General features: G+C 38.9%; 3 protein-coding genes across 6 annotated transcripts; 2 read left to right on the plus strand and 1 right to left on the minus strand.

The window, feature by feature from the left end:
• Positions 1-1610: 1610 nt before the first annotated feature.
• On the plus strand, positions 1611-20924 carry slc35f4 (solute carrier family 35 member F4). Of its 4 annotated transcripts, XM_008400201.3 has the most exons (8): positions 1612-2044; positions 4903-4995; positions 15602-15902; positions 18273-18492; positions 18568-18693; positions 18780-18972; positions 19536-19625; positions 20189-20924. In XM_008400201.3, exons 1-8 carry the CDS (start codon positions 1816-1818, stop codon positions 20428-20430), a joined length of 1494 nt encoding a protein of 497 aa, XP_008398423.1. In that variant the 5' UTR covers positions 1612-1815; the 3' UTR covers positions 20431-20924. The 4 variants fall into 4 exon arrangements, with proteins under 4 accessions (XP_081459173.1, XP_008398423.1, XP_008398424.1 ...); XM_008400202.3 differs by lacking the exon at positions 4903-4995; XM_008400203.3 differs by lacking the exons at positions 1612-2044; positions 4903-4995 and adding an exon at positions 11446-12431.
• Positions 20925-24089: 3165 nt separating this feature from the next.
• ap5m1 (adaptor related protein complex 5 subunit mu 1) lies at positions 24090-32582 on the minus strand. The gene is made up of 8 exons (XM_008400200.3): positions 32354-32582; positions 31555-32212; positions 30601-30828; positions 30393-30532; positions 29403-29488; positions 29179-29291; positions 28613-28709; positions 24090-28528 (listed from the first exon to the last, which is right to left on the minus strand). Exons 1-8 carry the CDS (start codon positions 32419-32421, stop codon positions 28446-28448), a joined length of 1473 nt encoding a protein of 490 aa, XP_008398422.1. The 5' UTR covers positions 32422-32582; the 3' UTR covers positions 24090-28445.
• Positions 32583-33351: 769 nt separating this feature from the next.
• exoc5 (exocyst complex component 5) lies at positions 33352-45342 on the plus strand. Its single transcript, XM_008400199.3, has 18 exons — positions 33352-33578; positions 33920-34014; positions 35906-36053; positions 36213-36407; positions 38054-38118; positions 39075-39103; positions 39194-39303; positions 39445-39489; positions 39589-39729; positions 39802-39884; positions 39963-40172; positions 40278-40425; positions 40514-40622; positions 41688-41808; positions 41887-41973; positions 42076-42181; positions 42289-42504; positions 43394-45342. Exons 1-18 carry the CDS (start codon positions 33552-33554, stop codon positions 43580-43582), a joined length of 2124 nt encoding a protein of 707 aa, XP_008398421.1. The 5' UTR covers positions 33352-33551; the 3' UTR covers positions 43583-45342.
• The last annotated feature ends 26485 nt before the right edge of the window (positions 45343-71827 follow it).

The following is a 71827-nucleotide window of genomic DNA, read 5'->3' on the forward strand; positions in this document are numbered from 1 at the left end:
ACTTTGAAGAAAGCGTGGAGGACCTCCTTCTGAGTGAAAGCAAACTTAAATTTTATATAAGAACGTCATCTATAAATAATTTGCATATGTTTTTTATATATCAAGCTCTGTGGTTGACATGAATTATGCAAAAATGATCCAATTAAATTTAATTAACTGGATTTAAGTAAAATGTGATTTTATTTTTGTTTAATTTGTCTCTATTATAATTTATAATCTTTCCAAATGTCTTTCTTCATCTACCTTCTTTTTATAATGCAGGGCCAAAAGATTTTAAATCAATATAAAATGGACAAGAGGAGGAGAAAAAGAATAATTAAACTGATCACTCATTAAGAGGCAGTTCTTAATAGAATACATGTATGTGTTAATATGTGCAAATGGGCTACAGTTAATGAAAATGTCCCATAGTCTTTAAAAAGTTCTTCAATACGGGTGAATGGCAGGAGGAAAATAATCCCAACGACGGAGCAGCAAACAATAGAGGTGATTAGAAAAGGTCATTTAAGAAGTAATACATGAGGCATGTTATCAGAGGGTTACTGAGGAACATGGAGTACCACTGATGCTGAACTAGACATGGTCCTTGCATAACCAAAGTTTTGTTACTATCCTCGGCACAAACAAGCTCGCCATGGAGAGGAGGGATCTCAGGGTCTCATCTTTGCTTTCTTGCAAATGATGCAGTTCCTTAGAATCATGACCTGCACCGTGCATCAGATCAGTTTGCTCTCTGGAAAATATACACGTCTTCTCAGTCTGAGACCGTGGTCCCTAATTGAATCAATGTGGCAGGCTGATGAAGATTTTAGCAAAGAAAACTGAAAAACTCACTTCATGAACAGCATAAAGTATAGGAGGAACCTGCAAAAAACAATAAAAGTTTGTGAAGTTATGAACTGAAGAAATGTTGGAGAATCCCACTAAATGCAGGTGAGCTAATCAGGGGGATAAAAACAACTGCAGACTGTGAATAAATGACAGAAAGAAAGCTGAACTAGACCCAAAAAATCTACACACCAAAGCTGAAAGATTAACACAAAATAAACCCAGATGCAAAAAGAACAGAATACAAAAACACAAGGAATGGACTAGAACGGCAACACGTTTCAAACTATAATGAACACAGTGATGCAAACAAATATGGCAAGACCTTGTGATCAAAACATAACTTAGAAACAAAAAGCAATTCTTACCTGGCATTCATATATTGTCTTGTTTTACCATACATTTCACATAATCTGAAAATACATCATTAAAAATGTATAGATTTTTCTGACTAAGTTGCATGAGGTGTTTATAATTCATGTATGCGAAAGGCTTAATTCTGCCATGCAGCAGAGTTAAGGAAATTTTCTCTACACTGATATTTTGAGAAAGCAGACAAAGTAAGTAATTATAATCAGACTGTTCATGACAACAGTTAAACCTTGGAAAGCTGGCATGTGCCGAAATTAAAAATTATTAATGGATTATTTTAAAGATCCTAAAATGTCAAGTTGTTATAACTTATCTTTTTTGGCTTTCAACCGAGTAAAATTTCCTCCTGTAAATTCACATTTTCAGCCCAGGGGTTGTAAACCATCTTAAATTGGGAGATAGTAATGACACGCCCCCTAGTGTTTTGTGGCTGCCAGGCCACGGGAGTTTGATAACCTTGCTCTGCGTCCGGGAGCATCACTGAAGGAATGTGAACGCTGAATGTCATCCTCCTGCTGCTAATTGTTGATTCAGCTCCGAGCGTCTCTCTCCCTATTGCATGGTGGACGGGTTTTACTCCGATCAGCCCCTCGTCTTTTCCCGCTCGGACCCGCGATGTTAAGCACCGAGGGTGTCTTGGAGAGTGGGGACCAGCCCTGCATCCAGCTGGAGCCCCTGAAGAGCACGCACCTGCCGGGCAAGGCGACGCCGACCGGTGGCAGCCGCGCCGTTTCAGTGGAAAACAGCCCGAAAGTGACCGCCAACGGCGTGCACGACATAGAGGACAGGATCCTGAGGATCACTGGATACTATGGCTACAACCCTGGCTACTCAAGTCACAGAAGTGAGTGAAAGGATGCAAGTGGAATTGGATGATGAGGGGATGTGACAGGTGTACGCATTTATTTGCAAGGTGTGACACACGTTGCGCATGATTTTTTTTTAAGCATAGAAACAAAATATGAAGAAAAAAAAAAAAACAAGCAACGCAATGTGAATGTTAAGCATGTGAAAAATATCTGTAAATTATATATTTTTAATTGCAAATGCACTGTGTGATTGTACAATCTCAATTAATTGGTTTCAAATTGACCCCATTAAGGAACTGAATTGCGTCGCTGTCTGTCTGCTGGAGGCTAATCCATCTCTGAGATTGAATGCAAATGAACAGCAACACACACTGTTTCTTAAATCTACAGTTAACTGTGTCAAATTTAGTTTGCAACAGATATTACCTGCAAATAGCACTCAAACGCCAGCCTGTAACGAATTGTTATATTTCAAAAATCGTACATCTCTGCAGCACTACAGCTCCCTTAGCAATGCATGTGAGTTGCATGGGCTGTATGAATAAAATGCATGAACTATGGCAGTGTTTCAGCAGCTCTGGTTTAGGTTGTCAATATGTGTATGACTTGTAGGCCGATATTTGGCATTCTGCTGACTCAGAGACAATAGCAGGGATCGGACAAGAGAGCTGATTGTGCACTTTGTTCTACAAGAAACCTGCTTCCACTTACACTAAGCCAGTGGGACAACAATAAGGGAAAAGATAAACTACTGTAACGCTTTCTGAAAAGAGTTGGGTGCTAAATATAGATTTTCTGATATTAAGGTTCTTTGTGCAGAGCAGAACTTTACAAGGCCCGAGGCAACAGACCAAACAACTTCGCAAGTCTGCTGCACAACTGGCTGAATTTCTTAGTATTTTTTAAATAAAATATGGAGCTAAATTATGTTCTCCTATGGCAAATCCTTGGAAATGTAACTCAAATGTCTTGAGATTCACAGCCTGATACCCTTCACTTCATTTAAATTGAGCTTGTCATACCACAACTTCTCCCTCGAGCCATTACATAAGAGCTGTGCTGCAAATTCATGACTTCAAAATTCACATAGTCTGTGTTTTAGGATTTAGCTATTGAAATCTGTTGCTGCGATGTTGCGTTCAGTGACATTATTTATCACACTGACAGACCTGTTTAAAATCTCAAAGGGAGCAGGGATTGAATCTCATTCAGCAGAGAATGGATGCAGCTGAGGCTCCGTCAGATGAGTTGAATGCACGTAAATGGATTTTTTTTAATGAAGCCGAGGGAAGCTAAACAAGCCATTAACTGCCTCGTGTTTATCACAGCTGTCAGTTGCAGCAGACTAACCATGAATGCAATCCCACATTTCATTACATAAATGTTTCTGCTTTTTTAGATCGATCATGCCACACCTGATTAGTGAGAAGACGAAACTGCAACCAGATTAAGAGAACTTGAAACATTTGTGAAGAAAATAATTCTGAACACTGAAAGGGAAACTTTAGTATTCCGCTACGGTCTGGGAGATCTTTTTACTAAATCTGCAGCAGCTTGCAGAAGTCTTCATATTTGCTTGACCTTGACCACAATTCAAGAATGGTACAAATTTTTCCCTCTAGCACAGACAGCTGATGCTTATAAATTTAAAAAAAACAATGCTAAATTGAATCGTTTCCAATAAAATGTATTAGTAAAGAACACATATTTCTTTGTCTTTTATTAGCCATATTTTTTCTTTTATTTTTATTTAAAGGCGTGGTGTAAACATTACATTGTGATCACTGAATACTTTGCTTGTACTGTGTGTGCTCAGTTTACTGTCGAGTAGGTAAAAATGAAAATAAATTGTAGCCCACTTCACAATTTTGGTCCACGTGTTTAAAGGTTTGGACACCACTGTGTTATACACACAAACTTCAGCAAAAAGTAATTTGGATTTTATGTCACAGGTTAAATTGTGCATGACCGCGCAGCAGAAAAACTATGACAGTTTTTAACATTTTTTACAACTAAAAATCTGGAGTCAGTACTTTGTGGAACCATAATTGGCTGCAATGAGTGCAGCAAGCCTTTCAGGTAAAGTTGTACCATAAATCAAAAACATTTATAGCATTCTGGGAGATGTAGGCAGAGGAAAGACCTTAGCTGCTCAACTTGTCACGGCCATGGTGAAAATATAATAAAATATCAACCTTTACAAGCTGTAAAATTTAATTGACAGTATAAGTATCAGTGATATATACAGAATAATAAGTATTTAAGCACATTCAATTAAGAAAAATGTTGATGGCATGTTTGTTCATTTTAATTATATCTGGTTTTCCTCAAGACATATTTCCATTTTTGACTAAAAAGTAATCTGGATTTGCATTTGAATCTCCTAACAAGACAAACCTACAAATTAAAGAATGTGATTCACTACAAAGCAGAAACCCCAACAGGTTAGATTTTTACCCTTGTAATATTTCTCTATTTTGTGTATTGTAAACTACAGTGGGGGGGATAAAGGATGGGCTGCAATCAGGGACGTAATTTCAGCTACAGAGAGCAGATGAGGATTGCAAAAGCCATTTCAAGACCAGAGAAGCCGCTATATATTAGATCAGAGGGCAGTGGGACAATCATGCTATTTCTTCAATGCACAGGTTAATTCCTGAAGACAGTGTCTTTCCTTAAGTCACCCTCGAAGAATCACATTCAGGCACCCTGGTTTGTTTACTCCAGAGTCACATGCCTTTCAACCGGGTGAGTGTCATTTTCCCACTGAGGCTGTAAGACAAAAGAGCACCCAAACAGAACAGAAGGCTCATCCTGGGGTAATGATATATTTAGTAAGATCTTACTGCCAATTTGCTGATATTGCCACCTGCCATCTGTGTTGAATTACAAGATGCCTCAGAGGGAGATTGTGGACCACATTCAGAGATCGGCTTTGAAGGACAGACACAGAGAGACATGGGTTTGTGGCCAGACGTAACCCATGGTAAGAAAAAGTACTTTGCATGCACAGTTGAGACCACATATTGTCGATGTGTGACTTTAAATCAGATTAAAGTTTTCATGTTTTATGTCACTTAGGATTGTCAAAGTTATGCATATTTGATTCATGCCAGAAAAAGAGATTTATAAAAAAAAAAAAAAACTTATTCAAATTTGTAGTTTCATTTCCTGTGCATTTGAAAGAATTACCTGATTTGGTGACATGTTTTGGATATCTTTCCAAAAAGTTCTCACAATAATGTGCTATATATTATTGTGAGAACTTTGTGTGAATCACACTGTTGTGTGATTTGGGCCCATTCCTCCCAGCAAAACTGATGTTACTAAGATGTACTAAGATAATTGTGATGCTCACTCCAAAACACTGACTTTGTTCAACTTAGTAACTAATTTGGCAGCATGATTAGGATCCAAGTCTTTTTGGAAGACCTCTATTTTGTTAATTCACGCCTGCCACTTTAGGTCTGCTTTAATCGGACCAGAGTTTGTTTCCAAGTTGGTCCGGATCTTTGGTGCAGGTGTGAATACACTCATCCCGCTGCCAGCATGTTATAGGGATGGGTGCATAGAGCATTTAGTTCACTTGCAAAAGATACAATATGAAAACAAACTGGATACAATATGAAAACAAACTGGATACAATATGAAAACAAACTGCAGCATGTGAAATAAATCATATAGGTCTGCACCAAACAAGTGGAACAAAGAACTTTCCTATTGTGAATGCACTGTAAGTGCGTCTCTCATTCTGGAAAACAGCATTATACTCCCACCCACATACTTCACAGTAGAAGAATGTAGAGGAAATTTACATTTCCTTTAAATGTAGGTAATGTCATTCCAGCCAAAACCTGTAACTTTAGTTCAATGAGACTGAAGCACATTTCCAAAAATGAAAAGCGCATTTGTATACGGTGATCTGACTTTTTATGTTTTAGTGAGATGGGACACAGAACAAGTGTTTTACTTGAACAGTATGAGGGTTGAATATTCCCACGCTGCTTGTACTCGCACATCATTATTCGAACAGTTGAACTAATATCTCGAATTTGAAGAAAGTAACAAAAAAAAACAAAAAACATTTTAACTGTATATGTAAACCTAACCCCTACAGAGACGGTAACAGAAGTCTCTTTATGAAAGCATATTTAAAAGAAAATAGCTCCTTAAGGCTCCTGTAAGTGTAATTTGCAGCATGGCCTCAATAAAGCAGCTCATTTTGAAAATATGTCTACTGTGAGCACACACCCTGCTGTGTGAATACAGAGGCGGAAAATGACATTTGCAAAAGTTTTAGCATTGTTCCCCGATTAGATCGCAGCAGGGAGGCTGCACATCCTAAAAAGAAATTGCATCGTAACAAAAAGGCAAGACAGACAGTTATCATTATGTACCATCCTTCAGGGACAGTTATTGTTTAGGAAATGTCTAGAATCAAATAAAGAATAAAAACTGAACATTATTCTTTTGTTAACTTGAAATCATTTTTAGACCGTCTGCCTCCAAACAGTTGAACCTTGCTTTTCTTTCTGAAACATTCTTTGTGCATACAGACTTATTTTGAACGGCCCTTCAGGCCTGCTCACTTTGTGCTATTTATAACCAGCCCAACGAATGGGATATAAGCTTTGCCTGAATGGCTTCTAGGGTGCTGCTAGTCTTAAGCTCTGGGCATACTTGTATATGAGCAACACGCCCTGCAAGTAATGGGAGAAATTTATTACTGCAGCAGCTACAGAACAACTGACCTGTTCAGAAGCCACACCACTGTAGGTGAGATGCGTTTGTATTGTCTGTAAGGGGATTTAGTGTTTTAGCTGATCTCTGAAAGTTTATCTTTAAGACACTTGCCGTAATAGAAGAGAGAAAAAAGAAAAAACTTTATCCTGAAAGCAATAGCTCTAATAGCATGTGCATTGCACTAAAGGTTGCTCAGGGGCAGTCGTCATGTATGAAGTGTAAACACTGCCCTCTTGTGGTGGATAATTTTAATAGCTCAAATAAACAAATCCACTAACTACACGTTTTTTCTGGCTGCTTTTTCCTACTCAATATAGGGCCAAGGAATTTTCCCAGAAGTTGGGGAATAATAGCAAAAAACAACTGAACTAATTTCTAATTGTAATCATAACAAAATACAAAAGCTGCATTAAACTGGCAACTTAAGTGTGTACATCCTTTAGATTATAAAGCACCGTGGGATTTCATTTCAACTCTTAAGCGAAAAAATAAATACGAGAAATTAAGAAAATTAGCCTGTGTAATTCATAAAAGTTTAAAATGATAAAATCATGAAACAAAGTTGTACACAATATGCAGATGAGTTGATGAAGTTTCATTGCATTTAAAACATTTTGAAAATACAATCTGTTGCCATGGATTTATCTTTGGTTCTTTTTTGCAGTTTTTATAACATCGTCTCTGTCATTTTAATTGGTATTGGGGAAAGTAGCTTTCATCTTTTTAATTATGTGTTGTGGCATACACAAATCAATGCAACTATTACTCTTGTTTTTAATTACGTATATGTAATAATTTGTAGCATCTCAGCATAGAGTAACGATTGTTCTCTGAGCGAATCGTCTAATTTTCACTAAAAGGCAGCTGTGTTACTGCTTGTAATTGATCATATTCAGCACTAGGTGTCCTCATCTTCCACTCCTCTTACGTTTCCACCGAGAGGACAGGAAACACACCTGGCCGCCTTACAGAAAAATGTTCAGAGGTTTTTATTCCCATTTCAACTAAAATAAGTTTCGTCTGTCTCTGTTCTTTGGTCCTGATCCTCGGCAGAACCTGGTGAGTGTAATGGAGAGGTGGAAACGACAAAGAGCTTTTTACTATAAACTGAGGAGCATTTGGTTCATCTACATGACAAAAGAGTCTGAATGGGCTGAGTGCGTCAGTGTGCACAGGAGCAACACAGTTGCTATGGAGGTAAAAAGCGAGGATGCTTTACTATATTGTGTTGGGGTTTGTAATGCATGCACACCAGCTTTAATTTAGACTCAGGCTCCAAATGATTATTTTGAATTTTACATTGCAGATTGCTTTATTTCAAAAACTATTTGAGACAGATGTTTGTACATGTAGTGCTAGCCAGAACTGTACTTCGTCATGCGAATTTAAAGATAGAATGAAACCTTTTTTTTTCCAGGGTGGAACGATTGTACATAGAACGTAGGTGATTTAAAAATGGTCCCCGAAAGGAAGCAAGAATTGGCTGAAAAAGTTTACATTTTAAGAGGATTTTTTTCTAATCCACACAGTCAGTACTACACATCTCCACCAAACGTCATCAGCTGGACTCCATCATTTAATGAGGGTGTTATGTAAATATCCAGTCTGAATTATTCCATAAGCCTGTTTGTAGCTGCATAAGTGTGGAATTTGTCGACACTATTTAACCAAATATTACTGTAAGTGCACATGTAGATTGAGCCTTTTTGGATGAGGGAAAATGCACAACAAATTCAAATTGTTCAGCAAATTTCTGTTTTAAAATTAATTGAAGTTTTACATTGGATAATCATACTAAACACCAAAAAAGAACAGCTTGAATACCCATAATAAACCCCAGAATTAATATTTAATTCATGCCGATGACTAGGCAAACCTCTGATTAGCTATGGCGCTATTTTGTTGCCACGGCTGTGGATTTTAAAGCTACTGAAAACACAAGATGTGAGATGGAGCCGAGTCTGTGATGTAATCTAATGGTTGTTGACAGAATAAGGTAAAATATAGAGAAATAAGCAATAATCTCCTAACGCAGGATCACCAATGTACAGTTTGAAATTAAACCTTGGCCTCCTTTAGTGTCTTTACTCCAGGTATTTCTCTTAATCCGATAGTGATTAGCATCCCTGGCTCTGCTGACTGGCTGTCTGGTTGTTGGCTCCATTTATCAGCAGAGCTATTTTTAAGTTTAACCCTCCCAGATGAATCGATTCCTCCCGTATATCTTCTAATCTGTTCTTACAACAGTTACATTTCATTGATTTTTTTATTTTTATCTAGTGACCACGGAAACAAATTTACATATAGTAAATTGCAACTACTTAAACATTTTTACATTTTGTCACAGTACAGCCACGAGGTTTAGAGTATTTCATTGAGAGAAGGACAAATTAGGGCATGATTCTGGAGTGAAAGGGAGATGATACATGGTTTATTTATTTTTTTGTTTTATTTAAAATTTGAAGAATGTGTACTAAAACCAATTTGGCTTCATCCCTTTTTAATATGAAGAGTCAAAGTTTACCTTCCTGTTGAACCAAACTTACAGTCAGAGATACAATGAAATGGTTGATGCTTCTAGCTCAAAGCATAATCATATGTTAGAATGGCCTAGTCAAAGCTCAGACCTAAATCCAGCCAAGAGTCTGTGAAATTAAGTAAACTTAAAGCTGTAAAAGACTTACCCCACAAGACTAGCAACTGTAATTGCAGCTAATGTTAAAAGCATTGACTCAGGAGATTTGAATATAAACGTATGCCATTCCTTTATAGATTTTTATTTCTAAAAAAAACAATTAGGGAATCTTGTATACGTTTCCTCCCACTTCCCCATTGTGCAACTTTGATCTATGACAAAACTCATCATTTAGTACATTAAAGTTTGCAGTTCTAACAGTAAATACAGTATGAAAATGATTGTAGTAAATAATTTTTTTCTCTGCATGTAAACACAGAAATGATCATGTTTTTGTGATGTGACCCACTTTTGGTCAATTGTAACACACAACCGAACAGCAGAAAGGGTCGCTGTGATCTGTGATGCTCTTTGTAGTTGTAGCAAAGCTTTAACTGATGAGGACTCTAAGAAAAGATAGAAGGTGGGTGGAGAACAAGCTCAGTGTGATAAAACAAACCTACTGCAAACCACTACTCGCTTTGTGTGTCCTTTATTATTTCCTGACTTTTGGGTCGAAACACCAGTTTCCATCCTGAGTTTGATGGCATGTTACATAAAAATGTGTTTACTTCATTCACAGCCCTGCACTTCTGACTGCACACACTTAGCATTGGCATGGTATTAAAATCGAGGCTGAACAAATACTCTGGTCCATTAAATCTTCAGGCAGGCAAACCACAGGTAAAGATTGAATGACCAGAGGGGTTTCCTTGAAATGGAAACTTGTGTTTACAATCCTGCAGATGACTCTTAAAACCACATAGCTTCTGATGGGAGGGTTCCCCTTGTGCAAAAGTGATGGAATAAAGATGTTGAATATCTTTACAGTAGCGGCAGCATCTCAAAGTAAATATTTAATGTAGGCATTCTCAGATAACTGGAAACATTTACTGCAAATGAGTATAAAGAAACACCTATTAAAAGTTGTTACAAGAATGAAATCAGGGACATGTGTGGCTCAGTTGGTGGAGCACGCACACCTGAGACCGTAGTCCTTGATGAGGTTGTCCTGGGTTAGATTCCCGGTCTCGGTCCATTTGCTCCATGTCTTCACTTTCTCTCTGCTCTTTCCTATCCATTTACAGCTCAATAAAGACCACTGGGGCCCAAAAAATCTTTAAAAACAACAAGTGGCTACCTCTGTACAGTAATCAATAAATTAGAATGTGTATCCAGATGAGCAATGGTTATTAGATCAAATGCATCTTTTGAAAATAAAAACAGTTATTAAGCATTTTATTCTGAATTAAAAATATACATTTTATCGGTCTGGTGTGATATTCTAATCTTAATCTTCCATTAGCTGTAAGGAGAACGTAATCTCAGTAGGACATAGCGGCCATCAGAGTGACACACATCGGACTTATGAATGTTTGTATTTTCAGAAAAAGACGGAAAGTAAAGAAATTTACAACCACTGCATGTCTCTATTGTTTGAAGTGTGCAACATTTGTATAGGCACTTCTGGTCAAAAGATTTATATATATATATACTGCTAAAAAAATAAAGGGAACACTTAAACAACACAATATAACTCCAAGTAAATCAAACTTCTGTGAAATCAAACTGTCCACTTAGGAAGCAACACTGATTGACCCGACGAGGGTCCCCGTTGTCAATCAGTGTTGCTTCCTAAGTGGACAGTTTGATTTCACAGATGTTTGATTTACTTGGAGTTATATTGTGTTGTTTAAGTGTTCCCTTTATTTTTTTGAGCAGTGTGTGTGTGTGTGTATATATATATATATATATATATATATATATATATATATATATATATATATATATATATATATATAATTTAATTACAGTGAAAATTTTAATAAAATTCATCCATCCATCCATTATCCTATGCTTATCTCTAGTGCGGTTGAGAGGGGCCTGCACAGGTCACCAGTCCATCGTAGATAAAGTTAAACATTTAACTTTGAATATATGTATTTTCATTGTGGATAAAAAAAAAAAAGTTTTTTAATCACTATTTAAGTTTTGCTCCAGCAATAGGTTATTTTAAATGTAGCTTACCCTGGATGCTAATAAATATGTTTGGGACAACAAATGTGTAGATACACAGGACGTTAAATGTGAAGTGTTCTTCATCTTCCCAGCATGAAGGGTGTTAAAATGTCTTGTTTTGTAATAAAATCCAGTACTGAAATGCCATGTATTCACATCAACAAAAATACGTCTTTTCTTTATACTTTGTGGCTCACTTGATTAATGTGGTGGAGGCAACAAGAAACAGCTCTACAAATAAATCTGATTCTTAAGGAGCAGTCAAGAGCAGGAGATGAGCTAAGAAAAGAAAGCAGAAAAAGGACAAAAGTACAGAAGAAGCCAGGGTAGCGTGGTCAGGTGGAGAGGTGGGGGGACGGAGGAGGATGGAGCGGAGGAAAGGATGGGGCCACAGCTAACGCAGCATAATCAGCCAGGGCTGCTTGGTTACCTTCCAAACAAAGCTGCTGATTTGTTGAAGCAAAAACAAGAGGAGGGGAAACGCGAGACAGAGAGACAGATAGGAAAGAGGGGGAGGACAGAAAGAGATGAGGTGAGTGATTGTGCCTTGCCACACAGACTTGAAGTGCATTCTCCCTTGGAGACAGTAGCAATGCTGGAGCTTTGCAACTGTAGAGCCTCCACTTCACTCCCACTGAGCTGTGTAGCTATCCGGAGAGAAGGACAGCATCAGGGACGTTGAGGACGCTGGACTGGAGACTTCCAGAAAGTCTGGACCGAAGACGAAGAGTGGTCTGCTAACGGGAAGGGGCCTTTGAAGTGTGCGGAGACGAAGCGAGGGGCAGTCAGCATTCTGAGAATGCACCGAGGTAGCAGAGGGAGCTGCTGAGTGTTTTGGCTTGTGCACCCGCATTCACACACCCACACATACCTTCCACGGGAGGACAGTGTGTGGTGCCCCCAGTGGAGAATGAAGAAGCACTCGGCCCGAGTGGCTCCTCTCAGCTCATACAGCACACAGGTCCTGACCTGCCCCAACTCTGAAGGTAAACTGAGGCCTTGACCACTATTTAGACTTGGCATGAAGTGGGTTACTGTCAGAACTAGCTCAAAAAGGCTATTTTGTACTACAAAATTAAGTTTGTGTTTAAAAAAATTAAATGGATGAACTGCATAAATCTGGAAATCTAAAAACTTTAGAGGCTATCTTTACATCACAAGGTTTAAAATTAAAGGGAATTTATCTAGAAAATATGTTGTTTATTTAAGAGGGGTTTTTTTGCAGCACGTTAAGACCTAAACTTCACCCATTTCTACATCTGTTTATCCTGCTCAACTATCCTTCTCGCATCCAATTAAAAAAACTTTCCTATTTATCTTAAGACTGTCACACAGACACCCTCCACCCTCACCTTTTATATCAGAGATTACATAATGTTACATCCAATCAACTTTTCACCCGTTTCATCAGATCCATGGCACAGCTTCCAGCCTAATTAGGATAAAGACTTGGTGTGTACGGTGCAGAGTCAGGCTCACTAACGCTGCAGACATTACTGGGAGCTTCTTATTGGATTCAGCGGGGCTCCATCAATCAGTGCTGCTGGCATGCAGTGTTAGTGGTGGGGATAAAACTCAGGATGGATTGAAATACGAGTTTCTAGCAGTACGCTGCATCACACAGATTTGATAAGCTGTCCAAGTAGGAGCTGGAAGTGAAAGATCCTCTGCTACAGGGTTCTGTGGGATAAAATGTTGATACACATTTTCATGGCGTTTCCTTAGAAACTAAATGTAAATTATCCCAGTTTTATGTAATTTAGTTTAAATTTACATAAAGGTTTTTCCTCGTTCCCATTCAAAACTGATCAAGAAAATGGTCTAGCTCATTTCCTGGTGCATGCATATAGAGTTATGACAGTGCTTTCTGTGTTGGCTTTCAGAAAAGAAAGGAAAGTCTATAAAAGAATAAAAAAACTCCCTCGATCCTGCAGGAATTTTGGTTCTCAGTTTTCCTATCTAGCACACAGCAGACTCATTAGGTTGATTAAGAACTTTTGCAGTGACAGAATGTAATTAGACCAAATCCCTGGATGAACTTGCTAAAATAAACCATGTTGGTGGTGAATTTTTTTTTTTTTTACTTTCACGGTTCAGTGTCGATCCATCCCAGAGAAAAACTTTAAAGTGAAATAGTCTGAATATTGATGAAAGAAGCTGATGTTTTTGGTTGTGTTTCATTTAAATTAAGAATTCATAAGACATGGCTTTTCCCCCAAAAACGCTACAAAATATGTTTTTGCTGACGTCCCTAAATAAAATCCAGTAGAAGAAATTGCAATTGCAACTCAGTAGCGGTTCTTTGAAGACCCCAGAGTTTTGTCTGCATTTGACTGCAATCATATCAACATATCCACCTAAAATGACTGTTCAAGGAAAGAACAAACAGGGTAGCAGCCAAGAGGCTCTTAGGGACAAGACGGGTATTAGTTGTAAACTGCACACATCTGGAAAGTGGTCTAATGCTGTGTGATGGACACAAACTACCAAGGTTCACTGCAATTTACATTGCTAAACTGATGCAACTATTTTGTTAAATTTTCCTGAAGGGATCAATAAAATCTCAACCTATCTATCATTGTTGACAGAAAGCCATAAGACGTCTGGTTTGAGGTTTACTCCAAACCACGTAGGCGCAAAACATCATGTGTGGAGGAAAAACTCTAACTGCACATCACCCTGAACAAATCAAGCATAGTGACGGGCGTGTCATGCTGTGTGATGCTGTTTTCAAGAAAGGACAGGAAAGCTGGTCAGAGTTGCTGGGAAGATGGATGGAGATAAACGGATTACAAAACGTGTCTATAAAACCAGATCTGAAATGTAATGAAATTTGATGAAAACATCTCCATGTTTTAGTCAAATTTCAGACCTTAATCCATTTAAGAATCCATGGCAAGACTTGGAAAATTTGGTTCATAGACTTTCTCCTTCTAAGCTAGGAGAGAAATGTAGCAAATACATTTCTTTAATCTGTACAGCTGGAAGTGAAACACACCAAAAGAATTGCAGCTGCACTCTGTGTTGCATCATCACATCAAGTACAAGCAAAATAAATTATTTTGTTTGGAACATAAACGATGTGAAAAGAGTTATTTATCTTGTAATGAATTTGTTAAATTAACAAGCTAAATGAGGACTTCAAAAAGATGCAATTTTTTTTGTCTTTTGTTTTATTTAAACAGTAAAACTACATTTAATACTTTTCACAACTGTTAGAAGAACTCCTGTCAAACATTGCCAACCTGTAATAAGATTTCATTTGGATTGTAGTGCTTCGGTACAAAGCACTTTGATGACAGACTATTTGAAGTTCAGTTACTTGAATCGCTGCTGTTGTCTCATTATAGATAACAAACAAAAGTTTATCTGATGAAATAATGAGGAATCATAAGTGGCTGTGGCATCTTTACTCATGGTGGACACAGCAGAGCTTCATGCGCTGAGCTTGCAGAAAGCAAACAGCACCCAGTACATGCCATCTTTTATTCCTGCCTTGGTGTAAATTGATCACACCGTTGAGAGGTAAAAAAAAAAAAAAAAGGAAAAAAAGATACTAAAGACAAAAGATCTAAGCGTTCCCCGTAAATGCACACACAGACACAGCACTTCAAGTGTTACAGCACAGTTAAGGTCCAGGAGCCATTTCTTTGTGCTTTGTCCATTAGGGCACAAAGCCAGATCTGCATCGCTGATGGAAGATTAAAGTATTATCTGCCCATTGCTACATCAGTCAACTCCTCTGTCTATAAATAAAAACACAGCTGGTCTGCACCAGCTTGAGTACCAAGGTTGGCATGACTTTCTTGTGGAAAGTCATGTGGTTAGATTTACACCTACTTAATGGGCATCAGGTGACCGTACAGAGTTGACCACAGGGGCAAGGCAGTACATGCTGCATCATGAGGTGACAAAGCTATATTTATGACATGTACAGCCACCATGCAAACCCAATCCATTTTAAACTATTCCTTTCGTCAAGCGTTAGTGCCTCTCCAGCAAAAAAATGCAGACTGAGGTAATGATCAATGAAGGCAGCCGATCAATAATGCTTGTGTGATGGGACACAAGCCAGACAGTCATACTGTAGTCAGAATATGATGAATATGATGCAGTCATTATAAGACTGCTTTCTTCCTTCCTATTGTCTCCCCAGGAGAGGATGGTTCAGAGTCTCGACCAGAGACCCCAGGCAGCGACACCAGCATAGAGAGTCAGTCCTACCAGACTTGTGGCAACACAGCTCTGAAGGTGCTGGGTGGTCTTCTGATGGTGCTGTGCGTGTCCTCCTCCTGGGTGGGTACCACTCAGGTGGTGAAGCTGACCTTCCAGTCATTTTCCTGTCCCTTCTTCATCTCCTGGTTCAGCAGCAACTGGAACATCTTCTTCTTCCCCATATACTACTCTGGACATGTTTTTACCACAGGCGAGAAACAGACTCCCATTCAGAAATTTAGGTAAACCTCCTAAACATTCCTTATTCTGCACTGTAGTTCAGTTGGCAGCAAACAGGTTCTGGGTTTGAATCCTGGACTGTTCTTCCTGTAGATGTGTGAGTTCACTTGGTATATTCCAAAATATGAGTGTAAAGTTAATTGATTACTCTAAATTTTTCTGAAGTTCGTGTGTGTATGATTGCTTGTCCTGTGAGAGGTGGTATACAGGTCCTTCTCAAAAAATGTGCATATTGTGATAAAGTTCATTATTTTCCATAATGTAATTATAAAAATTAAACTGTCATATATTTTAGATTCATTGCACACCAACTGAAATATTTCTGGTCTTTTATTGTTTTAATACTGATGATTTTGGCATACAGCTCATGAAAACCCAAAATCCCTGTCTCAAAAAATTAGCATATTTCATCCGACCAATAAAAGAAATGTGTTTTAATACCAAAAAAGTCAACCTTCAAATAATTATGTTCAGTTATGCACTCAATACTTGGTCAGGAATCCTTTTGCAGCCTTCAATGCGGCATGGCCTGGAGGCAATCAGCCTGTGGCTCTGCTGAGGTGTTATGGAGGCCATGATGCTTCGATTGCCTTAAGCTCATCCAGAATGTTGGGTCTTGCGTCTCTCAACTTTCTCTTCACAATATCCCACAGATTCTCTATGGGGTTCAGGTCAGGAGAGTTGGCAGGCCAATTGAGCACAGTAATACCATGGTCAGTAATACCAGTGGTTTTGGCACAGTGAGCAGGTGCCAGGTCGTGCTGAAAAATGAAATCTTCATCTCCATAAAGCTTTTCAGCAGATGGAAGCATGAAGTGCTCCAAAATCTCCTGATAGCTGCTGCATTGACCCTGCCCTTGATAAAACACAGTGGACCAACACCAGCAGCTGACATGGCTCCCCAGACCATCACTGACTGTGGGTACTTGACACTGGACTTCTGGCATTTTGGTATTTCCTTCTCCCCAGTCTTCCTCCAGACTCTGGCACCTTGATTTCCGAATGACATGCAAAATTTGCTTTCATCCGAAAAAAGTACTTTGGACCACTGAGCAACGGTCCAGTGCTGCTTCTCTGTAGCCCAGGTCAGACGTTTCTGCCACTGTTTCTGGTTCAAAAGTGACTTGATCTGGAGAAAGCTGCACCTGTAGCTCATTTCCTGCACACGCCTGTGCACGGTGGCTCTGGATGTTTCTACTCCAGACTCAGTCCACTGGTTCCCCCAAGGTCTGGAATCGGCCCTTCTCCACAATCTTCCTCAGGGTCCGGTCACCTCTTCTCGGTGTGCAGCGTTTTCTGCCACACTTTTTCCTTTCCACTGACTTCCCACTGAGGTGCCTTGATACAGCACTCTGAGAACAGCCTATCCGTTCAGAAATTTCTTTCTGTGTCTCACCCTCTTGCTTGAGGGCATCAATGATGGCCTTCTGGACAGCAGTCAGGTCAGCAGTCTTACCCATGATTGCAGTTTAGAGTAATGAACCAGGCTGGGAGTTTTTAAAAGCCTCAGGTATCTTTTGCAGGTGTTTAGAGTTACTTTGTTGATTCAGATGATTAGGTTCATTGCTCGTTTAAAGAACCTTTTCATGATATTCAAATTTTTTGAGACAGGGATTTTGGGTTTTCATAAGCTGTATGCCAAAATCATCAGTATTAAAATAATAAAAGACCAGAAATATTTCAGTTGGTGTGCAATGAATCTAAAATTTATTAGTTTAATTTTTATCATTACATTATGGAAAATAATGAACTTTATCACAATATGCTAATTTTTTTTTAGAAGGACCTGTATATGGTCTCAAACTGCATTCCTCTAGGCCCAGAGTCTTGCAACTTTTAGATGTGTCCCTTGTCCCACACTTGAACTAAATGTCATCTCCTGAAATCTGCTAATAAGCTACTATTAGAGCCAGAAGTGGTGAAGCAGAGAGACATCCAAAAGTTGCAGGATACCTGCCTTTGAGGACTGGAGTTTGAGGCCACTGATGTAGACAGTGGAAAGAGGAAGGACAGTGTTATGTCCCAGCTTAGAAATGTGGGTTTGTGACTGAAAGGCAGAAATAAACCTGTTGATGTTTAGATTTGATCTAAAGGATGTTGCGGTTGATGAATTGGGCTAATCAAGTCAGGCTGTCAGTGGTTTTTGTTTAGGGCTATAGTCCTGTTGTGAAGACTGACATTGAACAATCACAAAATTCTTGAAAAGTTTGTGTTCCAAGTAACTGAACATAAAAATGATTATGAAATGTATAAATCACTGAATCTTCACTGGAGCAGGACAGGTGCTATTCAAACCATCAGGATATTCTTGAGGAGAAATGGCTAAACAAGCTGATTAAACTTTACTCCAATGCAACATTTCTCACCTTCAGGGAGTGCAGTAAACTCTTTGGGGAGGATGGAATGACTCTCAAGCTGTTTGTTAAGAGGACTGCACCCTTCTCCATCCTATGGACACTGACCAACTACCTGTACCTCTTAGCATTGAAGAAACTGACTGCCACTGACGTCTCTGCCCTCTACTGCTGCCACAAAGCCTTTGTCTTTCTCCTCTCATGGATCGTCCTCAAGGACCGGTTCATGGGTGTTCGGGTCTGTATGAAATATAGAGACAGTTCATACAACTGTGTGTGTTTGGCTCTGATGGTTGTTATTCTCTATGGACAGATTGTTGCTGCCATAATGGCCATCACAGGAATAGTCATGATGGCTTATGCAGATGGTTTTCATGGTGATTCATTTGTGGGTGTGGCCCTGGCTGTGGGCTCTGCCTCAACTTCAGCTCTCTATAAGGTCAGGCTGATGGTTGTATAACAATTTTACCAAAACAGCAATTACCTGTAAGTCTGTTTTGAGTGTCTTATTTACTCCCCTTCCAGGTTCTGTTTAAGATGTTCCTTGGCAGCGCTAACCTTGGAGAGGTTGCTCATTTTATTTCAACAATGGGCTTCTTCAACCTTATTTTCATCTCCTGCGTTCCCCTCATCCTCTACTTCACCAGGGTGGAGCACCTGGGCTCCTTGTCTTCACTACCTTGGGGTTACCTGTTTGGACTGGCAGGACTGTGGCTGGGTGAGAGCATGTACTTCCCCTTCTAAAGAGTGTCATAGAAAACAGATTTGCAAATTTAATGTATTTTATTGGGATATTATGTTATAAATATTCTTCTATTCTATTTGCAAATTTAATGTATTTTATTGGGATATTATGTTATATTCTTCTGAATGCATTGGACTTCAATTGATTTTATTAATGATTGTCAGAATAAATCCACAATACTGTTTCAGAATTTAATTCATTCATTTCGGAGGACTTTCCTTCCACTGTAAAGTTATGAGCTACTTTGTGTTGATTAATCACAAAATACTTGAAGTCTGTCAAGAAAAGTTTCAGCGATTTAAATTATTTTTCAAGGCACTGTAAGCTGTACCTAAAGTCTGTCCTAGCAACAAAAATTAGAAGCCTAGTAGTTACACACCAGCATTCCCAGTTTAAATACGACAGTATTTTTTGATGTTATAACAGTGTGTATAAGCTTCAATCCAGAAAACAAATTTTCCCACCAAATCTGATTCAATACATTGTTTAAGCTCAACAAATTTAGTTCTGCTTAATTTTGTCCATGTGTTTTCCAGTCTTTAATATTCTGGTCCATGTCGGCGTGGTGCTGACTTACCCCATCCTCATCTCTATAGGGACACTGCTCAGTGTGCCTGGAAATGCAGGTATGTAAATCTTTCATTTTCTCCAACATTACCCCCGATGTTCTGATTAGATCCCCTTCGTTTCACTGTAAGTGAACACAGTCGTTAAAGAGGACTGAACGTCCACACACACTGGGGTCCTTGTACTGTGAGATCAGCACTTAGGGCCACAACTGCAAACAGATTACACAGCAAGTCTGCTTCTCCCATCCTGGAAATCCAATCATTGGTGCGCCACAACAGACCCTGCAACTATCATCTCGCTGAGGGAGGATCGGGTTGCCACGGCGACACTAAATGCCTGCAGTCCACTTCTTTTCTTTAACCACAATGTGCTGGATGAAGGTCAGTGGGTTACGGCAACCTGTCCCGGAGCTCCTGATCGCAAAGACGGAGAGGATCAAGTGGAACGCTTGTGCTGATTATAAGCCGCATTTATTACACTCATCCCCCACAGCCACAGAGTCCTGCTGTTTGTCTTACTTAATGTAATTAATCTGAATTTGTTTTTGTTTCACTGACACCCTCCATGCCCTCTTTTCTGCCCTCTCTACTTCTTGTCTCCCTCTTTCATTCACGTCTAGCTGTAGATGTTTTGAAACATGAGGTGATCTTCAGCGTGGTGCGGCTGGCTGCCACCTGCATCATCTGCCTGGGGTTTCTGCTCCTGCTGCTGCCAGAGGAGTGGGACTCAGTCACCCTTCGATTCCTCGCCAACATTGCTGACAAGAAGTCCGAGGAACATGGAGAGGAACTGACAGAGTCCAGTGGCCAGACTCGAAGTCGGAGTCGAGCAAACGGCACCGTCTCCATTCCCTTGGCATGACACGGCTGGGTTCTCATGATAACAACAGTTAGCAAATCCCTTGTGTTTCCTCTCTGAGGTTCTGACAGAAAGCTCAGTCTGTGTGGACTTCTCATTCAGGAGGACAGCATTGACTAAGTTGAAATGTAATCTTTACTTTGCATAAGTACCCCTTGTCACTTCACAAAGGGGGAGGAGAACACTTATGGATCATGCAAACCAGAAAAAGGCTGAAACTGGTATTTACTGTGGAAGTAGTTGCAATGCTCCATCTTATGTCCTGCACGCACCCAAAGCAAGAGCTGACTGGCTTCTCCTGATATGCTCTGCAGACTGTATTCTGTGAATATAAATTTTGGCAGGGCCAGTTTGGCTCAAAATATTTCTATTTATTTAAATCTGTTCGAGCCAGAGTATCGATTTTAAGTCTAAGCAGTCTTACCAACGAGAATGGCTATTATACTGTGAGTAATGCAGAAGCTCTTTGGGTTTTATAATAAAAGACTTGAACCCTCTAGAGATTGTGTGTCTAGTTGAAGAAAGAGTTCAGGTTAAAGTTGCATGGTGGTGTTATATTTTGTTGTTATATGACAGCTCTTTAATTGGATTCAGACCAAAAAAGTAATCACATTAATGAAGATTTTGAAGGTTCTGCTTATGCTGCTCCTAATTTATGCTTCACAAAATATTTTTTTTTTCCAATAGCCAAGTTAAAAAAAAACTGCTGTCAAAATAGCTTCAGCTGAATTAAACACAAACTAATGTAACTAAAAGCATCAGATAAAAAGCCATCTAGAGAGTATATTCAAATATCTTCGATCACTGGGGGTACAAAGTCATTTAAGCAAGCTGTATATGCTGGCAAAACATAAAAGCCACCAGCAGAGTAGATCAGCACAACATTTTTTATTCAAATAGTTAAGCATGGTGGTGGAAAGGGAGATGATTTGTGCTTGTTTTGTACACAAAATGTTGTCTTCTTGCAGTCTTTATATGAACCACAAACTCCTTTGTTTATTAATGTTTTCTAGAGTAACATGCGGTGCCAACTTTCTGTTAACATAAGTATTATTTTTGTCTCATTTTTAGCCAATTGAAAAATGGAAAAATCTGCTATTAGGGATAGTAGAAATATTTAACAATCAGCTTCTAGATTTTATTCCCTAGTAAGAAGCAAAAAGTTTTTTTTAACATAATTATTGTCATATTTTATTAAAATAAAGGTCCCTGCCGGTGGCCAAATCCTGTAGGAAATGTTAACACGAAGAACGAAACAATGTAAAAAAAAAAAAAAAAAAAAAAGACTTGGGTATTTCCAAGTTTGAATGTTTGTCCAAACACCTTTTGAGATGATTATAGTTTCTGTCACTTTACAATTTGTTCTGTCACACACTCACCCTCCCAGGAGGAACAGCACTGCAAAGCATCATAGACCACAGTCAGTGAGTCGAGACCTCTAATGAGCCATTTGCTGAGATGACACTTCCAACTCTGCAGTTTAGGTGACATTTTAACATATTAAAATAAATGAGGTAGAAAAGGGTAATAATCTATAATGTTCATATATTTACTCCATAAATGCCACTTTTTATAAGATGTGTTTTATTTAGTGACAATAAAGTGAAGCTCCAGCTCCATTAACTAAAATTGAATTGATAAAGTAAGCAGAAAGTAGGAAACTGGTAAATAGGCCATGCGACACTTCTGAACTTATATTTAGATGACAAGCACCTTTTTGATTGGTGTGGCTGTCTTTTTTGGTTTTGCAAACTACATCCACATGTAGCTAAGTTAGAAGTGTCACACTGGTTGAGCAGATAATAATAATAATTATTAATAATTATTATTATTTAATAATAATTAAATAATAATAATTAATTATTATTATTATTATTATTATTTTGGAATTATTATTCCAAAAATAATAATATGTGAAGCTGTTTATGAAGGGCTTAGCCATCAGCTCACACCAATATACACAGATACGGTAAAGTTATGATGAAGTTATTTTTTTCAGCATGGAAAGGGAAATTTGTCAGAGTTTATGGGAAGATGGGTGAAGATAAATACAACTGTGAAACACACTGGAAAAGAGCTGAAACTGAGGTGAAGGTTCAACTTCCTGCTGAACTACAACACAAAGCCAGAGCTACAACAGAATGGTTTAATAAAAGCATTTTTGTGTGTTACTTTGTCCAGGTCAACGTTTAGACGTTAATTTAACTGAGAGTCCATAGAAATACTTTCGTCATCTAGTCTGACTGAGGTTGAACTGTTTTACAAAGACAAACAAGAAGTTATAATTGCAGAAGACTGCTGACTGTGAACAGCACACTTCACAGTTTATCACTACTTTGTATTGGTCTGGCACATAAAGTCTCTAAAATACACTGAAGTTTGTGAGTCCAATGTGACAAAATGAGAAAAGGATTAAGAGGTGCAAATACTTTTGCAAGGCACCATTTATATGGAGAATTTTCTGACTACATTTGACACACGTTGAAAAAACACTTCAGTAAAAGTGATTGAACCAGCAAGATGATAGATTACCATCCCTACAGCTAAGGCATTGCCATGGAAAATAATAAAGTATTGTGTTACATAAGAAGAAACAATATTGAAAGCAATAATCCTAAAATGCACCAAACACAGAGACAGCAGAATAGCTCCGCCTGAAGATTTCGACACACGACCACAACTGAGTCTGTGTACTTTTATGAACACAACAGGAGCCTTAGTTCACAAAGATTTAACAAATTCCTAATGAACCTGCTCCCCTGCGGGCTTTCATATTGCAAAAGGAGGTGCAGGGATATAACAGGTTCTCCGAAGCATTAACTTATGAGTTTCAGAGTAACCAACAGGGAGAGTTCCCATAGAAACCCAGCACTTTTAAATGACAGAGGCAACTCTCCAAACAGGAGAAGAGTACAGACCTACTTATTAACCAGAACAAAACTGTTTAGTGTATTATTTTGACAGCAGACAGCGACTCTTAAGGGGAAACACTAGAAAGGAAGATGTAAGAACTAAAAGTTGTGTAGCTTGCTATTCATAACCTCTCTATTCACAACACTAATGGGCAGGCTGTGCAGTGTAAATCCACATGCAACTGACGGGGAGGAGAAAATGCAATGCCATCTAGACACTCTAATCATGGGTATGACTGTCATATTTTTTTATTTAATTAAATAAGTTATTTTCCCAGGGTAAGTCAATAATAAAACATCTTCAATAAATTTTAAATCAAGCATTTGGTGCACAAGTCTGAATTCATTTTAAATATATGGGTTCAAATATAAACATGCACCCATGTAATTCAGTTATAATTCTGAAATTATTCTGGCTAGACATTTAATCACATTAAATGTTTGTCCCACAATTTGTGGGACAAACCTCCCTATTTATTATTTATTAGATGTCATAGAAAGCCCAAAGTATGTTATTTATGACTACAATAATGAGGTTCAATAATCCTCTGGTTGGTTTTGAAACTACTGAAAGGTGGAATGGATTAATCAAAAATGGTTGCTGATTGTGTTTGGGGTAACAAACATCCCTTTAAAACAAATTTTAAAAAGATTCAGCACAAGTTAAACATCTGTTTGTTCTGATAAATTTCTGTTATTGTTGTTTTGACTTCGTAATGTCAAACTAATTAAACAAGAAGTTCAATAAAGTCCAGTGACGGCAGCCATTGGTTGGTTTTTATAGCCAAGACAGCAAAGTAATTCAGGTGAAGCATCTTGACAAAGTACAGAATAGATGAAGTGCATCTGGTACATTAATAATTCAGATCATACATTTTTAAATAAAAACAAAAGTTTGCTGTAGTGCTTAAAACAAGATATGGAAACAGCTGAGTGGAAAGAGATAGCTGTTAGCAGAGACTATGACTTCTCCCTCTTTCCCAGAGGATCTGATTAAAGTGCTGGTAGAATTATTCTCCCTTGTGTTGTGATGTGGCGTTTAGGAAGCCAGACATTATAAAAGTACTGGTTCAGGAATACTTTGCGTTGAAGAAAAAGCATAAAAAAAGGCTTAGAGTGGACCCCCCGCCGTTCAATATTCGTTGATTTTTCTGTGGCGCGCAACTCAGTTACTAGGAGAAAACCCACCTACTTGGGAATTAATATAACATTATATTATATAATATTCTAAAGACAATGCAGCTTGGGAATATGAAATACCTTGACGCAAAGCTAATTGACATACTACTGGCTGATGTTTGTAAATCATCCAATGAAGGAGCACCACTTATTTTCTTGCAGGTGATTTGTTGTATCCTCAAGAGTGGAGATAAGGAAGGCTGTATTTATTAGCTTGTGCGTTATGATAGATGGATGGCAAAAAGATGGCTGGATGATACAGAAAGTTGAATGGAATAACAAAGCCTTGAAATACAAATAACTTTCCATTTTTTCCAGTTTTATCCAGAACTCGAGAAGTTATGTTTTGAGAAGTTTGTGCGTTTTCTGAGGCCTTCTAAAAAAACTGTTACAAGTTTTGGCATTCATCACGAGTTCAACAATTTATGGTGCTGCCTTCACAAGGGATGGTGTGATCAGTCTTCAACAAGGCTGTGTCATTACCAAGTGTCTATAAATAGCATTTATGCAAATGACATGATGGAAGTAATAAAGGCAGATTGTGTAGGTCTTTAGGAATTAATAGGATCATTTTTGGCCTTAATTACCTTAACCTAAAACTTTTGATAAAAGTGGACTAGATGGAAACTTTTAATATGATCACAACACTTAAATTTCTGAAAACAGTCCCGAGCGTTGCTTTGAAAAATAAGATTATACTGCCCTCTAAAGGGCAAAATGATGTATTAAAGTTGCAGCTGAAGCTTATTATGCTTTACAATTAGCAATAATATCCCACTTCTAAAGAAAAATACATAATTAGTTCAGACAGTCCAATTTAAGTCCTTTTCCATTATTGGAAATCTGTTAGAGGACCTCTGAAGTCCATGCAAATAATTTGTATATCTTGAAACCAACCAGGAGCCTCTTAAATAATCAAACTTTAAAATAGAAAATGTCATTCTTGAAGTGCTCTCCCCGAGGCTGGTTCTCGTTAGGCTCAAACGAAATGGACTCCCACCAAACACCTGATGCCGCTGTAGCATCAAAACTCTGATCTTCAGGCACAACAAGCTCACATCACAGCAGGACTCCCTAAATCAGCAGATAATCTGGCTTCGGTTGAGAAGAAATCCCTCAAAGATAAACATGTGTACTAAAATGTATCAAAGACATCAAAGCAATCTAACATGAGCTTTTATTGTTCTCTGCCACAAGGCGTCATTATTGGGTTGAAAAGGCCCAAACAGTGGCAAGTGCTCATCCCTCTTTCCATATTTTGTCATGGTGCATATATTTAAATGGGACTTTATGTGATAGACCGATATAAGATATTGCATGTGTACTTTGAACTGCCTTGTTGCTGAAAATGTGCTATATAATTAAAATTACTTTACATAGGTTGAAGTGGGAAGAAAATGCCACAAAGATTAATAATGCAACTCTGCTTAGGGCTAACGTTCATAACCTTAATATTCAGATAGATTAAGACTATTTGCTGGTTTTTATATGCAAAAATATGAAATTGAAAGATATCAAAAAGTGTTTTTCTTCCACTTAACAAATGTGCAATACTTATAACATAAAAACCCAATAAAATACACCAAAGCTCGTAGTTACAATGTGACAATGTGAAAAACGTAAGGAATGCTTGTTGATTGATTGAAATAAAACAAAGTTTTGTCACAACACTTTCATTTGGTATGGCAGAGATACAGAAAAAACAAGTGTTTAACAATTTAAGTGTAGCAAATATTTTGACATAGAAAACATTTGAGCAAAATGTGATGCATATTGTATGAAGTCTTAATCATTTTAACCAGCACAGTTCAACTTTGCTTTCACAGTTCTATGTTGACCTAATGGATTTTGACTCTGCAAATGTTTCGACACCTTCTAAGAAACTGAAACAAAATAAATGGATGATTATAAAAGATGGCGCAATTAACGACTCACAGGTCCTGGTGGACCATAGGCACTGAGGATGGAGCAACACATTAAAGAGAACTACTCAGCAAGCTCTTGAATCAATAAAGCAAAGTCTGCCAGCAAGAAGCCACCACATGTAGACTCAAGGAGCCAGACGGGCCACATATTGCGACACTGCGGAGATTTAAAGTGGCCCAACCCTTCACAAAAAGGAAAAAAAAAAAAAAAGACCTTCTCCTTTTCCGGTTCGCTAACCACACACACTGGACCTTAAAGCCAAATTGTCATGGAGGGGGAAGAGACATGAGGTCTCGGTGTCTGCCACTCCGTATTGCTACATAAAAAGAAGGTGAAGGATGCCGTGTGAGCAATTGGTTCCAATTGACAGAAGATTGGTCATGGTCAGCCTTCTGAGTAGAAATCCACGTGAGAATGAAGCGTTTGGACCAGCGAGGGGCACAAGAGGCCAACAGTAGACAATGAGGCCACTCAGAGGAGTCTGGCTGCCGTGGAAATGTGGAGAATTTAACCCCTTCTTCGCCTGCTTTTTCATTCCACTTAATGCACCGACATATAACATTTTCAGAAGAAATATCAGAGTAAGCTGCATATACCCCAAAACATGGCAGGGAGTAAAGTGGCTACAATTTTTTTTTTAACTTGCTAAAATCAATCGCAAGGTTTCTCAAACACATGCTTGAAATTGTGTCTTACATAGCACCTCTCCAACCTCAAGGGCCAGCTCAACCATTACCATCCTTGTGACTTTTTCACCAATTAGGCAGGTCCTGCTCACTGAAAGAGACCGGCTGCTTTTAAGTCTCAGAGGGCCAAAGGGTCAGCGCTCAATCAGTCCGCTTGGAGAGGTTGTGTGTTTGAACGAGCCTCTAGTTGACAGGCCAAGGATGAGGGGTCAAAAGGAGGTGGGGGGTAAGGGGGTGTAGTGATTGGTATGGGTAAGGATTCCTGCCAGGTCCTAAGAGAAGCCTTTTGAAGCCCAGACACTGGCCAGGGCAGCTTGGGCCTCCACAGCGCAGCCGCCCTCTTCTCCAGACCTGCAGCAGCTGATGACAAGGCCCCAGCTGCTAATTATACGGCTGATGGAGAGTTACTCAAGTGGGACTGTCAGAGCAAGGGGTGGCCCTTGTGTGCAAATCTGATGGAAAGTCAAGGGTGGAAGAACAAGGAGAGCTCCACCTCCACAAGGGTAGCTGTACTTTTTCTATTTTATTTTATTTTTTTAAGGAAACAAGCTTTCAAAACTATTATGCTGGCAGAAATTGCAGTTATTGTTCCAAATATCATGCTAATTTGAATTATGCATTCTGTTTTAGGTTTGGGGATTAAAAACCAACAAATAACTTTTTTTTTCCTTTATTTAACCAGGTAAACCCCATTGAGACCCAGATCTCATTTTCAAGAGGTACCTGGGCAACTTAAATTTAAAAAATAGGAATTAGATGCACGAGTTTGAATTGATTGTGGATTTTCTCCAATCCACACAGGCTCAAAAGAATAGATAGACCCACACATCTAGTAGTAAGATAAATGTTCCTTAGGAAGTTGAATGCAAATCAAATTCTTACTTTAGCCATCCTACAAAAGTACTTTAATAGCCTTACTTTGGTTCCAAAACATGGCTACCTTAGTGGCCAAACTTCTGATGGCTATAAAAAGTATGTGGTTGCAGGGACTTTGACCCTACTATTAGATGAGTTGTGTGTATATATTCGAGTGTGTGTGTATATAATTAAACTTGTGAAAATGACAGAAAATCCATTTTAAATTCAAACTCAGTATTTCACGTTATTTTAGTTGTTTGTTGTATCAAAAATCTTTCCTAAAAAAAGAGCTTCATATGAAATTCATGCCTCTAATGAGTATTTGTAAACTTGTTATTGGCGCTATACAGAATAAATCCAATAAATCATTATGTTTATGGTCATACGAGTCCATTTCAGCTGGACTTGGTTTACAGTCTCAACAGTGCACTGTGCATCCGCCCATGATGGATCTACGCTAGATCACCATCTGCCCAGTAGACACGGGGGCCGAACCAGTTGAATTCCAGATGTAGTACTCTTTGGACTGAAGTTCTCGGGCTGAGGACCACACAATGACACCACTTTCAGTTTCACATGAGGATAAAAGCAGGAAATGTTTTGAGATCAGAGCTCTCAGCTTACATGTGAAAATCCTTGGTTTGGCAGATGAATAAACTTGCACTAAATGCTGGTCAACACAACATCCGGACAGAGTCGTGTCCGGCACCTTTAAGTACAACTGTCAGAAGAAACAGAAGAATGGCAAACAGCACCGCGTTGATGGACGCAGATTTAAAGTTGTCTACCTACATGCAACTTTTCCCTAGGGAAGAAAACCCAAAGGGTCTGAATACTTTTGCGTGGCACTGAATATACTTAGGTTTTCATTACAATTGTTGGATTTGCAATCTATAAAAGTTGAAATAAGAATGGAAATTAATGAACAGACAAAAACAATTGTATTAACATTTTTAAGAGGAATGGAAAAATCCAAGACATTCATGGTTTTCATAAATATATATTAGTGTTCATCAATCCCTGCAAGTCAAGCTTAAATCAAACAAAAATACAGAATGTAAAGCTAATAAAGGGAACTAAATACTTTAAATACTTAAAGAAAATGACTTTTTAGATAGACTGAAATAGTTTTGCGTCTTTCTTTCTTAAATAAATACACAAGTTCTTATTAGAAGGCCGTAACACTTTACCTTAATGTAGGCAGTAAGTCCAGTGCAGAGAGGGTCAGAAGGTCCATGTGAGGATCCAGAAAAAGTTATTTTGCCATCCAATGTAACCTCACGAGATCTTGGAAACTTTTGACCTTTAGTTTAGCAAAAAAGAGAAGAAGTTTTATTTTTATATTTTTAGAATTCTACAAAAAAAAAAAAAATACTTTTAATGAAAAAAAAATAAAAAAAAAAACAATATGTACCTAGAGCCCAGATCAACAGATTCTTCTCCTTAGACACGTCTAACTGGCCAGAGCTCACTTTCACATCCGCCACACCCATCTGATTTCTGGACAACATGCAAACATTTCAGAATGTTAGAACCACACCATTATTTCACACCTATTGGGCACTGATGTATTATCTTTTTTTAGATGGTCAATAGTAGTCTTTTACATTTTATGTATAAATTCTACAATTTAGTCTCGCAGCTTTGAAAAAAGAAATTAAAACCAACACATTAACAGAAAACAGCTCTAAATCTTTCTTACTAAAGTATAAAAAGCTGCACCTGAAAGTTTTTTTTAATATGAGTTTTTAACATTGTATGGGTTTCAGACACCCAAAGAAACGGTGTATAAATGCTTATGTTATTTTTTATGGAAAACACAACATAAAAATAATTAGGACTTTTTTTTCCCCAGAATCTTTAAGTGAAACAAAATCTGCTCTTCTCTGTCTGCTCCTTGCATTTCCTCTGATCGCCTTGGGAATGTCTCTCTTTCTTTCCTCGCCAGATCTATAGAGCAGGCTCATCTTCCCAACATCTTTAAATAAAAGATTTTTTTTAAAAACATCCCTCATCACCAAATCTTTGAATTAAACATTATAGTATTTCTTAAATCCAGCTTGATAAAATTAATGGTCTCCGTTTTTGCTGCAACTTATTTAATTTCCCAGATAAATTTTATGCAGTATATATCACCAAGCAGGCCAGGCAAAGTTGGTTTTAGAGTTCTAGACAAACTTTACTGAGTAGGAGTGAAAGCACAATTCTATAAGTTCCTGTTGCCTGACCTCAACAGATCAATTACAAGTCTCTTTAATAAATAGTAAATCACTAACTTACAGTAATAAACATGAAATAAATAAAGCACCTTTTCACTATAATCTCTTACCACAGATGCTTTTTCAAATGGATCAGAAGCTATTTTCAAAGATAGTGCAAGAGAATTTTTCATTCTGCTATTTACCTGTTGAAGAACGGCAGGTGTGCTTCGCAGTACTCAAAGCTGTTCTTCACAGACTCGTGGAGCTTGAGGGACACACTCACACGAAGGTTATTCTCCTCTTCCTTCAGCTGATATGAGCCAAGGATGGGGGGAACAGGGACCTGGAAGGAAAGTTCATCAGTTATCCATTCTCTCCTTGCTTCATAACGTCTTCATCTGAAATGTATACCTGTGAAGTGTAGCTGCAAAGTCGAAATGGCTCCAGAGGAGGAGAGAAGGGAAACTTGTACGGCCCAGAGAAAGCCGAGCCGTCTGCATCATCAACACTGCTGGCGGTCAGTATATTAGAGTCCAGAGAGGTGACGCAGGGATGGACCAGGATGTCCTGCAGTGGAGAACCGTTGGGTGGCAGTGTGAGGGTCACAGTGACGTTCGGCAGCACCCCTTCTACTTCACACTGTTGACAGAAGAGCAGAATGATACTGAACGTTTTCACATTTTGTCATGTCAAAACCACAAACTTCAGTGTATTTTATTAGGATTCAATGAGACAAACTAACACAGAGCGGAGCGCAATTGTGAAGAAGGAGGAACTGAATGGACAGTTTTCATTTTCTGAAAAGTATGTCAAGAATGTGTTTTCCCTTTTAATCTGAAACTTGAAATTAAAACGTTACGCAACATTTTCAGAGTATATATATCAGAAAAGCAGGCACAACGTCCTCATCGTCTGGAGGAGGAGCTGCACAGATCCCTAGCTCAGGTGGGCGAATCTCTCATCACAACAATCACTGACTGCCCACACCACGTATATAGACTTTATGACAAAGATACAAGACTGAAACTAATGATAAAAGAAAGCTAAAAATAGGTTCACAGTTAGCCACAACCCTTGTGGGGAACCTGCAAACATGTAGAGGAAAGTGATGTGGTCAGATAAAAGCACAATTCAAACCTTTAGGGTGATATGCAAAAGGTTGTGTGACAGGAAGCCAACTGCAAATGCTTAAACATACAAAAAGGACAGGAAAAAAATATGAAATACTCTGCAGATGCACTAAAAATTAAATCCCAGTAAAATACATTAAAATTTGTGGATGCAATATAAGTACATGTGTGAATGTTCACTGGGTATGGATACTTTTTCAGGACACCAACTACTTTCTTTACATGGCGCCCTTACCTTGCAGGTCACTGTCCCATAAACATCCCACGTATCCTGTCTGCTCTGGTTCCCGTACTGCATGGAGCGCACCGTTTCAACCACAGCCACATTCACAGAGGCTCGACCCCGATATAGACCACTCTTCCAGGCTGGCTGCTTCTGGGTGACCGAAGAAGTGGGTGCCGTGGGTGCAGTAGGTGTTCCTGCCAGTGGTATAGTATCAAGAGGTGTGCCAAGAGGACACACCTGCAAGAGGAGAGGTGGCAGCATTGCCACACGAGAGTCCAGCCCCTCCCTGTCAAGCTTCCCCCCTGACCCTAGGACAAAGGTCTGGAGGCCAGCTAGAAATGTGAGACCCTGAGACACTGACAGCAGGTTGGCCAGAGGTGGTCGCGGCTCGGAGGGGATATCCACTAATGGGAGGCAAGCCAGGAGGAGTGGACCCTGAGAGATGGCCAGCACAGGCCACAGTGTTGCCGTTCCACTCAAACGCAGCTCCACAGCTGGTGAACGTGGACGGTAAAGGCAATCATCTCTGTCAGCTACGTAGGGCTTCTCAGGGCTGGAAAGGCCCAGCTCAGTGAGCAGGAGCTGCAGGAAGATTCTGTCCTCTGGGACGGCTACGTATGTGGAACCTGCCATGATTTTAGCGCGGTGTTCCACAGTGGAAAACCTCCTGTTAGAGAGACACATGAAATTTAGCTACATTAAATAACTAACAGGACGGTTATAATAAACAAACTCATATAAAACTAAAATGATCTTATCTTTGTAATGAGTCTATACAGCGAGAGAAAAACAGAAGGAAGTTTCAAACCTTGAAAACCGTACTGTTGCATTTTCTCCTTTTTCATAAAAAATAATCCATAAAGCTCGCAAACTCATCTGTTCGACGACAAGAACTTCTCTAATCTCCACAGATTAATATTTGCATCCCTTCGAGCACGTTTAATTACTTCTTAACCTCAGCATACACATTTATTTTGATGCAGCAGTTAACTTCCTGTTGTTATCTCATGTGACGACCACGACCAATCAGCTGACACACGCGCATGCGCAATAGGAAGTGACTGTGCTAGGGATGGGAATGCTGACTGTTTTTTAAGATCTGTGGTTTTGGGCTCAGTTCACCACCAAACCTTTTACTGTCTGAAAGATTTAGCGTACACTTTGCTGAGTTTCAATACAATAAATTTGCCTAAATCTAATATGAAGAACATCTTGTCCTCTGTTCACCAAATACTAATATAAAAAGAAAGCAAAGAGAAAGCCTTGATAAAGTTTTCCATAAACCATGTAGAAAGTGCAGCAAACATAGCAGAAGGTCCTCTGGTCAGGTGAGATCATAATGTTACTTTTTGGCCTTATCATCATGATATACAGGTGTTTGTCCTCAGCAGGAATAGCAGCTTCCCTATTCAGGTCAGGGTTAACTGGAAGAAGGATGGAAATAAATTTAGGGCAATCTCTGAACTGTTAGAATGTGCTAAAGATTGAGAAACTAAAGAACAGCCGCAGACTTGCTGAACTCTTGTTTAGAAAATAATATTTGACAAAATGTCTTTCCATGCAAATATGGTAAACTAATGGTGGTACTGCAAATAATATATTTAGGGTCCTAATATATTATATGTCACATTTTCCCAATATTACTTGAATACATTTTCAAAAATCCCCCTGGTTCATAAAGTGACAAAATATAAAAAATTCAAATGAGTGTGAATATTTTTGCAAAGATATTTATTTCCTCTCGTCAGATGGGAATCTATTGCCAATCTGGCGTCACCTCAAAGAGCCCGCATATTGAGTTGGCTCAGCCGCGGACAGCACCTACTTGTCCCCACCCTTTCCTCCCATACAGGAAGCTGCATTTCTAACAGGCTAGCTGTCAACAAAGGGGTAAAACTGGGAGAGAGAAAAAATAAACCCGAGTATACGTCGGCGTGATAGCTGACTGTTGGTTGATTTGTTGTCTTAAAACTTAATTTTCCGGGTCTGTCAGGAGAATTTTGAATATGGCGACCACCGCTCAGCTGTTCGAGGTAAAAACAACTGCAGTAAGCTATTCTAGCTAGCAGGCTAACTAATGGTCAACTGTTATAACGTCTGCTTAACGGTGCTGACTTTATTTATTTGTACAGTGTATAAAGAAAGGTTTGCAACAACTTCGATAGCCAATACACTCTTGTTTTATTCAGCAAAATACAATGAAAAACAGCAGCACTTTACACCTTCCTGTCATTGTTTTTGACTGCGTGCAGGAGAATCACTGCTGGTTTTTAATGTTTTATGAGATATTTTTGTCTCTGCTATTTGTGAATCTTATGGTTTACTCGTACTATTATCTGGTCTTCATTCATCTATGCTTTTTGGCCCCATGTAGGAGCCTTTTGACGCAGATGAGTACATTGAGAGGTTGGCATGGAGGACTCCAGGAGGAGGCTCTAAAGGAGGAGCTGAGGCATTTGACCCCAAAAGGTACCAAATAGATGCTTGCCAGTCACGTGTTCTGAGTAATGCCCCTATATATCATCTTATTTTAGTAGACTTTATCTTTTTATTATTATTATCATTTTACATGAAAACATTGTTGTTGACCAGCAGACGTTTGTAAATGTGCATTTTGCACTAGATGTTTTTTTTTTTTGTCTAAAACAGATGTCCAGTTTTTCTTTGTGTATTAATTCCAAATTTAAAATTTGACAAATCCGTGCTTTCTATAGTCATTGTTGAGACTAAAACAAATTCTGCAAGATTGTTTTTTTTTATTAACTTATTTGATTGGATTGTACACGCTTAATGTCTGAGTCAATATTCCATCAAATATTGGAAGAAAAAAAATCTTAATTTCACCTTTTAACTACAATGCTTACTTTGAAATCAGTCCCAGCTGAATTTCTTTCTGTTCAAATGGAAAATGTTTTATATTACTGTTTGTTTTGAGATAACTTTGTTTCTGTGAAATATAATGAACATTTTGACCTTTACAAGGTAATTGGGGGCTTCAATGTAAGTGGAAATTGAGTTTTTAAAATCAAATTTTTATCTGATTCTTTTTCTTAAACTTGAGAAAATGCATAGAAATATACACCGTCAATTAATGTTTGTGTAAATTGAAAAACATGGATGATGTCCATTAGATTTGCTCAGTGTTTTTTCCTTATTTTTCTCACATTAAAACAAAACTTGATGCTTTAAAACAAGTCACTTTAAATAATTTCATGTGAAATTGGTTCAAAAGTTTCCTCCTGTTGTCTTGCAAATTATTTAACTTCATGATCATGGTAATAAAATTGTTGAATCATGTTGTCCTAATTAAAATGCTCCCATTTGCAAAGTGTTGCAGTTGTTCATGTGATGCATGTGGGTGGATCAGTCAGTGAAGTTTCTAAACTGGGACATTGCTCAAGGTGCTTTGCACGACCAAAATAATTAATTTATTTTTAAGTAAATGCAATTTTCCTTAGAAATAAATTAACAGATCCAAATAAAAACAGGTAGAATAAGATTGAAATGTTTTAAAATACTGTGGTATTTCATTTTCTTAAATATTTTAGCCAATTTTGAATTTAATTTAATTAACTTTTTTTTTTAATTAATTAAAGAAACATTTTAGGTACTTTTTTTTTATCTGTTGCAACTATTAGTTGTGTCTTTGTCTAAGAGTGTTAATCCTTACTACAGCACATCTGGTTCCTGTGCGCTGATTTAGACGTTTTGATAGCTTGAAAAAAAAATAAAGAAATAAATACATTTACAAATCCTTTGCATGCTTTTCTCCCCACTTCTGTGATGTTTACACTTTGGGACAGAGTTGCATCTTGTAAGCAAAAATGCCACACCAGTTTAACTTTGCTCCAGATCCATTCCCACTTTATCTACTTCAACCACAAATTGTTGCCAGCACCTCCTCGGAAGCTCTTAGCGAGGAGTCAGCGGCGACGTATCTGAGGAGGCCACCATACTGTGAGTCACCAGCCGGGGAAGCGAGTGTCTGTTGGGAGAGGATGGAAGATGACTTTAAGCTGCAGCCAGTGCTGAAGGAATTAGTCAGAAGATTATACACTCATCATTTTGGGATATTTCCTACTCCTTGAAATGTGGTGCTGACTTAGAACATTTGCTCTGTAGTCCTAATGGCACTTAAAATGCAGCTGACGAAGCTACTAGTTTTCTGAGCTTTTTAAGCCAAGGGAGGAATTAGACGATCAACATTATTCTGTAACTATTTACTGTATCTGTGAGGTCAGTGGGACAGATATAAGCTTGTGTCAATCAGTGGTTCCTTCACCTGAGGCGTATTGTTTCATGTTTTGTCTGTGCTGCATTTCACGAGTGGAAACTTCAGTCTGCTTGTCCCCTGCGACAGGCTCTTGGATGAATTTAAGTGTCACATCGAGGAGCTGAAGCAACTGGATGAGAAGATCCAGCGGAAGGTGGAGAAGCTCGAGCATCAGTGTCATCGGGAAGCGAAGGAATTTGCCCACAAAGTGCAAGACCTGCAAAGAAGCAACCAAGTAGGTTGCTTACTTGAAAACAAACACCCAAGTTTTGAACACAAAACTTAGATTAGCATTTGGAAATTATGAGATTTAGGCTGGGTCGTTTAAAACTTATTGTGTGACACATTATATTTCCTGTTTATATCACCTTTTTTTGCTTTTATTTTCATCCAGGTGGCCTTTCAGCATTTCCAAGAGCTCGATGAGCACATCAGCTATGTGGCCACTAAGGTGTGTCACCTTGGCGACCAGCTTGAAGGGGTGAATACGCCCCGCCAAAGGGCCGTGGAGGCCCAGCGGCTCATGACGTACTTCAACGAGTTCTTAGATGGAGACCTACGCAGTGACGTCTTCCATAACCCAGACAAGGTGAGGACGGCATTGGGTGTGTGTGGGTGTGTGTTTGTGTGTGTGTGAGACCACTGTTGAAGGCTCCTGCGGTGAGTATGAACAGGATTATGAGGTAACCCACCCTTGCTAATTTGTCAGGTTTATCCCCTTGGTTGGATCCCTCGGCTAATTTGGATTAATGGAACTGTCTGACAATAGCTGGTTGATTGATGAGCATGGATGTCAGGATGCGGATGTCAAAACTAATTGCATTTACTGTAGTTTGTCTTAGAGGGAGAATTTGATTGGTCTCCAGCTTTGTGTTATGAAGCCAGACGGTAGATGTAGGAGCAGTAAAAGCCATGCATGTTGCAAAGGCGAGTTAGTGTGAAAGAAGTAACTCTGATGCCACAAAAACACAAAACATTACTAAGTATTTTTGGTCTAGTTTCTAGTGCAAATATCTTAGTAGACTTGAAAGAAGACAAAACTAACTTACAAGTAACTTTTGAGCAAGATATAGGAGCTTAGCTTAAGTCAATGACTTCTTAATATTGATAAAAAAGTTATAAGTGAAATAATCTCCCAGTGGAACGAGGACATTTTTTGTATCAATATTAATTAATTTTTGGCTTTCAACAAGCTTCGATTTCTTGTTGAAAGTTACTTGTAAGTTGGTTTTGTCTTATTTCAAGTGTACTAAGATATTTGCATTGGAAACTGAACCAAAAATACTTGGTAAGATTTTGTGTTTTGCAGTGTAAAAGTTTGATTTTGTAGTTTTGTCATGATAGTCAACTTTGAATGCTTCAGATTTAACAGGAACTTGATTTGAAGTGTGGGGGTCAATCCTATAGACTGAAGCTTGAGATGGTGCTGGTACACCAGAAAGGCATGCAAAAATATCTGTCCAGATTCCTTTTCCTGAGCATACCTCCATATGAGGGGGAAATGGGAAAGCTGCAAGTGAATAGCTGAAGGGGGATGGCTTTGCTAATCCTTCTGAAAGGGAGGGCTGGGCCGCCAGCGTGGAGACAAGTGCTGCTAAACCCTGACTGCAGGGAGACGGCTACATTACTTACATGGGATTTAGCTAATCTTAGCTGGGGGACAGATACTTAGAAAACCTTCGCCGAGCAGAAAGGCTGGATCCTCCTCACGGGAGCAGAGTAATGATGTTAGCTGAGGCAGGCATCTGCGGGAACAGAGGAGTTGCGGACGGTGGGCCTTTCGTAGGTCTGGGGCTTTTACAGCCGATGTGTGCGGGCGGTGGGGTGTGGGGGGGAGTGTTCTCGATAGGGCCTCCTTTTTTACACAGATATCCCTGGCCGGACAGATTATTGAAAGCGATTTAGCCTCCTGTGGGATTACAGTCCATTCAGAAAAGATGTGCCAGTAAAGAGCTGGATGTGCTGCTAAGTCAGGACTGCTGCTGCTGCCAATGCCCAGGTGAGCGCAGCCTGTCTGTTATCAGCTTCCTGTTTAACACAGGAAGGTGGAGGAAGGCTGCTCTAAGATGATGATCCCTCAAGTGGAGACGCCGCCAGCGGCCTGCCCACTTTCTGTCTGGATGTCCACCTCACGTGGTTCTGTTGTGCTATCTCTCTTTCTCCACCTCACCTGACATCTCCCCTCTCTCGCTCACCAACACTCACACCTGCTCCATCTCTCTCTGTAACCCTCAGATTAAGGAGGCTGCTGATATCATTCAGAAGCTGCATCTCATTGCCCAGGAGCTGCCATTCGACAGGTGAGTCAGGCGTCCCGGAGGCAGCTTTAGAACAGAGCGCTGTCAAGCAACATGAAGGTGGTGTATTACTCACACCGCCATGCAGAAGTATTCACCCTCTTGAACTTTTTCATGTTTGGTCACATCATAAGCATAAAAGTATTGGACTTTTATGTGACAGACCAGCACAAAGTGGATGAAAAGACATTCCTTATAACAGAGTGTTTCATCTTTCCCTGAGTCAATACTTACAGCTCCAAGCTCAGTTACACATCTAGAGACTGAATCACTTTTGCTTATTCTTTTTTTTTTTTTTTTTTGCGAAGTAGCTCAAGTTCAGTCAGATTGGCTTCAGAAAATCAAGTTTTGAAGTATTGCCACAAATTTTCAGTCAGATTCAGGTCTGAATGCTGACTGCTGCGTTGCAACACATTAAGACGTTTTGATCTAAACCAGGAATCTGCAACTTTTACAGTCCAAACAGCCTTTTTGTCCTCAGTCCAGCTAAACAAAACAACACTTTTTGATAAACATCTACAGTGGAAACATTTTTAAAGAACCACTATTTTCTTTGTTTTCAAATAAAACAAAGAAAAAATAAAACATCAAACCCCTGCAAAAAAGAGGATGGATTTTTTTTTTCCTATGAATTGTTGGTGTGAAAAATGTTGTGATAAAAGCACATAATTCTGAATGGGGGGGATTGATCCAAAAGCATTATTGTGTTGTTCTATTTTGAACATTTAATGTAGTTATTCCATTAAAAAAATGGAAAAACTGTTATTATATCATATTCGAAAAGAGTAGTTGATTCTTTATCATTTCCAAAGTTAATAAGAGCCATTGTGGAAAATCCTAAGGGCCACTTGCGGCTCCAGACCGACAGGTTGGAGGCCCCTGACTGAAACCAGGTTTCTGCAATTATTGCTATTGCAGATGTTTTCAAATATCATGATCATTTTTCCTTTGTGTGACAGGTTTGCAGATGTTAAGGCAAAAATAGCAAGTAAGTTTCTACTCCACTTCCGTCTTTTGAGAATAGCAAATGGTGGCCGCATTGAATATTGCTTTTATGTTTGTTTTTATTTGTGCCTAGGTAAGTACCACGACCTGGAGCGACAGTTGATCCAGGAGTTCACTGCAGCCCAGCGCAGAGGGGAAATTGGTCGCATGCGGGAGGTTGCAGCAGTTCTCCTACATTTCAAGGTGACCTAGAAAGACATTGTTGGTGTTTAATTTATGTAGTGGAAAAACATTGCTAATAGGTATTTTAGTACTATGTTTAAAGGTTTCATCTGTGCACTTTAAAGTTTCTGGAAGGGTAACATCTGTGTCTTTCCTTTGAAGGGTTATGCACACTGTGTGGATGTCTACATAAAGCAGTGTCAGGAAGTAAGAGTTTGATTCTCTTTTAACATGTTTCCTCATTAGATAAAAACATTACAAGCTCTTTATCTTTCTACTTATTTTTTTACTCTCTGTCCTTCTTAGGGTGCCTACATGAGGAATGATGTGTTTGAAGACACAGCAGCTCTCTGCCAGAAGGTCAACAAGCAGGTGGGAGAAGTCTTCAGCAGTCCGGAGACGGTCATGGCCAAACTCATCCAAAACATCTTCGAGAACAAGCTGCAGGTGCTTTTTCAGTGACTCATTCATTCACTTGTTTATGTTTAGGTTTGTTTTTAACTTCCTATGTCCCCACAGGCTCATGTTAGGGAAAAACTGGATGGGACTCGGCATTCAGATGTAGAGCAGTACCTAAAGAACCTCTACGACCTTTACACCAGGTAACAAGTTGCTCACTTGCTGTTTCATGAATTTCATTCATGTGCAATTGTACTTATTTTACGTCTCAATGTTTCCAGGACGACAGCGTTGGCCACAAAACTGACAGAGTTCAACCTGGGCTCAGATAAGCACACATTCCTGTCCAAGCTCATAAAGAACATATTTTCCTCTTACTTGGAAAGTTACATCAACATGGAAAGGGAATACCTTCGCACTCGAGGCGCTATGATTCTGCAGCGATACTACGACTCCAAGAACCACCAGAAGCGCTCGATCGGCTCGGGCAGGTCAGATTTTCACCTGCAGTGTGAAGCATTTCTATAAGCATTTTTTTTCTTTTTTTTTTGCTCTGTGTTTTGCAAGAAATGAGAGACGTTGCTGTGTTTGTGCAGTATCCAAGAACTGAAGGAGCGTATCAGACAGCGCACCAATCTTCCACTGGGTCCAAGCATCGACACCCATGGGGAGACCTTCCTGTCCCCAGAACTGGTCGTCAACCTGTTACAGGAGACGCGTCATGCCTTTGAGAGATGCCACAAGGTGAATCTTCTCTACTTCCTCCATTTAACTGATGCCTTCATGTTTTCTAATTAAATGAAGTCATTGTTTTTCTTTGAATGCTGCACAGCTTTCAGATCCGTCGGATCTGCCCAAGAATGCCTTCTCAATCTTCCTCCTGCTGGTTGAACATCTGTGTGTGGAGCACATTGATTATGCCTTGGAGATCGGCCTGGCAGGTACTCCCGTCCATCCTCATTAGAAACACAATGTTTGTTTAATGTTTGTTTACTATTACATACACTTATCACTGGAGTAAATATCACATTAATTCAGGACAAACACCTCCAAGGGTTTTAAAAATCTAAAATTGGGGAGCTAATATTTTTTTATTTATTGCAGAGTTTATCTTGTCTACATAGGATATAAATGAGGCTCAAAAATATGCATACAACACCTGTATGTTTGGATAAAAGTTCATATGGAAATTGCAGAAATTCAACAAATACTTAAGTATACAATATGTATTTATTTCTGTTTTGAGTTTATTGCAAACCTAAATCCCAGATATTGAGTAGTCTGTCTGTGTCCTGGAAAAAAAAATACTTCATGATTTCCATTAAAGCTATCTTGTCAGATTCATTGCCAGCTACATTCAATAAAAATCTTGTAAAAAAAGAATCAATCTAAATAAGCTCATTCCACTACATAAAGCCATAATCTGTTTAATATAGAAGTACAGAAACACACACTTGATCAAGACTGTCTAATAAAATGTCTATTCATATGAGAAATGAAAAAAAATTCATATTAAAAGCAAAGTAAAAACTTTTTCTATAACATTTCAGTAATTTCTTTAAGTGATTATCGCACCACACTAATGTAAAAAAAAAAGATTTATCTTATTTCTCAAGTAAAAGTACTTCTTCAAGGGGAATATAAATTATAATATATAAAGGAAAGTTGTGGATGGTAAAAAAAAAAAGATGAGGTAGCTGGATAATTTTAGTCTGAGCTGGTGATTTTCACGTAATGTGATCTTGCTTACTAACTGCGATATGTTTACGCTGAGGCAGCTCCAGACAAACGAAAGAGGCTGTGTTTTATTCTTGGCAGTCATCTGAGATACCGAGCAAAAAGCTGTCAAACACAGCTCTTTTTAAAATTATTATACTGTTAACAGATTGGGAAATGACAGACATCATGCTGCATCGGGAACTTTAAAAAACGCTCCATTTTGTAAAAATGTTCCTTTTTGAATGACATCATATGTTTTACTGCCTTTTCTTATGATTTCCTTTCAGCGATTCCCTCGTTTGATGCAAAAAATGCCAACCTCTACTTCCTAGATGTGGTTCAGCAAGCAAACTCCATCTTTCATTTGTTTGACAAACAGTTTAATGACCAGCTCATGCCTCTAATAAGGTCAGTTGCAACCAAAAGATCATCTTACAAATTATAGTTTCTGTCAATTCACCCAAAAATTCTGTAATCCGTCTGCAGTTCCTCTCCAAAGTTGGCCGAGTGTTTGCATAAGAAAAAGGAGGTGATAGAACAAATGGAAGTGAAACTGGACACTGGAATTGACAGGTTTGTGTGTTTTAAATTTTTTTTTCTCCTGTTTGTCCCAAATATAACTACTTTTTGGCCAGTAAAAATAAATTTTCTGGTCCATTTTGTTTTTACACACAGAACATTAAACTGCATGGTGGGACAGATGAAACATATCCTGACAGAGCAGAAGAAAACCGACTTCAGGCCAGAGGACGAGAACAACGTCATGATCCAGTATACTACTGTAAGAGAGGCTGAACTCTCATGCATGTGCTGCTAGTTTTACACACCTTGTTGTTCCTAAGCTACGGATCGGTAGATTCTCCTGTTTTTACTCTGTTTCTCGGACAGGCCTGCTCCAAGGTCTGCGGCTACGTCAGCAAACAGGTGGAACACGTTCGGAAGTCCATGGACGGGAAAAACGTGGACACGGTGCTGCAGGAACTGGGCGTCCGTTTTCACAGACTCATTCACGAGCATTTACAGCAGTTCAGCTACAGCTCCATGGGAGGCATGCTGGCCATCTGCGACGTGGCTGAATACAGACGATGCGCCAAGGACTTCAGAGTGAGTGAAGGGACAGAGGTCCAAAATGCTCCGGTCACAGGCCAAACTTGGTTCTGCCCTTTCAGGCCTTAACTGCTATTTGTTTATATTTATAAATTCACCAAAACAGTTGTTGTGGTTAATGGTTACAGAGCAAATGATGTTTAAAAATTACACATTTCTACTGATAAATGGCATGTAGATCACTTTATGGAAATTAAAATATTATTAAAAAGTTTCTTGATTTTAGTAAGCTTATTTAAAATTTATTTTTATACATCGTTAGAATGATTTTTGATGATTATGACTTACAACTAATGAAAAGGGAAAAAAACCCTGTTTGTCAGAAAATGGGACTGCTGCATAAAACCATTAAAAATTCCTTTTAATACAGAAGTATTAGCCTACTCAAGGTATTTTAATGCACTTTACAACCCACCTGGTCTGGGGTCCCTTTTGGGGTAAATTGCTGCAGTGCAGCGTGGTGTGGAGGCGATCAGCCTGTGGCTCTGCTAAGGCGTTAAAGACACACCCATGTCCTCGGTGCATCTGTGTGTGGTGCCTCATGGAGTCCGTGGCTTGTGAATCTCCCCCAGACTTTTAACCAGCCTTCGGTTGACAATTCTCACAAGTGTGGTAGTGCACAATACATTTTTTTTTTAACCACACTTTTTTTTTTTTTTTCCACTCAACTTTCTATAAATATGTTCACATCAAGCTCTCTGAACATCCAGCTTCTTTAGCTGAGTTGTAGTTGTTGCTCATATCGGACAGACGTCAGTCAGCAGTCTTAACTTTATTGTTCTTGTATGATTTTTCTGAGAAACAGAATTTTGTCTTTTCGTTAGCTGTAAGCTAATCTTCTATCGAAGATGTAGTTTCTGAACCATTTCTGCCTGTCCGTCCTCAGGTCCCTCTCGTGCTGCAGCTCTTTGACACGCTCCACTCCCTCTGCAACCTGCTGGTCGTCGCGCCCGACAACCTGAAGCAAGTCTGTTCAGGTGAGCAGCTCACCAATCTGGATCGGAACCTCCTGCACGCCTTCGTCCAGCTCAGAGTGGACTACCGCTCAGCAAGACTGGGCCGTCATTTCAGCTAATGACTCTTTAAAGACCTACTGTACTCCGTCCAGGGAAAAAAATAATAATGATGCCTCCTGAAGATACTAATTGCCAATCGGTCTGTCTCCTTCAAACAGACCACACCGATTGGGAAGCCAACGCTCCTTGAATGTGGGAATTTTACCCTTTTGTTTTTCTTTTCTTATGTAAAAGGATGAAATATAAGTATTTGTTGATCTTGAATCTATTTTGTTTTTAAATACTAATCATTGACAAATTTATGTGATAAGTGAATTACTTATGTCTGTGCTTGCATAAAAAAAAACCCCACTTTGCTTGTGCCAAATATTTAAGTTCTTTGGTTGAACTTGTGCACAGGATTTGGCACTGAAGCAGCTTTAAAGGGAGACTTCCTGTCAAGTCAGACATCCGCTCTGCAGTTTTCACTTTATATGGTGGAAATTTACTTATTTTGCTGAAATATTTGGTGAGCAGAAAGTTCTATGAAACTGGAGAAGCAGCTACGCTCTAAAAGGAAAGTCTAGAAGCAGGAGCGATTGCCTTCATAATCTGCTGCTGCTTCTTCTGTCCCAGCATCTGAGGTAAAAAATAAAACACTGCAAAGATAACCCCAAACTCTGACCACACAGTTTGCATCTGTTCCTTACATTTCAGTAGCAAATAAAGCATTAATCAGAAACACTTATTTCAGTTCTTAGTACTCAATATATATGTAACTCAGGTATGTGTCTCTAAAATCTGCATTTCAGTTTAAACTAAAACAAGTGTATGGATTGTTTTGTGATTCTTTTTTTTTTTTTTTTAAAGCATCCAAGTTTATCAAAAGTAATGTAGTTGTAACTTGACATATAACAAAGTGGGGATGGGTGGTGTTGAGGTAAAAATCATATTGCTATGCAGTATTTATTGCAGTAAAATGAAAAATTCACCTCGTTGCTAACAGTCGAGGCCTCAGAAACGTAAATACCTGTAAAAAAATTTAAAGCGGAACGATTCCTTTGTCACATAGACTTTAGGGTGTTGCAGCTGTACTGCTAACCCTCGAATATTAACAGAATTCACTTGTGTTTTCAAATACATCCTTTGAATTTATTATAAACACTACATCATAAATTTGATCAGAAATTATTTTTTACCCCTACAACATCGCGACAATTCTCCAACCCTTTCACAAAGTTTATTCTTTTGGCTGAAATGGTCGACATATTAACAGATTTCGGCCGAGTCAGCGGTGCTTTGCACTCTGAAATGATGAGCAAGGCAGACTTTGCTGATGTCGGTGCGTAGCGACCACAGAGGAGCCACATGAGGACGTTGTGACTTGTTGGATGCCATGATGGAAGCAGACAGGCCTGAGAATCCCTCTCCAGAGGGTCTGGGTGGTCCCTCACAGTTCAGACCGGTGCGATGGGTCACTGAGTGTGCCGCTCCGTAATTGCACAGATCAACACTTGCTCATTCAGCGGTGCGCAAAGTCCAAGACATTGTTCATCTGATCTGCGGCGTTTCTGGGTCAGAGGCTGAAATGTTGATCTCCAGTGATTAGGGAAACAAACTGAACTTAAAAGGGACTTCTTCACACACACACACACACACACGCACACACACACACACACACACACACACACACACAGGGCTTACTGGAGGTCCGCATTAGCTGCCCTCTGCACAAGAAAAAGAAGGATCGCGCTCCTGCTGTCTGGAACTATCTGCTGCTCCCATTGTACTGCTGTTTACCGTGATTACTGATTCAATAAAGATGCATTTTATTATTCAACTCTGGATATTTTTCATATGTTGAGCTGTGAATAGAAAGTTTGCCTTGGTCTCTCTCTTCCTCTCTCTGTGTGAATGTCACTTTCAAAGTGAGATGAAACACTCCTCCTTTCTGTAGAAGTCATCAAGTATTCATAGGAATTCTTGCCACCAGAGTAAAGTTCTTTCTTCGACTTCAGGAAGTGAGCAGAGCCGAGGGGGATTAGATCTGTACGAGCTGATGAATTGTGTGCAGTAGTCATGAACTGGGGGAGAGCGGCGGAGATAGAGACGGCTCAGAGCTCAGCTCCAGCGCCGGCTGGTTAGTGTTGTGTAGAAGGTACACACAGTGCTGCGCAAGTTCAAACAACATAATTAATTAGGCTAATATTAATATTATCAATGCCACATAAATTCAATTCTCTCTGTCCTAATCACAGCTAGATAGCTTGTAAAAATTATTTTGTTAGGCCCTGATGCAAACAGCGGGGATTTTCCAAACATTTGAGAACTATTTGTTTTTGCGGCGATTAATGTGCGTGACTCGGGAAGGGGATGGGGGGAGCGGAGCCCGGCCAGAGACGATAACTGGCGTGCAGACGGAGGCAGCGGCACAGCGTGGCCCCGGGGACTCCCAGCATGGGCACATGGAGGAGGTGGAGGGACGGAGGGCTTTCGAGGGGGGAGGGCGGGTGTTTGAGCAGGTGGAGGGGATTAGTAATATTGTCAACACTGGAGAGGTGGATAAGACTGTACCCTCTTAATCGTCAGTTTGAGCAACTCTTGCATACATGGAAACATAAAGACTTCAGTGCAACTTAGAGTTGGACTGATTCAGCTTGTTAAAGTATTTGTGTTTGGTCACCTTTGAACCACAAACGTTCCTAAAGCGTTTTCTTACTCTGCTCTGTCAATGTGGAACAGCAGGACCTGAATCCACTTTGATTCCTTTTGGACAATTCAAATTTATTTTAAGAGGAAGACTAAAATGGAAATCTTCTTATGAAACTTGCTCATTTGATTGAGTCAAAATTCTTAATTACATGCATCATTGATGTTTTGTAAGTCTGTTTTATTTTTTCAAAACGTGTCTTCTCAATGAGATCTTGGATCCCAGTGAGACAAACTGTATAAATCAGATCAAACTTATAAAAATATGTACTATTTGATTTTATTTAATATCCTAAAGTATCACAAAACAGTGCAGTGAAAGATAACTATCTTCACTCTGATAATCTGAAATTAAATCATGTGCAAGCCTTTAGAAGTCACCTAAAATATAAAAAAATAGTTTATATAACTAATCTGACAGCAGTTAGTTTGCTGACGCAGGGTGGCTGAATGAAAATGCATGCTACACTTTTAATATTTTGATCTGTATAAACTCTTTAAATAATTGAATGATTTTCCTTCCACTTCATCATTATGTACGCTTTGTATTTGTCTGTCACATAAAATCCCAATAGAATAGATTGAAGTTTGTGTTTTAATGTGACAAAGTGTGAAACTTTCAAACCTGAGTTCTGAGTACTTTTGTGGGATTCTGTAGTTCCAAGAATGTGACCCATAAAAGTTTGGACAGCAAACATTTTCTCCATAGGATGGTAAATATTTAGAGTAATACAAGCTTGAAGCTATTTGGCAAACGATGTGAGTGACTTGGACATTTTGTCCACAAAACCTCAGATTCTTGTGTTTTCTTTAGACGAAAAATAATTTATCCTGTTATTTAAAGTTAGCTCAGGTATGATGACTGGAAAGAACGAGTACGGCACAAACTCTTCAACATCTTGAAGCTCAAGAAAAACTTATACTATCTCTTAATTATCGCTGGTATTTGTTTACTCCGGTATTTCCTCTGCCAGATAAATCATCAACCAGCATTTCCTGTTTTGTCCACTCCGTCTGCACATCCAGTTATTTCTCCTCACATCCCATAAATCCTTGCTTTCGGCACATTTTTGCTCCCCCATCCGGGCTGGGCCACTCTGCCTCCTGGAGCACTGACAATAAAGCATTACAGCAGTCAATCCATGTCAACAGCAGCTTTGCTTAATTCCTGCTAAACACGTTTAAACTAAATCTTCACCTAATGATGCATAATGATTTGCTCTTCACTGATGGCTCATATCTATTTATTTCCCTACTCCAGTGGAAATGATGACTCAGGTGGACTTATTGTGGAAGGCGATAGGGATCATTTACAAAGCCTCGTAAAGTCTTGGCACCCCTTTAACTTTTTTTAGATTTTGTAGTGTTGCATCCAGAAACTTCTGTGTGTTTTACTGGAATGCTTTTTTTTTCTCCCCAGGGCCTTCCTCTTCATTGTGAAGAGGAAGGAAAGGATACATAGAAATCTCTAAAATATGACATAAATTTGTACAAGCCCCTCATTTTTACCCACTTCTCTTCGAATTTCTTCACATTGCTGATTCTCAACTGGATTTAGATTTAGATTTAGACCTGAACCATTTCATTGGATGGCTGCATGTTAAGAGTCGTTGTCCTGCTGGACGGTTAATGGTTTTCTTCCTTCTGTTCTTCAAAAAAAAATGTAATACCCCCTTCTACCCCCGTCAGCAGATTTACGTGAGCTGTGAATCTTTGCAGCTCCCCCAGAGTCACCCTAACATTGGTTGATTCGCTGATAAAAATCTCCTTGCTCAGCCTCAGTTCAGCCAGTCACCCATGCTTCCAGTTGCGCCGTACATTTTCAGATGACGTATTGAGCAGAACTTTGTGATATTTAAAGCTTTGATTATTGTTTTATAACCTCTTTCTGCTTTAAGCTTCTCCGTCACTTTCTGCCCTCTCTGCTGTGCTTGCTGATCTTCATGACGCTGTTTGTACTATGATGTTCTCCAGCAAACCTCTGTAGTTTTTACTTTAGCTGATTTTACACTGAAATTCAAGTGCACACAGATGGATTTGATTTTATTCAGACTACAGGGGGTTGAATGCACTTACTACCTCACCGTTTTGTGCTACTTTTCTTTCAAATTCCATTCAAATACATTGAAGTTTGTGGCTTTAACAAGAAAAATGAGAATATTCAAGGAATGTGAATGTGTTTCCAAGAGAGTGTAGGGGTAAAAGATTCCAGCTTATTATACAGATCGAAATCAGAAAATGTGTTTTTTTGTTAAGGCCTGCTCTGATTCTTAAAACCTTCCTTTAGCGCTGCTTATGTGAGAGATTTTCATAGTGTGGGCGCTCAGCCAGGCTCTCTGATGTGATGCAGATGTTGCCCTGGCCTTGCCCTTCTGCAAGGCACAGGTGCCGCCCAGCCCTCCGTCTTATGGCTGTGAGGATGCAAACTGTGCCAGCTCTCCTCCTTCCCTCACTTTTCTATTCAAAGTCTTGTCTTAGAGAGCTTAACAATCATCCCCTTTCATTCCCATAATTATTCACAACAGTAGTTTTGATGGCTAGTTCGATTGTCCTCCTCACCACCCCCCCCCAACTTTCAGCCTTATGTCTTATAAAAACACCAGTGCTGTTCTCTGCCGGTAGTGGAGTGTTTTCCAGGGTTATTTCCTGGCTCTGTGCCTGTGCCTTGCTCTCTCTTGGCTGGGTTCGTCTGGTTGACTGCTCCACAGGAACAGACTGGCACTCTAGCTGAGGGCTCCAGGGCCTGCATGCACACTCCGCTAAACATGGCTGTGTGTTCAGAGCTGCACTCTAATGATTTACATAAAAATTAACTACATTTATTGGGAAGTAATCATATTTTTAATGCAATACTACTTCATTTCTTACATTTCTAAGTAATTGTTTTTTAAAAATTGCTCCTGACACGCATTATAATTTTTTTTAACAGTGCACATCTCCAATTGCAAATGGAACAACTTAACTTACACATGCATGAACATGTCTCTGTATGAAGAGAAATCTATCACCAGTGAAGTGATCTCAGTGCTGGACGCTCTCATTGATGAACAGCAGCTAGATTTGTAAGGCCTGTGGCCCTCCTAACCCACTGATGTTAAACCAAGACTCCACACATGCCAGAGAAACAAATGAGGTCTCTCTCTCCTCCACTGAAGATGAAACACTGCATCACCAAAGCATGTGCATTTGTCTAATCAAGCTTTCGCCTGCGGCTATGTCAAATGTAAATGAATAAGCTGGCATGTGCCAGCCTCTATTTCTGTTCAGCCTGACTGGTGTTTGATGATGAAACGACATGACGGGCTTCAGACAGAAGGGGGCACTAGTGCTCCAGTGTTGCTCTCTTCCCCCTTGTGGAGCCCTCTCCTTCCTCAGAGCTCCGCACAATGGGAATCAGCCTGAGGGGGGAAATGTTGCTTTTTTAGGTCTGTGAGCCCATATCCCTTAATCCCCAGCCATGATTGACAATCATGATTTAGGGTATATGGTGTCCCATTCTAATCCACGAGCAGTGATTTCATTTGCATACCTTCCGAACGTGGCCTCATTTTGGAGGAAACGGCTGCCTTTGTAAGTGATACAGAAAGAGAGAAGGGTGCAAAAGATAGAGAATAAGGAGGAGAAAGAGAAAGGATGGGGTAATGTCTGTGTGTTTTTTTGTTTTCTTTTTCTTTTTTCTTTTTTTTTTTTGCCAGAAGAAAGATGAGAGCATGCCTGAGCAAATATTCCAGTATAGATGCCTTTGCTTCTGCAGCCCTTTCTTCTGAAATACACACAAAGAATACATGTGCAACTGGAAACTCGCATGCACCAAGTATATTTAGCAACGTAAGGATGTATAAAAATACGGAGGAACACACAGAGACGCTCCCTCACACGATGCAAAACTAAATTGCTATTTGCTCATTTTATAACCAAGTCAGGCTTAATTATAATCATGGGAGTTTGGGAGTTACCGTATAATCTCTGGAAGGTATTAAGTATTTCCCAGTGCTCATCACAGTGTAAAAAGAAACAAATACAAATACTTACAATTATTTCCCCCATCATAACACCCAGGGGACTATGAATCAAATAGTGCTGCTCAGTGTCTCTGGCGCCCGCAGAGACCGTTCATCTTTACTTTTATCTGCTGACAAAGTGGAGCAGAACTGAAACGTTGGATAAAAGGTCAAAAGAATCACGTTTCTCTGTGAGGCAAAATGAGAAATCTGTAAACCAACAGTCGTGAAGTTAATTTTCTGAAACAATCAGCATGAATTATGTTGTTTAATACAGTTTTTTCTGATTTAAAATATTCATCATACCTACAGTTTACTACATCTGTTTGTATTTTAAATACATGGCTTGTAAGTCATGAAAGGAATACATGAACACAAATTATTTATTTAAATATTGTGTTTATTTAATATTCTATCGAATATTTGAATGTTTATTTGTTATTAATACGATTATGTGACAATATTTACTTCAGTCAGGCAGTTACCACCAAGTTAAGCCAAGGTAAAAGTAAAAATAACCATATAAATATCCAATAGATAAGGTTTCAATCGATTTCCATAAAAATGTTCTTAGAAAGAAGGTGAACTTCTGTAATCTTCCAATCATAAAATGCTTCATAGTTATTTACAGACTAAAAGAAAAGCCAACATGAGACAAATGGTCTTATTTGTGTTCATAAACTTTCCACTGAAAACCACAAAATTTTACCAAGAAATTTAGTGTAACAATTTTATAATATTTCATTTGGATAGTTAAAAAAAACATTTATGAGCCAAAATTAACACCTAAAAGATTGGAACAAAATCTTCATTCACAAAATCAGCCATTTTCTCAAGTGAACTCATTTAACAAAAAAAGTTAAAGTTGAACTAATATTTAGATAGATTATGTTGCGTTTCAACCCTTGTAAATGTATATTTATGGATAATATTTATAGAATATTTATGATATTTCCATTTATAATAATCTCCCAATTTCTGAATTTAAAGTCTACAAGTTCAGATCATCCTGTACAGTAGCTAACCCACCTGATTGTCGGGCTGCACAATATTAGAACTGAGTTTTGCTACTGAACGTCCCACGTGTCATTGACTGTTTTCCTTCATTTCAGTCATCATGATAACCGCACCTCTCTTCCTGACCTCTAGCATCTCAGTCACAAAGATTTGTATCAAGTGTGTGACAAAATGACAATGAAAATTGTTACAAAAAAAGTAATGTTGTCAGAATTGAACTAATGACAAAGTAATAACTTTGATTACATTTATTTTAAAAAATTACTACAATAAAATCACTTTTCCTTTTGGTCTCATGTAGATTTGAAATACCAAAGAAATACCTTTAAATCCCTTTTAATGGTATTTGCAGCAATGACCATTATCAGCCCACAATAACCTGCTCACCTCATTTTTATTACTACTGTCTTTAGTGCCGTTTACATAGACTGCCTATTTGATGGGTGGTCTCTTTATGCATCTGCTATGTGAGAAAGACCAAGAACATAAAAAAAAAAAACCTGATTATTCTCTTGATAAAATCATGGGTCATTTCTTAAAGATTAATATAAGATTTGTACATCTTTTCTTCACATACGAAAAAAAAAGTTAAAATAAAAAAATGGTCAAAAATGTCATAGATGTTCCCACCACCTCCATGGGCAGTCCCGCGCTCTCAACAGTTAGCACTATTTACGAACGTTGCTCTAATTGATTCAGTTTCTTTATCTTTTTACCTCCTTAATTTTGTTATTAAGTGAGAGGGAGAGGCGCAAAAAGCTCCTCCACTTCCCCGTTTTGAGAAATTATACTCTTGTACTTGATCCAGCTAACAGGATTTTCTTAAATTACTTTATAAAAGACCATCTTTTAACTTTCTTCTTTCTCTCTCTATCCATTCATTAGCAGGTCTGCCTGGAGGCCTGCTCACATCAATTTCTTGGGTTAAAGTTACAAACTTAGGCAGCTCAGCTCGACGCTCGCGGAGGTTTTTCATGGACGAGAGGAGGGTGGCTGTGGGAGGAATGGGGACAAATTATTAATTTCTGATGTATTAGAAAAATAAAGAGATTGAATTAAGAGTATTGGTCCTCTGTTATCCAGCATGACTTGCCTCAGGGACTTACTGTGGTGGAGGACATTATGCAAATGCTCGTCGCTCACTCTCTGCTATCTTCCCCTCTCTCTTTCTTGCTCCCTACTTCCACCTTTTCTCTCTCTCTCTCTCTTTCCATGAGTCAATCTATGCGTTTCCATAATCTGTCCTTCTCTGTCTCTTTAATCTCCGTCCGTCAGCAGACGCAGAAACAGAGCGGAGAGATCGTCTTCTGTCAAAACACAGTGATTTTCTGTCTATTTTTCCTCTCATTGGCCTTCATGTTGAGCTTATCCCCAAAATCTCAAAAACCAAAGTTTGTTTTCAGAAAAAAAGAGCCTATCGATAGCTAAAGATGTAGGTTTTAAAAGGTACATATAATTTGCATTTAAAGTGTAGCGCATACTGCTCAATTAAATTTAGTTTCAGTTACTTATGCAGATATTTTGCCAACCGGTAAAATGTTTTCTCATTTAATGAAACAACTGATTGCATCGAGTCATTAATTTTACACCAGTCCCTTCTCCTACTGAACAAATGTGGCAACAGTGGACAGTCAATTGCATAGCGTTGTTAATTTTGAGTCAATCCTTCATACTGGTTACGCATATAATGACAGTGGAAATTTATTTATTTATATAAGGAGAAAACCTCTATAGAACCTCAGTTTGAACAGACATTACCATGCACACTCATTTATACCTAACGGCAATCTAGAGAGACTGATTAAGCCTAACTGTCATGTTTTTAGAAAGCGAGAGGAAGTCAGGGTAGAGCGATCCCACACATGCACAGAGAGAACCAACTAGGCTGGGATTTGAACCCACGACCTTCTCGCAGTACTACCAACTGCATCATCATGCAGCCACTTCTTTCCAACCTCCCTTTACAGTTTTGTTTTAAGTAAAAAAAAAAAAAATTAACAGTCATTGTGTTTTTACGCAACTAGCGAAAGTTTGAATTTATTTTGGAGTTCCTTAAATTAACACATCTTCAATATATGTGCAAGCTTAAATATATAACATAGTATGTCTGAATGGATGTTTGACCACTCTTCTTGTCAGAATAGGTAGAATTGTCTGAAAGAATCATCTATATATTCCATTCATTCAAACTTTTGCACATATTTTTTGTGATTTCAAATTTATGTGACAATGATTGTATGTAACCTTCTGGCTAGATTTCAACCATTTTCTTGTTGAACCAAAGCTCAACAGGGTCTAAAGTCACAAAGTTGTTTTCAAGTTGTAGCTGAGAAATAAAAGTGTGAACATGTAGCTGAAAACAGAAAATGAACAACGTCCTCTATAACCTAATTATTCTACTGTTTCTGTTACATAATACACTTAAAAATAATAAAAAACTAGTTAAAGATTCGGTAACAATTTTGGTAAGTGTAAATACAAAGGTCAAATAAAAAATAATCAGGTCATTACTGGTAAAGAAGATTGCAGAAGCTACATAATCATGTTACTTTTTTCATGTCTCTTTCTTGCTGAGTTCAGAGTGTTGTTATTCAGTTCTTTGTAAAAATCGTCATTCATTTAGAACCTTTTCAAATTTTGTCACATTAACCACAAATCTAAGTATATTTAATTGTCATTGATTGAATCATGTGAAAAACCAAAACAAACTAGAGCACAGTTGGGACGTGAAATAACCCCCCCCCCCCCCCCCCCTAATTAATAAATATCTCCCTTTTGTGTTTAATTGACTCTCCAGTAGTTATGTGATGGCCTCAAAAGGGTTTTCAGAGAACAGTAGTGAGCGAACAACATCAGAAAGACCAAGAGACACAGCGGAAAGGGATAAAGTTGTGAAGAAGTTCAAGGGAAGGACAATCCATGATGTGGGAATGGGAAGAATATCATACAAAAATAAATCAAGTCCCATTTGTGGTTTTCAAGAAGCATTGTAGGGAGCACAGCTTCCAAAATGCTCCTTGTCGGCCTGCATCAGTGAAATGAAACATCACCTTGAACCTGTAGCATGGCTGCTAGCGGTATCATGCTGCAGGAATTATGTTTTTCAGCAGCGACAGGAAAGCTGATCAGTTGACTGAAAAATGAACGGAGTTAAATACAGGAAACTCTGTTAGAGGCTGCAAAAGACTTGAGACTGTGGTGAAGGTTCACTTTCCAACCTGACAGCAGCCCTTAAACATACAGCCAGAGCTAGAAAGGATTGAATCAAAACATTGTAAGGTGACATTTTCCATTCAGTCTGATTGATCCTGAGCTGTTTTGCTAAAGAAGTGTTTGCAAAAATGTTCCAGTTGGCTTGTTGCTATAAGTGCAGCACAAACTAACTGCTTCTACCCAAGCTGAATACACACCACATACAGTACACCACTCTTTTCAGATTTATATTTGTTTATTTTACTTTTCAAAAACATGTTTTTTTCTACCATTTTACAGTTAAGCAAAAATTTTTTTACATGAAATCCCAATAACCTACATAATAGACTAGTAGCAGTTACATTTACCAGAGTAACCTTTTGGAAAAATGCACTTTTAAGAGTATTTTTATTGCACTGGACTTTTTACTTTTCCTTGAGTAACTTTGTTATGAAGTATAGTTACTCTTTATTGAGTAAAACTTCTAGTAACTTCACTGAATGAAAAACAGGATTGTTTTAACCAAAACTTTACCAGACACAGACACACACCTGCAGTTTTTGTTCAAGTTTCATAAATCTTATATTGAAAGAAATAGATTTTTTTCTTTTGCCTGATTTTATTTTTGTAATAATGTTATTTATTTTAAGTATTTTCATTTTGCTCTTTAAACTACCAACATGTCATATAACTTTATATTTTGGTTCATCTGATGATGTAATTTTGAATTATTAAATCATTGATACTTTGATCAGTCATTCAGTACTTGAGTAGCCTTTTTCATCAAATACGTTTTTACTCCTGCACCACTACTTTGTACGTTTAGTTGAGTAAATTTTGCTGAAGCAGCGCTACTACTACTATTCATTTTTGAGTACTCTATCTATCCCTGGTTATGAACACCTTTCAGCACAAATCTACTGAGATTACAAGAAGCAGATAATTTCTACTTTTATGTAGAACATGTTATAACAGACAAAGCTTGTATTACTATATTATTTTTACTGTATAACAAACTCATACCTCCTTGAAACCTCAGGAAGAAATAAGTTCTGGCCAACTACGGTCGTCTTCTAATCTAATCTGTCAATTGATTCTTGGATTCTGGTGCACAAGAATAAAACATTTCTCATTAAAACACGCATGTGAAGACAGGTTAAATGTGCTCATTATCTGTGATCCATAGAAATCCAGATATCCTAAGCTGACATGTAAAACTTCAGTCAATATTGATATTTATTCAAGAAGGCTTTAAAGGGCGTATGAGACCCAAGTCCAGTTAATTAAGTCTTAATAGAGGAGGAGGAAGAAAACGAAAGGGCAAGATGATAAGAGAAGGGCGAGCAGGAGAGGGAGGAGGAGGGCAGCGAGGCGTGGTGTCAGTAACAAGGCCAGTAATCTTACAGCAGGAGGGGGAGAGCATCCCAGCAGCCCCAGTCCCATTCAGCTCACTACTAGAGGCAGAACAGACAGGTTTGATGTCGGTAAATATTAGCCTTGTGTCGGCGACTCATTGCATATTCAAAGACAGATGTTTCTGAGGAGGGTGGCAGAATGAAAGGCCTGAGATGGCAACGTTGCTCTCAGAGGAGCAAGTAATTGGCCCCTCGATGGTGTCGCCGTGACAGAGAGAGGCGTTCACACACACGCTGTCTCTGTCTCTCTTTCTCTCTCTTTCTCTCTCTCTCTCATGCGCACACCTTTCCCCCTCCCTGCCTCTCTCTCAGCTCCTCTGCCTCTCTTCTCTGATCTGATAAAGGTAAACGTGTAGCAAATTTGCCATTTGATGAGGGAGGATTTCCACAAACAGAGCTGACATGATGAGCCTGTGATCTGCCTGTATGAGAGTCAGCAGGGGCCCCGGCAGTCAGAGATCTCAATCCTCCCTCCCATCCCTCCCTCCACTCGCGCTGCGCTTCTCTTCTCCTCACATACTGTCACACACAGACTCACACTTGGCTGTGCTCGCATGGAGCTTCAGTCTCAGTAATTGCTGCCTGCCATCCATATCTTTCCCCCCTGTCTGTCTCCGAGTCCCTCGCTCTGCTGCCGTCTATCTCTCCCCCTCAGAGACGTCCACCGCTCCTTTTTCTCTGTTTCCTCTTTTCTCCATCAAATAAAGGGCCCGGCCCTCGCCTCAGCATCACACTCGATTTCTCACTCCTTCACTTATCTCTGAGCTCCAAGACTGCAGACTGCTCAATTATCCACTCTCACCTTGCTTCTGCACTCTTCCTCATCTCCTTCATGTCCACTCAGTTAAATCCAGAAAGCCGAGCGTTTTCAGTGCTGTATAGACAAGTGAAAGGGTCAAGAGCTCAGTCAAAGAGTGGGGAAATATTCAGGTGGAAACAAGTTGTTTTTCTTTTTCTGTGAGCCTGTTATTGGAGGGTTATCTGAGGCTGCATCAAATGAGGCGCTTTGATCATGGCCCATGCAAGCTTCTCAGCCACAAATTGATCCCCATAACCACAATTATTCTCAGTGCAGTAACTCCTTCAGAACTCACACATTCAAAGTCATCACAAGGCTCCCCTCTGTCCATAAAGCCAGAGCTTCACCATCCCACCACACCTAATTGCTCAGCTCTTTTGCAGCCCCCTTTCAGGATCGTACAGAACAAACACTCCATTGCCTATATCACTCTGTCTACGTCTTCTTTTTAGTCTTTTTCTCACCATCTGATTTAAGAAGGAGTCACTGGGTTTGAGCCTTTTCAATCAGGGGTAATGGTCCTGCCTTTGTCTAGTCTCATGACTCTAATCCTTGGACCCGAGCTACTGCTCTCCTCCGTCCGTCTAACTCTACGCCTCTCTGTCGTTCTGAGCTTTTTCTGCTGACTTTAACCCCATGTTGGAGTGTAGATATGAAAAGCAAATGATTTTAGCGAGAAATATTTAAAAGCAATGTGATGCAATACAGGGAGAACCCACATGAAAAACAAACTTTGTGTAACCGTGCTTCACTCTGAAGCATTGGTTTCAAAATCTCAATATTCATTTCACATGAAGTGCCAACTTTCCAAAGTAAAAACAATAAAAATAAAAGAGCAAAATCATGAGGACAACTTCCTGCTTATATGCAGTTTTCTCAATCAATGTCTTCTGACCTTTTTTAACTGATTATTTTTGATCTTTTAAAACTATGTCTTTTATTTAAGGTTTCTATCAATATTTATCTGAGACTTTTATTCTCCGACACTACGAGTTTAGAAATATTACAAACTTGTTTTCAGGTTCTAAACTGTGAAGATGCTTTTACAACCCTCACTAAAGATTTTATTCAATGACATAAAATAATTAAAGATCCACTGATTGAGGAAATATTCTCAATCCCACAGAAAAAGTCTCAGTTTTCTAAAATGTGATGGACTCCAAATATCTGCTCTTCAAAACAAACAAAACCCATTTTTTTAACCTGAATAATATTTTCTAATTATTTTAATGATTTTTGTCTGATTTTGCTTGTTGAGTGATTCCATGGGTTGCGACTGACTGACTGACTGTGAGTCCTCTGTGAGTCCTCTGTCTCGTTTGCTCTCATTTTTAGATTCCTAATGTTTATGGTGCTGCTGCCCCCTGAAATATCTTCAGAAATATATATTTAAAAAAAGAAGCGGTGCTGCCAGTGAGAGGTCTTCTGTGGTGGGTGGGGGGAGACCGGGTGAGGCTCGGAGGAGAGCTGAACTTTGTTAATGGAGTGTTTCTCTGTGCAAGTCACTGCAGCTTTGAAAGCCAAGCCCCCCGGGTGAGGACTCTGAAGCACAGGAATCAGACATGCACAATCAGTTCCACTCCTTAAATCTTCTTCAGAATCATATCTATTTGAGCAGCCTCTCCTTAATTTATTTCTCTATCAGTTAGTGGGTTGTGATCTGGCGAAGTGCTTCGGGAATAGGAGGCACCGCTGAAATGTGAAATGGAGAAGGTTCCTCTCCTTTTTTCTCTGTGTGTTTTCTGCTTCCTCTCTCTGATTTCCACACATACTCCAGTCCTTCCCCGTCTCCCCCCCACCCCACTCCGTGCCCTCGCCATCCATTTAGGCAGCGCCTCTGACTAATTTGCCCATCACGCTCGCTGTCTGGTCCTTTACGGTTGAAGATGTTTTGACGTGTCTCTCTCAGCTCGCTCTCTTCACTGGCGCTGTCTCCACTATGATTAAGAGTATTCTGATAATAAGCAAAATGCCAAGAGTCGCAGAATGGCTGAGGAGAGTGTGCTCCTGTGCATCAGTGGGAAAAAAAAAAAAGCGTTTAGAGCAAGCGGTGCACAACAGTTCCACTCAAGAGAAATGTAATCCAAAGTGCAGAAAAGAAGAGGCTTCTTGAAGGCAGCCTCTTTATCCTTTACATGAAAGACTCACTATTCTTATTTATTCCTCAGACTAAAACCAGTTCAGATCAGTGACTGTATTGGTTGTGTCTCATACAAATCAGTTTTTATTGGGGTGAATTTGTAAGCTTCAGCATGACCTTGGTTTGCCCCAACATTTCCAACCACATTGTGCTGTTTGGCTCCTTCCAAGTAGACTAAGGAGGCCCCACCTCCACAATCCTCCACCTACCTCCAGGCCTCCATCCTTAAAACCAGTCATATGCTGAGCTGTGTTTTTGCTATGTGACCCAACAATGACCTTTTTTTTTGACTTGTCAAACCATTCCTAAGACACATTTTGAGTTTCAAATAGGAACCGACTTACAGATAAGTTTTTTTACTAATTGTGCTATGCAGGCACAGCTATACATTTACTTAAAAAAGTAATAAATATCACAACTTTTATTATCACAATTCCATCAAAAGAAAAATATTGTGATAAATCTTTACGACAATATCACCCTTAATTGTGCCCAAACTCCAAAGAACAACACATAAAATCCTTTGTAGAGTTTGAAATATTGCACAAACTCTTTTAAAATGTTTCTTTTTTTATGGGTAAAACATAAATGAACAGGTACAGATCTTTCTCACAGTAAAAGTGTGCAATGATAAATCCCATAAACTTCTACATTAGCAGCAGGTCTCAGGAGAAAGTGGGCTGTCTGTGAAACTCTTGAAGTTGGCAGTGCTGTCATTGGTGTGACCCAAAACAATGGTGTGTCTGCATAAAGACAGGTGAACACCGCCTACACTGCTTCCCCTCACCACCCTCAACAACACTGCGTCTTCTGTAGATCCTAGGAGCTGGAGGTTGCACAATCAGGTCTGCAGAGAAGATGACCAGGGCTGATCTTCCCTCCATTGAGCTCTTGAACAGGGCACAGGGTCAGAGGCAGGACAGATAGCATCTCTGCAGACCCCACACATCCTGGACACAAACTGTTTAGACTTTGATGCTACAGAGCGCTATTTGCAAAAACAAGCTGCCACAGAAACAGAGGTTGTCTCTGATTAATATTTTTGCACCTTCGTTTTGTTCTGTCTTTATCTAAAAAATAAATTGACTACTATTATGTTTATATTCTTTATTATTGTTTTAATTTTCCTAAAGGTTATCCCTCAAATTTTTTGGCCAGCAAATCTGATTTTAATTCTGAAAATCAACCTGATCTCAGGTTTACTTGAACTTCTTGTTCCTAAATACTAACAGAACAATTTGATCCACTGAGTGTGTGGTAAGTAACATCTAAAATGTCCAAAGCCTTTCGTACATTTTCAGTACTTTTTATGTACCAGCAGTTTGCAAACACATTTCTCCAAGATTCCGCGTGAAGTGCAAAATAAAAGGAAAATTGGCTGAAGTTGCCAAGTCCTTTATTACCCCTCAGAGCCAAACAACATGCACCCCTGAGGACTCACTTCACTCAGCAAATTAAGAGCAGGCTCTGTGGCTACCGCCGTCCATCTCAGCAGCTTCTAGCTCCCCGCCGACCAATTCAACCTGCACTGCCACCGCAGAGCATTCAGCCCGGCTCTGTGCGCAGTCTTGTTATTCTTTTATTATGAGTCCTGGCCACTAACTCAGGGGGCTAATATTGTTTTGCTTCCGACGGTCATTTGGCAGTGAGTGCTCTTAATTTCTTGTGCCCCCTCACTCCATCCTACCTTTTCTTTGAGGCCTGCTAGGGCGAGGCAGATGAAGGATGTCGGCAAAACGCAAAGGTTTAATTACTTTCTGTTGAATTAATTAAGGAGGAAAAACTTCTTGTTGGAGAACAAAAGTGAGGCTGGCTGGAAGCAGTGGTGGAGAGCGAGTTTGCAGTAGAGGGAAAGCGCCATTGTAGCCTGGCAGCCTCTGAGGATTTAATTTAGAGTGGATCTCCTGGAGAGCCCATCTTCTAGAGTCTCGGGCCTCAGATCGACCACTTGGAGGTTCTTATTGGTACCAAGCTTACAGCTATCCATCATTGTCACGCTGCCCTCTGAAATGCAAGGCTTATTGTGGAGAAACTTCATCAACACCTTTGGCTTTATGACTCTAGAAGTGACTCTCACGAAGATGGCTGATCTAAAACCTTTTTGAAGTAAAAATAAAAGGTTTGTCTTTATCAGTTCATTTTTTTCTCCGTCTTCACAATTATGTACTATATTGTGTTGTTGTATCATGTAAACCCCAAAATAATACAGTGAAGTTTGTACTTGCAACATGACAATTTCTGAAAAAGTTAAAGACGTATAAAGAGTTATGCATGACTAAAATAGTATTAAAAGTAAATAAATTCTTTAACATTTCTAAAGACAGTGTAAGTGGTTCTTTTTACTCAAACTGAAAGGAAAACATGTTATTCTAGAAGAGCTCAGATAGAGGTATTTGCATATTTAAGGTTGTTGACATTCAAATAATGTGTAGGTGTTGACTTCTTGTGGCTTCACAAACACAAAGTCAAAGAAATCATCCAAGACAGTTCCTCTTTTTTTAGTTTGATTCCAAGACAAACATATATGCTCCAGTTTGTTTCACATATTTTAATTTAGAAAAACTTGCCTTCCAGTTTGTTTTTTTTATTATTATTTATGTCCCTATCTTGAACCCTTGTGTGTACTTCACAATACAACAAAGATGCCCAGCAAGCACACGGATTGAAAACCTCTCAAAATTGCAAGAAGATGCTGAGCTTGGCAAGAGAAATAACTGCACAATATTTACAGTTTTTTCTTTGTGTGTGTGTGCGTGTGTGTGTGTGTGAGTTTGTGCTTGTGGCAAATGGGGAGGGGTTGACTGCACAAATACCACATCCAAAGAGTGCATGGCAGAAATATCACCAAATTAGATGTCTCTAATCCCTAGGGAATTTGAATTAGCCCGGAATGAATCAGTCCTCAAATGAGTAGGTGTTTTGAGGAAACAGAGGCACAGATATGAGGCACCAAAGCTGGTAAACAACAATCCACAATGACAAAAATACAAAAAGGAAAGAGTGATGCTGCCAGAGGAAGATGCCAGTGAGATCTGAGACGCCACATTCAGCATTTCAAACAAAGAAGCGGTCCCATTGTATGGAGATGATTTTTTTTGTCTTGTGTTTCTTACCTTTTGACTTACTGCGTGAGAAATCTTAGCAAAGTCTTTGCACAGTTTTTTTTGCTGATGGATTTGCCTTTGTTCGATTTGTCACTACATCTAATCTACTTGTTCAAAAATAGACAGGGAGCAGAGAATAGTTTGTCGTTTACTTGCGTTGATTTAGAGGGTAAGAATTTGTTTGAAGTTTTTGAAATTTGTGGAAGCAACTTAAATGAGAGTGGTAGATAGGCTACTTAAAGAACCACTATAGACATCTGGATCTAAGCTGCTGCTAATGCAACCGTTGGCCTGGTCAGTGTGTCAGTTAGCATATCTTACTGCAAGAGAAAGAAAACAGTAAGAAAAAGCCTTAGAAACATCCCATGGATGCATTTTTTAATCAATTTCTCTTTCTTTTTGTTGAACCATGAACACTGACCTCACCTGAGGCAAATGCCTGCAGTGCTTCAACGTTTGTGGGACTTTTTTTGACACTTTTGTGTGATAGACCTGCTTAACAATATTATCATGGACCAACCTTTGAGGTGTGGTGAATAAATAAAACATCAAATGACATGCCTAGCTTGTAACCTGGGATATTTCACAGCACTCTTTAGTTCAGCCCAAATTTATTCTCACCCAAATACAGCAATTATTAGAATGATTTGTTTTCTGCTAATATTTTTCTATGAACAGATGTTTTTGTTTTTTTTTTTATCTATACCCCATTTTGCATTTATTTTGAGAGATTTTCTGTCTCACTTCCTATCAAACAACAAACTTCTTGGCAGAATGATAATAATTAAAATGTTTTAAATCTGCCATTGACTGGGTGACTTCCCAGTCAATGTTTTCCAGCTCAGCATGGTTAACAGTGCTAACACTGTGACCTGTAATCTAAAAATATGCCCTTTTTAGAGGCTCCGTCTTTTCCCTTGATCACACTATCAAGCCTTAAGATCAATACAGCTTAGTGCCTAAGCTCAGTTTTATTTTACGAAGAAAAATTGAGGCAGTGTGCTCTGTAAATGTTCTTACTGGCACATATGAATTTCTTTGCGCTCAAATTAAGCAGGATTAAGAAGTGTGGCTTGAGGAACAAAGAAGAACAAGAAGGAGAGCACCGGTGCTTTTGGGCCGCAGATCAGGTGACACCAGCTGAGTGCGGTCAGTCAGACTGTCAGTATTAGGCAGTGGGCTGAACTTTGCACTCTGTCAGAGTCTGATCCACACAATAGCATGGCAAGATGATCATTAAACTCAAAGGAGTTTCCCAAAACATCCTAAAGTTTCTGAAAACTTTACTTTGATATATAAACCTGCATCCAAACTGTCCATTTATGATTTTTTTATATACACTGCTCAAAAAAATAAAGGGAACACTTAAACAACACAATATAACTCCAAGTAAATCAAACTTCTGTGAAATCAAACTGTCCACTTAGGAAGCAACACCGATTGACAACGGGGACCCTCGTCGGGTCAATCAGTGTTGCTTCCTAAGTGGACAGTTTGATTTCACAGAAGTTTGATTTACTTGGAGTTATATTGTGTTGTTTAAGTGTTCCCTTTATTTTTTTGAACAGTATATATATATATATATATATATATATCCTAATTTCTTTCATATGACATAAATGCTACGGATGCAATAAGTTAAATTCAGTCACAAATATTTTGATTTATTGATATAACGTAAGGAAAAATACTTCCCACACTATATGCATAAACAGAACGACGAGCAACAGGGCTTTCCTTAAATAAAGCAAACTACTGTTTTCATTGTTTTATTACTGTTTTCTAATTGAAATTCTATTAAAGCATGAAACACCAATAACATTTAAACCTCATTTCAAGAACGCCCTGAGCCAGTTGAAAACCGTACTAACACACATAAAAATACAAATTAATATCTTAAATAGTTATTGAGGTTTTAGTTTGATATGTCTCGTCCAATCATTAACAAACTCAGCATTCGAAGCATATACATTCATGTGTTTGAGCATAAAAATATCTTTAAAAGTTGTTGAAACTCCCTGAGAACAGCAATGGTGTTGCCTTTTGCTCTGGGTTTAGAAGCCACTTTGGATTTAGAACCAAGCGACAAAGTTGTCAGTGATTGAAACTAATAGCAGCAAACATGTGCAGGAAAAGAAAGATAAAACAAAACTCTTTGCTCAGGCTGTACATGAAAGATTTACAAATTCCAAAAAAAATAAACATGTATTCCAAATGCACCCTTCCTGCATGGTGACTCTATTGGGTCAATTGATTGCTACAATGAATACTTTTGCTCCTTTTTGCTTCAGATATCAATCTCAGATAATAATACACTCCTTCACATCGAGTGGATCCACCAGTGATTAGTGGATTTTTGTCCAATGTGGGAGTTAAATCACATCCAGTCCAAGTCTTAGAAGGAAGTCTGAGATTAGCCAATTTATCTTCTGTGATTTATTCTGTGATGTCAGACAGTTTCACAGATATCAGATTTTTTGAAAAATCAATTTTTTTTTCTAACACAAATTGTTGGCACATTAACTGTATTTTACACAAAACTATCACTAGATAAAACATCATCACACTCAGCACTCACAATGAACATAATGAGCATTCAATATTGTACTTTATGCTGATTAATAAAAACACCTGCTAACTTTCCCAGTTTTAAAATATGAATTATAATGCAATGTGTATCAGAACAAAGACTCAAATTCAACTTTACTCCGCCTTTAGCATTGTTGTGCATTATTTCTTTTATGTCAGAACATGTATTGTAATGACACAAATATTAAACTTACAAAATTACATCTCCAGTTTAAGCAAGCGCAGCTTGTCTCCTTAGTTACTTTTGTCAGCTTTTGCTGACTAAATAGGTTCATTTGACAAAAGTGCTAAACTTAATTAGTATCGAATGAGAACACAATTAAACAGAAACTGTCCCTGGAATGATTAGATTAACAAATTAAACTCTTTATCAGGCCTTTTTTTTTAAACTTCCTTCTTCCTATCTCACTTTTTCTCTTCCTCTCACCCATACAATGCTGACCATGTTGACCAAGACCAAATAAAGGGAGGCTCAGACAGAGAATAGATTAGGCTTTGGCCATAGTGTGCTGAAATAGCTCAGGCTCTAAAAGAAATGAGATCCAGGCACTTATTTGTCAGAATGTCTGCCCGCTTTTTTCCCTCGTCTCTGCACTGTGTGAATATGCATGAGGATTTGAGAGGTATAAATAGCGGAGGTGTCCATATTGCCACTGCGTTTTCCATCAGCTCAAAGAAAAAGCTTTAATGGGCTTATTATGAACTGCATTACATCACCGATGGCCAATTACAATTCCTTTAAGGGAAGGAAAATGTTCACTTTAAGAAAAACTACAGTGACTTGAGGAAGTATTTATACCTTTTTAACTATTTTATTTATTTATTTTTATTTTTTTTACTTTTGATCTCAACTACAGCCTTAAATTATAAACCAACACTAGACTGTTGGTCGGAAAACTGATTAACTTGTGTGCAACTGAGAAAAAGTCATAAAAAATGTATTTTACAGTAGGGGACACTGCAGACACTAAAATATTAAATATTAGCCATCAAACTCATTTAGATTTTAAACAAATGTTTGCCTGTAGTTTTCTATAATAGTGGAATTTTACCTAAATTAGCAACTTGATTTTTCATGTCCTTCTCAAAAAATAAATGTTTGTTTCAACAATTTAAAATGGAGACGTTTACATGAATTTTTATTATGACTAAATGTATCAATTAAGTAAAATTTCAGTGCTGTAATTGAGAATTTTTCTGTCCAGGTTTTAATAACTATAAAGTTATGGGGATCATCAAAATGAACCCCTTTGTTTTATATGAAAAACTCTGTGTGCTGGAGGACTAACACACCATCCCCACAGTGACACATGGTGGTGGCAGCATCATGCTGGGGGGGATGCTTTTCGTCAGCGGAGGCAGAGAGCTTGGTCACAACAGATCGTAGGAACTTAATAATACTGAAGAAAAAATAAACTGTAAGAGGCTGCAAAAGATTTATGACAGGGGCAACAGAATGTTTTAAAGAATTTCATGTGTTATAATGGCCCAGTCAAAGTCCAGACCTAAATGCAATTTAGAGACTGTAGCAAAGAACTAGATATTCTTAGATGCCCTTTTTTCCATCCTGATTAATTTTTTACAGGATGGTTCTACAAACTATTGACTGAAAGAGAAAACATCAGTGAGTAAAACATCAGTAAGTCATTACTCATAGATTAATGAAACAAAGATAGTATTTGCATGTTCTGCCTTTTGCATCCAAAAACATGCAGGACAGGTTGAATAGAATTGGGTTAATGTCTACGCACAAGGTTGTCCTATGATGTTTTTTTTTTTTTTTCATGTTGAGTCAGATTAACAGTAAATGGATTTTACTGCCCGACTTTTGAGAATCAGATCCCCCAATGAGTTTGTCAATGTAGTTCTTGCATACGCTGTTTGAATTTGTTTATCAGCGTGCTCCGTGGCCCACTTTGCACCCATCGTTAGTGTTGGGGATTCACTCAGTCAGACTTCTGTTCCACTTTCTCTTCAGGGTTACGTCTGTGACCCACTTTGATTCACTTCAGCTTTGTCACCTCTGCACCTTTGATGGCGCTGAATGAAACAAAACGGAGGAAACGGATCCATCCCCTGAGGCACCAGAGAGGCTAAATCATCAGAAGATTGCAACTTCATTGTAAACGAGGCACTCAGAAGGAGGACAGAAGGTCAGGAGCAGAACGCTGCCCTGTATGGCTGAAGAGAATGAGTACAGCCATCGGAGATTAACATATGAGATACAGTTTGAGCCGGTGTAGGAATGAAAGACAGAGCGAGATAAGTTGAGGAGGAGATGAAGCGGCGATCTTCTGATAAGCTTGATAGAAACGAGGCTCAGCGTTCTCTGAAGGAAGAGGTCGAGGGAGGCGGATAGATGCAGCGGACGGCACATCGAGCGCTTCTACCATCAGCAGGGCTCCGGGTGCTTGCCAGTGCAGATGCAGATGAACAAGCAGAGGAGAGAAACAATTGGGCAGGGGCAGCAGGCTGGGCATGAGGGGAGGCAGATAGAAGGAGAGAGGGAGCTGGGGAGAAGGGTACCATCCCCGCCGCTCTTTATCACAGCCATTGATCGTGGCGTGTGTGCATTGATCCAAGTCGACCATCTGCTAGAGTTAGATAAGCGTGCGAGGGCCTGGGCATTGTGCTGTCACTCATGGAGTGTGCACTAAGAGAGAGGGAGAATGAGAGAGATACAGGGCGAGTTCGATAGAGAAAAAGGGAGTGGTGATGTTGAGGAAGGAGGGGTGCTATGGCTGCAGGGAATTATAGGGGCAGGATTAGCCTCCTCACTTGCAGGAAACAGAATTTTAAACGGCTGTCTCCTGGCTCTTTCACACACACACACACACACACATACGCACACACCCCTCGTCTCTCCCTGCCCCCTCTCTGACTCGTCACTCACTCTATGTTACAGTGAACTTCATCAGAGCATCTTATCTCTGATGTGTGTGACTGTGTGCCCCCAGAGGCCACACAAAGAATCACTTTGTAGCATTGAGTTTTGAGTTTGTGTGTCATCAACTGTCCTGCTCCTCCCACCCTGGACAAATTGGACACTACAACCATCATCGGTCCAAGACATCTTCTTCCATGTCCTGCATCAAGATCATCATGCCGACTGACCTTTTTCATCCACTTTAATCTTTTTATTTGTTTTCTCTTTATTACATTTTAAAAAACTGATTTGTTCAAGCACATGAAATCTTGATTAACTCTGCTTTGATTGCATGTATAAATCTCAGAGTTACGTTTTTGCAGCATCATCACTCTTTGAAAAGTTTCAGCTGTCTTGTGTTTTCTTTGACCTTCTACCTTCAAAGACTTGGAGTTCAGTGCAAAACAGAGATGTTAAAAAAAATACCAGCAGAAACATAGAAAAAGCTGTGTAGTAATAAGAACACTTTAATTTATTTTTTTTCAACATGCAGAGAATTTTTTTAAAACATATTTCTTTCATGTTTTTATTGCTTTATAATTTCACATCAGAAACAAACTTCTTGGTTGATTGGAAAAATTAAGTCTGTCAGTGGTATGAATAATTCTGCTCTTAATTTATATGTATTTTATAAAAGCACACTTTTACATCCTGTAATTTCCAGTTACATTTTAGATAGTTATAAATCACCATGTCATCAACATATTTATGAACATTTATGAAGACGTAGCTTTTTTTATTTTTATTTATTTAAAAATCAGAACTTTGTGCATACAATTTGGTAGTATTTGTTTTAATATTGCATTTTAATCTATGAGGTGGAGAGCAAATTAATTTTAATTTATTGGTGTCATTTTGGGTTTCAACCAAAATCATATTTTAGTTAGTATTACTCAAATGTTTCTTCATTCAGCTGTTGTTTCCTACTTTGTTGTTTCACCGCTTCATTATTCACAAACACATAAAATATTAAGACAATAGAATCACAACTCTAGAAAGCTATCAAATGTTTTTCCTATTAACCCCTTTATTTCATCAGTGTTTCATCTTTGGAAAACACAAAGAATTGTGTTAAATATAAGATTGTGCATGGACTTGCTCTGTGAACACTTTTAACCTTTGGATATTTCCTAAATTTTTGCTCTGCTTCACCTTTTGTTTTCTTGATTATGTGGTTCTGTTGAGTCAAGTGTTGCTGGTTTTAATCTTCATCTGTTGGCATAAAGTATCTTTTTCCAGTAGCACTGAACAGCATACAGCCATTATTTCCCTCACAGCAACATTTAGATAGAGCTTAAAGGGTGAGGTTTCAATCTTCTTTGTCAGTTTGAACAAGTCATGTTTGATCCAGAAGCTCCAGCATCCACTTCTTCAGTTTTTTTTCTTTTTTTTTTTCTTTTTTTTTTTACATTTGGCTGCCTGTTATTTTACTGGCTTATCCAGGATTTGGATCGAAACAATATGGTGTGTCACAGTTGGCATTTGTGTACAACTTTAAGCTCATGTGCATTCGGCCGAGAGGCACCTGTCCCTTTTCTCCCGGCTTGTAGTCGTGAAAAAAAAGAAAGAAATATACAGGTTTTGAGGAATATTCTGGTTCCCAGGGAGACCTATAAAAGAGCAAGTGCAGCAGCAGCATCAGGGCTTGACCTGAGGGGGCGAGTGGCAGCAGGAGGAGCGTGTGTTCTCGCAGGCTGGAAGGAGCCGGCGATGCCCCCACCTTCACCCCAGAGCTCACCCTGTCTTCTGTGCAACTGTCTTTAAGTCTATTCTGCCCTGTTGTTGCAACTATTTCTTTTGCTCCTTTTTGCTCTTTAGAATTTGCACATTGGGGTCCAACACGCAGGACCGCTGCTTTGTGGGAGGGTGGGGGGTGTTTTTGATGTGAAGGCGAAAGTGGTATGGAGGGATTAGTGTGGCCGGTTGGATCATCTTACAGCCGCGGACCCCCCTCCACCCACAGACTCGTGGACAATGGGGATTAAAACTTCTCTTATTCTTCAGCCGCAAACGGTGGGATGACAAAGACAGTATTCCTCTGGGTCTTTTAACACCAGGCTGCACAGCTGAAGTTGTGGACAGGGTGGGGGTTGGAGGCCTGAGCAGGGGTCTTACACAGAAAATTAATCCTATGGAATTTTCTCCTCATTGCAAATGGAGATTTCGTAGCTTTTGGTATCTTAGGCAATCATACAACTCATCAGTGTCACTCAGTGGAGGATAACAGCATCCGATGAAGTAAATGTTCATACTTGAGGCTCCTAGGGGCCAGAAACAGCCGATAAGCATCTACATTCACAGCTTCAAAGTCTCATTTGTGGCACGTGTTAAAATAATTGTTTTTCCCTCTTGCAGATGTTCCACAGTGCAGTTTAGTTTAGATTTTATGCCTTTAAAAGAAATCCATACCTGTGATTTTTTTTGTTTGTTTTGTTTTTGTTTTCGCAAAGTTGACCATTTAAAGTAATTTTGGTTACTTATGTCAATCACCTTCTTACTATAACCGCCACAGTTCAACAAAAGACATCTTCCAGTTTCAATTATGGCTGCCATCATCACTTCGGGAGCTCACAATGTCACTTCCTTTCCCTTTCACTGACTATACGGGGAAAATGCAATGCTGTGTTTGGGGGTTGATGGCGAACAATATCCAACAAAAAAATGACAAACTACCCCCCTCCTCCAGCCGGGTGCTGTAAAATTGTTTCCCTAATAAAATGCATCTTTTGATTGCGAGGGTGGGGATATTTAAAATATATGCATATTATCTCCGTCTTTTTCACCCGAGCTTCCCCTCCTCGCATCCCCATCCTCTCTTGCTGACTCGCACTCCCCCTCTCTCTCTCTTTCTGTTTGCAGTAAATAAAAGATTAAAATGACTGTTCTAAAAACACCGACTGGTCACCAGAAGATAATTGTTTCAGCTTTGTTTACTGTGTGTGAATGTTTTTCCTCCCTTTTTCCTCCTTTTTTCTTTTCATTGTGTCCATAATTAAAATTCCTTTATTTTCAAAGTAGTTATAAAAGAAGCTGCTAAATTGCCTTTTCTGTGTTTATGCTGTCATTGGCCCACTGTCAGGAAGGGTAGAGAAGGGGGGAGGGATGGGAGACAGTAGCATCGTCCTTGGGCTGGAGGAAGATCAACTTATAGTGTGCAGTAAAGAGCATGTACACAAACATGCACTGTAAAATAATGATTAAAAGTATTTTTGGAGTGGTGAAGACAACTAAATTTATTTATTAAACCTTCACACAAATAATTTTGCTATGTCTTATGATGTATAATTGCTAAGCCTTTTAAAGTACAAAGAAATTGTGCTTTTTCTTTGGCTTGTTTTCACCTGAGTCAATCCTAAAACTTAAAAAATGAGCACAAACAGACATCATATTCTATATCTGTCCACAGTTTGTGTTGTAATAACAGAGCCATACTTTTTTTAATGTGAATGACCAACACAAAGCAGAGCATAATTGTGAAGCGAAAAGGAAATAATACAGTTTTTCACAAATATAAATCTGAAAAGTGAGACATCCATATGCATCTAGCCCCGGTGTACTCTTACACCCCTAATTAAAACACAATCAGTTTCCTACAGACATAAGACAACATTAATAAACAAACACCATCATGAAGAGCAACTGTAGGAAACTTTAAGCAATGTTAGGATTCAAGGAGTAAAACTAACCCTGAATAATAGCCTGAATGCTGAATACACAATCCTTATGTAATGCATGGTGGTGGCAGCATCATGTTGTTGCTCTCTGGTACAGACATACACCAAATGACTTGTAGATGTAGTTGTAGAAAAATTCTTTCTTCAAAGTATTGATTCAAGAAGGCTGTGTGTTGGTCTATTTCATAAAATCATAATAAAAGGTCTCTGTACACCGGATGATATATTTAAGCGGTACCTCAAATTTAATAAATGTGTTGGATACTTTCTTTACTCTGAGGTTTGATCCTATGTTTTTTTTGTGAGTGCATTGATGTGTGCTTGTATCAAGAGGTTTCTTGTAAGGCTTTAATTCAGCAGTTATAGGGAAGCTCAAAAAGCACTGGTTACTGTGGAAAACATTGGATTACTACTACTAATTGTCAACATGTTACTCAATACTTTTTATTTGGTTTCAAATGACAATAAGGTCATTGAATCTTGAATTTCCTGAACAGACAGATTTGATTCCTGTTTCAGACATTTCAGTGAAAATTTATTTTCTGTTTGCATTTTTTATTAGTTATTCGTTCATGTGCTGCACATCTGCTGCCATCAGATGTTCTCAGTTCTGAACTTAGTTTGTGTTTCTGCATTAAATTCTCGCCTGCCAACTTTGAGGACGGCTAATCTAATATCCTCAAATTGGTCGTTATACACGATTGAGGTGTTGATGGATCCTGGCAGCAATAGTATGTTAATGTGAATTAATATTACAAG

The sequence above is a fragment of the Poecilia reticulata genome, chromosome 22, assembly GCF_904066995.2.
Source record: "Poecilia reticulata chromosome 22, P_reticulata-male-v2, whole genome shotgun sequence".
In the NCBI taxonomy this organism is placed as follows: Eukaryota; Metazoa; Chordata; class Actinopteri; order Cyprinodontiformes; family Poeciliidae; genus Poecilia; species Poecilia reticulata.

What these genes read in the sequence shown, in the direction of transcription:
- slc35f4 (XM_008400201.3), top strand. Translation starts at nt 1,816, where the DNA reads ATGTTAAGCACCGAGGGTGTCTTGGAGAGTGGGGACCAGCCCTGCATC. An exon ending in ACTCCCATTCAGAAATTTAG is followed by an intron (nt 15,903 to 18,272) that starts GTAAACCTCCTA and finishes TCTCACCTTCAG; the next exon opens with GGAGTGCAGTAAACTCTTTG. An exon ending in ACTGGCAGGACTGTGGCTGG is followed by an intron (nt 18,973 to 19,535) that starts GTGAGAGCATGT and finishes TGTGTTTTCCAG; the next exon opens with TCTTTAATATTCTGGTCCAT.
- ap5m1 (XM_008400200.3), bottom strand. Translation starts at nt 32,421, where the DNA reads ATGAGTTTGCGAGCTTTATGGATTATTTTTTATGAAAAAGGAGAAAAT. An exon ending in ATGGGACAGTGACCTGCAAG is followed by an intron (nt 30,829 to 31,554) that starts GTAAGGGCGCCA and finishes TTCTGTCAACAG; the next exon opens with TGTGAAGTAGAAGGGGTGCT. An exon ending in CAAACCAAGGATTTTCACAT is followed by an intron (nt 28,529 to 28,612) that starts GTAAGCTGAGAG and finishes TGTGGTCCTCAG; the next exon opens with CCCGAGAACTTCAGTCCAAA.
- exoc5 (XM_008400199.3), top strand. Translation starts at nt 33,552, where the DNA reads ATGGCGACCACCGCTCAGCTGTTCGAG. An exon ending in ACCTGCAAAGAAGCAACCAA is followed by an intron (nt 36,054 to 36,212) that starts GTAGGTTGCTTA and finishes ATTTTCATCCAG; the next exon opens with GTGGCCTTTCAGCATTTCCA. An exon ending in GATGCGCCAAGGACTTCAGA is followed by an intron (nt 42,505 to 43,393) that starts GTGAGTGAAGGG and finishes GTCCGTCCTCAG; the next exon opens with GTCCCTCTCGTGCTGCAGCT.